The sequence below is a fragment of the Urocitellus parryii genome, unplaced genomic scaffold, assembly GCF_045843805.1.
Source record: "Urocitellus parryii isolate mUroPar1 unplaced genomic scaffold, mUroPar1.hap1 Scaffold_43, whole genome shotgun sequence".
NCBI classification, from domain to species: Eukaryota; Metazoa; Chordata; class Mammalia; order Rodentia; family Sciuridae; genus Urocitellus; species Urocitellus parryii.
In genome coordinates this window covers 2,045,133-2,117,221 of record NW_027553833.1, presented here as the reverse complement: position 1 = coordinate 2,117,221, position 72,089 = coordinate 2,045,133, and the positions used below count along the sequence as shown (strand labels likewise).

Genomic DNA, 72,089 nt, shown 5'->3' with positions numbered 1-72,089 from the left:
CAATTATATGCATGTTTAAGAACTGTATCAATTCAACACACACTTATTCAAATGCACATTTTACTGAGCACTATACCAATATCAATGGAGGTCATAAAAGCATTAAAATACTGTCCCTATCATGGAGGATTTTATAGTCTAGTTGGAAATTCAAGACCCTAGAAATAACAACAAACAAAAGGAAGTGCATAAAAATGTAGCTTAAAAGAGAGTCACAATATTGGTGGGTGCTTAAACAACATTTTTGGCTATGAATTAGCTTGATTATGGCTTCATTGTTGCATTAGCATTCTTCAAATATAATATCATGCATACAAAGAGCATAATTTCATTTGGAAAAACAACAACAATAACAAAATAATGGAAAATAACTTTATTCCCAGAGAGTGTTATTAAGGTCAAAATACTGAATAAATAAATCTATACAAAGTATTCTTTTATGTGAATGTTAAAATTAATTAAAACAAAATAGTCATGTTTAGTAAGGGGAAAGACAGCAATAAGTTGTAAAAACATTAAAACTAACATAAATAGAGAAAATCATCAAAGAGCAGCATTTGTTTTCATAAAAAAACAGTTTCTCCAATTAATAATTATTTTGAGTTTTGGTTACTGGGAAAAAGTTCCCAATAACAGAGCTAAGGAGGAAGTTTTTGAAAGCATCATCATTAGAGAGAAATGAGGAAATCACAATATGCGACTTGGTCACGTACTGCTCTTTCATTAGAAAGGCCTGGGGACTCATCCAACCTGAAGGCAATGGAGGAGCCTCTGCCCTGCTAAATGAAACTCTCACAGCATTCAGATCTCACAGATCTTCTCTTTTCATTTTCATCCATTTTGCATCTTCTTTTTCTTTCTAATCTCATTTCTATTAGAATTTTAGCTTTTCCAATAAATTGTTTTACTCTTTCCATCTTACATATATGGTTTGGTTTCTTCACTGGAATTTTGGTTTTGCTTTTATTCTAAGATGCATTTCACTCAAATTTATTTCTTAGCTCTAAATAGTACTCTCAGATTTTAAGCCCAGTTGAGCTAATTTTCTTTTTTTTTTGCTTTTGATTTCTATATCTCCTATCAAATATATTTCTTCTGAATTTAAAGTCAGAAAAGTTAGGGGGTAGCCTCCATTCTGCTTAGTCTGAAATATTGACATTTCCTCTTGCAAGCTTGTGTTTTGCTGGTGATCAATACAAAAGAGAAAAAAAAGCAGAAATAATAAATTGATAGCTCATTGCTATCAAATTTAAGTCTTAAAACCAGTTCCAAAATAAAAATATAGTGACATAAATATGTACAAAAGATTTGATTTTATTTTCATATTTTAACTGACTCATGTTTTCATCTAAAATATTTTGAGGAGTCTCAAAAAAATCAATCAAAATACACATTTATATTAACATCAAAAAACTCTTTCTCTCTATTTAACAAGATGTCATCCATTCAAACTCATTTCTACCTCTAGTGTGGTGCCTTAAGGCCATCATATTCGATAGTCCTAAGAATAAATTTGGGATGCTTTCTTGGGAACTTTTAAATACTAGAGATATATAGAAATAATTTTTGCTTTGAGCAAAGAAGCCTGTTCCTTATTTTACTATTTAGAGAGTACAATTAGTCTACATTGCTTTTCCCCTAGGATACTATAATTTTGGCATCTCTTCCATTCATTGTTCTTACCCAAGGTACACGTGGGCCACAGACTTTGAAATAGAAACACATGCTCCATTTGGAGGACAAAGGTTTGTCCTAGTCTAGCCTCAGAGAAACTTACAAATGTGGGGGCTGCATCAAGAAAATTGGACAAAAAATTTGAAAGAAAATAAAAACCATTCTCAGCTCACTAATGGAATGAAGAAATATATTTTTGTGTTTTATTTTTAAAATGGGGGACTATCTCATAATGTCTGAAAACCAGCACAATGTCAGAAAAAAAATTATTGCTTAATAAAACCACAGCAACAATCACAGCTTACCAACAATAAATCTGAGGTTTATTTTTGCCCTTCTCTAATCCAAAGAGTCTCTCTTATTTTTGGAGCATAATGCTGTCTCTGGCTAATACAAGTTTCCCTACCCAGTGCCTCCTACAGACAGGTAATCTAAGAATGGCAGAAGGCATGAAGACTGTCATGCTAGATTCTTTGCATGGTTTCCCATTACACAGGAAAGTACCTCTTATCTTCTCTGGGACTCATTTTTTCTCCTCTTAAATAACAATAATAATTAAACTTACTTTCTAGGGTTTCTTGGGGAATTAAAATAACTAATAGAAAGAGTGATTCATGCACTTGTTAAATTAGTTTTCTTACTTCCCTCTATTCTCTCTGCATTAGTCAAGGTTCATTAGAAAAACAGATTCAATAGATTGTTTGTGTGTGTGTGTGTGTGTGTGTGTGTGTGTGAGAGAGAGAGAGAGAGAGAGAGAGAGAGAGAGAGAGAGAGAGAGAGGTGTGAAGCTGGGGCTGACTGCTGAGAGAGAGAGAGAGAGAGAGAGAGAGAGAGAGAGAGAGGTGTGAAGCTGGGGCTGACTGCTGAGGGACAGCGGGGAAGTATGCGTGGAGGTGGGGCTGACCGCTGAGGGACAGCGGGGAATTATGGGTGGAGGTGGGTGCTGCTCCCTGAGGGACAGCGGGGAACGATGGGTGGAGGTTGGGGCTGAGAGCCGAGGGACAGCGGGAAACTATGGGTAGAGGTGGGGCTGAACGCTGAGGGACAGCGGGGAACTATGGGTGGAGGTGAGGCTGACTGCTGAGGGACAGGGGGGAATATGGGTGGAGGTGGGGGCTGGCCGCTGAGGGACAGCTGGGAACTATGGTTGGAGGTGGGGGTGATGGCTGAGGGACAGCGGGGAACTATGGGTGGAGGTGAGGCTTACCGCTGAGGGACAGCGGGGAACTATGGGTGGAGGTGAGGCTTACCGCCGAGGGACAGAGAGGAACTTTAGGTGGAGGTGGGGCTGAACGCTGAGGGACAGCGGGAACTATGGGTGGAGGTGGGGCTGATCGCTGAGGGACAGCGGGGAACTATGGGTGGAGGTGAGGCTTACCGCTGAGGGACAGCGGGGAACTATGGGTGGAGGTGAGGCTTACCGCCGAGGGACAGAGAGGAACTTTAGGTGGAGGTGGGGCTGAACGCTGAGGGACAGCAGGGAACTATATGTGGAGGTGGTGGCTGGCCGCTGAGGGACAGTGGGGAACTATGGGTGGAAGTGGGGGCTGAGCACCATGGGACACTGGGGAACTATGGGTGGAGGTGGGGCCTGAGCACCGAGCGATAGCATGGAACTATGGTTGAAGGTGGGGCTGACTGCTTTGGACAGCGGGGAACTATGGGTGGAGGTGAGGCTGAACACTGAGGGACAGCGGGGAACTATGGGTGGAGGTGGGGGCTGGCCGCTGAGGGACAGCAGGGAACTTTAGGTAGAGGTGGGGGTGATCGCTGAGGGACACCGAGGTACTGTATGTGGAGGTGGGGCTGACCGCTGAGAGACAGAGGGCAACTATGGGTGGAGGTGGGGTTTGGCCACTGGGGGACAGCGGGGAATTATTGTTGGAGGTGGGGCTGATCGCTGAGGTTCAGCGGGGAACTATGGGTGGATGTTGGGGCTGGCAGCTGAGGGACAGCGGGGATCTATGGGTGGAGGTGAGGCTGGCCACTGAGGGACAGCAGGGAATTATGGGTGGAGGAGGGCCTGACCGCTGAGGGACAGCGGGGAACTATGGGTGGATGTTGGGCCTGGCAGCTGAGGGACAGCGGGGAACTATGGGTGGAGGTGGTGGCTGGCAGCTTAGGGACAGCGGGGAACTATGTGTGAAGGTGGGGCTCACTGCTGAGGGACAGCGGGGAACTAAGGGTGGCGGTGAGGCTGACCACCGAGGGACAGCGGGGAACTATGGGTGGAGGTGAGGGCTGGCAGCTGAGGGACAGCGGGAAACTATGGGTGGAGGTGGGGGCTGGCTGCTGAGGGACAGTGGTGAACTATGGGTGGAGGTGGGGGCTGGCCGCTGAGGGACAGTGGGGAACTATGGGTGAGGTGAGGCTGGCCGCTGAGGGACAGTGGGGAACTATGGGTGGAGGTGAGGCTGGCCACTGAGGGACAGCGGGGATCTATGGGTGGAGGTGGGGTCTGGCCGCTGAGGGACAGCAGGGAACTTTAGGTAGAGGTGGGGGTGATCGCTGAGGGACAGCGAGGAACTGTATGTGGAGGTGGGGCTGACCGCTGTGAGACAGCGGGCAACTATGGGTGGAGGTGGGGGTTGGCCGCTGAGGGACAGCGGGGAACTATGGGTGGATGTTGGGGCTGGCAGCTGAGGGACAGTGGGGATCTACGGGTGGAGGTTAGGCTGGCCACTAAGGGACAGCAGGGAATTATGGGTGGAGGAGGGGCTGACCGCTGAGGGACAGCGGGGAACTATGGGTGGATGTTGGGGCTGGCCGCTGAGGGACAGCGGGGAACTATGGGTGGATGTTGGGGCTGGCCGCTGAGGGACAGCGGGTAACTATGGGTGGAGGTGAGGCTGTCCGCTGAGGGACAGCAGGGAACTATGTGTGGAGGTGGGGGCTGGCCTCTGTTGGACACCGGGGAACTATGGGTGGAGGTGGGGGCTGGCCGCTGAGGTACAGCGGGGAACTTTAGTTGGAGGTGGGACTGACCGCTGAGGGACAGCGGGGACATTTAGATGGAGGTGGGGCTGACCGCTGAGGGACAGCGGGGAACTATGGGTGGAGGTGGGGGGTGTGCACCGAGGGGACAGCAGGGTACTATGAATGGAGGTGGGGGCTGGCCGCTGAGGGATAGCAAGGAACTTTAGGTGGAGGTGGGGCTGATTGCTGAGGGACAACAGGGAACTATATGTGGAGGTTGGGGCTGAGCACCGAGGGACAGTGGGGAACTATTGGTGGAGGTGGGGCTGAGCACCAAGGGACAGCGGGGAACTATGGGTGGAGGTGGGGGCTGAGCACCAAGGGACAGCGGGGAACTATGGGTGGAGGTGAGGCTGGCCGCTGAGGGACAGTTGGGAACTATGGGTGGAAGTGAGGCTGGCCACTGAGGGACAGCGGGGATCTATGGGTGGAGGTGGGGCTGGCCACTCAAGGAAAGTGGGGAACTATGGGTGGATGTGAGGCTGGCCGCTGAGGGACAGCAGGGGACTATGGGTGGAGATTGGGGCTGAGTACCATGGGACAGCAGGGAACAATGTGTGGAGGTGGGGCTGACCACTGAGGGACAGTGGGGAACTATGGGTGGAGGTGCGGCTGACCGCTGAGGGACAGAGGAAAACTATGGGTGGAGGTGATGCTGGCCACCTAGGTACAGTGGGGAACTACGGGTGGAGGTGGGTGCTTGAAGCTGACGGACAGCGTGGAACTATGGGTGGAGGTGGGGGCTGACCACCGCGGGACAGCGGGAACTATATGTGGAGGTGGAGGCTGGCAGCTGATGGAGAGCGGGGAACTATGGGTGGAGGTGGGGGCTGGCCGCTGAGGGACAGTGGGGAACTATGGGTGGAAGTGGGGATCCTGGATGAGGTACAGCGGGGAACTATGTGTGGAAGTGGGGGCTGGCCACTGAGGGACAGCGGGGAACTTTAGGTGGATGTGGTGCTGATCGCTCAGCGGGGAACTGTGCGTGTAGGTGGTTCTGACCGCTGAGCGACAGCAGGGAACTATGGGTGGAGTTGGGGCTGACCGCTGAGGGACAGCGGGGAGCTAGGGTGGAGTTGGGGGCTGTCTGCTGAGGGACAGCGGGGAACTTTGGGTGGAGGTGGGGCTGATTGCTGAGGGACAGCAGGGAACTATGGGTGGAATTGAGGCTGACCACTTAGGGACAGCGGGGAACTATGGGTGGAGGTGGGGGCTGGCCGCTGAGGGATAGTGGGGAACTTTAGGTGGAGGTGGGGCTGATTGCTGAGGGACAGCAGGGAACTATGTGTGGAGGTTGGGGCTGTGCACCGAGGGACAGTGGGGAACTATGCGTGGAGGTGGGGGCTGAGCACCAAGGGACAGCGGGGAACTATGGGTGGAGGTGGGGCTGACTGCTGAGGGACAGCGGGCAACTATGGGTGGAGGTGGGGGCTGGCTGCTGAGGGACAGCGGGGAACTATAGGTGGTGGTGGGGGCTGGCAGCTGCGGGACTGCGGGGAACTATGCGTGAAGGTGGGAGCTGAGTACTGAGGGACAGCGGGGAACTATGGGTGGAGGTGGGCCTGACCGCTCAGGGACAGCGGGGAATTATAGGTGGAGGTGGGGCCTGGCCGCTTAGGGACAGCGGGGAACTCTGGGTGGAGGTGGGGCTGATTGCTGAGGGACAGCGGGGAACTATGGGTGGAAGTGGGGCTGAACGCTGAGGGTCAGTGCGGAACTATCGGTGGAGGTGGGGGCTGAGCACCGAGGGACAGCGGCAAACTATGGGTGGAGGTGGGGCTGACTGCTGAGGGACAGCGGGGAACTATGTGTGAAGGTGGGGCTCACTGCTGAGGGACAGTGGGGAACTATGGTTTGAGGTTGGGCTGACCGCAGAGGGACAGCGTGGAACTGTGGGTGGAGGTGAGGCTGACCACCGAGGGACAGTGGGGAACTATGGGTGGAGGTGATGGCTGGCAGCTGAGGGACAGCGGGGAACTATTGGTGGAGGTTGGGGCTGGCCACTGAGGGACAGCGAGGAACTTTAGGTGGAGGTGGGGCTGATCGCTGGGGGACAGTGGGGAACTATATGTGGAGGTCGGGGCTCTCCGCTAGGGACAGTGGGGAACTATGGGTGGAAGTGGGGCTCATGGCTGAGGGACCGCGGGGAATTATGGGTGAAGGTGTGGGCTGAGCACTGAGACACAGCTGGGAACTATGGGTGGAGGTGGAGGTGGAGCTGACCACTGAGCGACAGCGGGGAACTTTGTGTGGAGGTGAGGCTGATCGCTGAGGGACAGCGGGGAACTATGGGTGGAGTTGGGGGCTGACCGCTGAGGGACAGCGGGTAACTATGGGTGGAGGTGAGCCTGATCGCTGAGGGACATGGGGAACTATGGGTGGAGTTGGGGGCTGGCCGCTGAGGGACAGCGGGGAACTATGGGTGGAGGTGGGGCTGACCACTGAGGTACAGCGGGGAACTATGGGTGGCGGTGGGGGCTGAGCACCAAAGGACAACGGGGAACTGTGGGTTGAGGTGAGGCTGACCACTGAGGGACAGTGCGGAACTATGGGTAGAGCTGAGGCTGATGGCGGAGGGTCAGCGGGGAACTATGGGTGGAGCTGGGGCTGACTGCTGAGGGACAGCGGGGAACTATGGGTGAAGGTGTTGCTGACCACTGAGGGACAGCGGGGAACTATGGGTGGAGGTGGGGGCTGAGCACCAAAGGACAGCGGGGAACTATGGGTGCAGGTGAGGCTGACCGCTGAGGGACAGTCTGGAACTATGGGTGGAGGTGAGGCTGACCGCTTTGGGACAGTGGAGAAGCATGCTTATTATTTTTCTAAGAGTGTCTGCAATCTCCAGTATCTTTCTAACTCAGGAAGTTTCTTGTTTCTTTTGAGTACCTCAGAGTTTGTTGTATTCTAAGTTGTGATAGGATAGGGTTTCTTAGAAAAAGACAAAAGAATGGTGTGCAGGTTGTGAGTTCATGATCATATAATTTTTTTAAATTTAAAATACCTTATAAGACTTAATTTTAATATATGTAATAAATTTTATAGGTCTATGAAGAGAGAAACATAACAATTAATAAATTGTTACCTAAAATATGAATATGATATTTTCACATGCAATTTCACTTGAACCACATAGCAAGCTTAAGGTTTTTATTTGAGAGAAAAAAATAGTCATTTGACTAGTTTTGCCCTCTGGGACTATGCAGTGTACAAACTGTACCATCATTCTTTTTTTTCTTTTTTTTTTTTTAAGAGAGAAGAGAGAGAAAGAATTTTTTAATATTTTTCAGTTTTTGGTGGACACAACGTCTTTATTTTATTTTTTTGTGGTGCTGAGGATTGAACCCAGTGCCCTGCTCATGCCAGGCAAGCGTGTTACCGCTTGAGCCACATCCCCAGCCCTGTACCACCATTCTTGATGGCCTTGATGCAAGGGGTCTATACTTTAATATAGACAGTTCTCTCCTAGCACTCAGCTGGACCTCTCCTAGACCAGTAATTGAACTAAGCCTTGCTTTAAACCAGTTAAATAGACTCTGTGATTGGACACACATATCAGCTTTTCCAAATCTATTTGTCATTTTCTGTGGGCATAATGATTGTAGGAACATGATGCTCCTCAGTTCGCAGAACACACAGACCATATGCCTCCTACACTATATGGCCAGTCCTGAAACAAAGACTCATCTTATGTCCTGCAGTATTATTTTATGTGCTGGATTTTTTTGTATTGCTAAAAAAAATTGTTTATAGCCATTTTATCCTTGAACCTAATTATGTTTAACATAGAAATACAAAGTATTTTTGACATTTCTGTTGTTGTTGTTGTTGTTGTTGTTGTTGTTGTTTTTGAGTACCAGGGATTGAACTCGGGGGCACTCAGCCATTAGGCCACATCCCTAGTCCTATTTTATATTTTATTAGAGACAGTGTCTCACTGGGTTGCTTATCACCTCTCTTTTGCTAAGGCTGGCTTTGAACTCACAATCCTCATGCCTCAGCCTCCCCAACCACTGGGATTACAGGATTTGTAAAGTTTTAATATGGCATTTTTCAGGAATGCAAGTATCCAATAAATAGAAGACTACTCTTTTTTAAAATTCAGAATTATACAATGAGTTCTTGGAAGTAGGTGTTTTCCATTTTAGAAATGTTTGTGTATCACTTGAAGCAATGCTACTTAAGTCACCCTCATAACACACCTGCATTAATCTGCATTTGTAGCTGTTAAATTCATAGGAGATACTATGCATAGGTGCAAGCATATATCTACTGTATGCTACTTCTATGTCTAATGTAATTGTATCTAAGCACTTAAATATTGAAATACATAAAATTTTATAAGTGTTTTATTTTAATTATCCTTGTATTTTAGCTAGAGAATTGTATTAATTTTTTAAAATGTATTTATGTAGGTTAACTATGAAATATATCTAAAGAAAGTAAAGAAAGCTGTACAAAATATTTTTTCTTAATGAACTTCAGTCATCCAGTGATCTATTTTTCCATCACAATTTCTTCATTCATTGGTTCCTACGCTTAACCTCATCATCACCAATAACTATAGCTCCTCTATAATCTCAGTTTCAAGCATACTCTTCTCTGCTCATGTCTCTCTATTCTGACAGTTCACTGCTCTGAGTTTTCCTTTGCATCAGCAATTCATTAAGACTTCCAACACATTGACTTTTCCCCTTCCTCACTATGTCTGGCTCCCCTGTATTCTTCGTCATCCCTCTTCTTCTAAGCACCACCCAATGTCCTCCTGTCTCCTAGGCTTGTTCTCAGCCTAGTGCTTGGCATTAGCTGTTCCCTCTGCCAGAAATACTCTGACCTCATACTCAATGGCTCACTTCTGCTCATTCCTATTTCAGCTTAAAGATTACCTATTCAAAAAAATGCTCTCTCCTGACCCCTTCTAACATAGCCATTCAGTCTATCTGGGATGGCCCTAACACTCTTCATTTTAATTCCATGTAAAGTATTTAGTACCAATAAGATTTTTTTCTTTGCTGATTTATGCTCCAATCATTTCAGTATAAGCTCTATAAAAGCAGAGGCCTTGTCTGCCTTGTTCATTGAGAAACTGTACCTGACACCAGACTGGTTACTCAATGGCTATCTGAAAAGATAGAATGGAAATGTTATATGTATAAACAATGGGGTTTTATTCAGTCTTTATGAATGAAATTATGTCATTTGCAGAAAAATGGATGGAACTTGAAAACATTTTGTTAAGTGACACAAGCCAAACTCAGAAAGCAAATGTTCCTGTGTTTTCTATCATATGTGGAAAGAGGAAAAGAAAATGAGGGGATCTCATGAAAATAGAAGAATTGAGGGAGATCAGTATAGGAGTATACTAGGGGAAAGGAGGAAGGAGAATGATATTGACTGAAATATATTGAGAAATACTGGGGAATTATATTGGCCAAATTATGTTGTTATGTTGTCTGCATGTATGAGTTTGTAACATTGAATCTCACCATTATGTGTAATTCTAAAGCACCAATAAAAATATGGAACAAAAGGGTAGTGAGGCTGGAGTTGTAGCTCCATTGTAGGCAAGCACTCTATCCTTGCCTAGCATGTGTGAGGCACTGGGTTTGATTCTCAGCACCACATATAAATAAATAACAATAAAGACCCATCAACTCATATCTCTCTCTCTCTCTCTCTCTCTCTCTCTCTCTCTCTCTCTCTCTCTCTCTCTCATCTATATAGACAGAGAGAGAGATAGAGAGATAAAAGGGTTGGTGTGGCTGGGGTTGTAGCTTAGTGATGGAGCGCTCACTTAGCGTGTGTAATACACTGTTTAGTTCTCAGCATCACATATAAACAAATAAATAAAATAAAGGCCCATCAAAAACTAAAAAAAGTATTTTAAAAAAAAAGGGCTAGCAGGGTGTCATTCATTGGTGGATACTTGCCCAGCATATGAAAGACCTTGGGTTCAATTCCCAGTACTGAAAAAACAAAGAAAAAATAAAACAATAATCACAACAACACAAAGCTGGATACCAAATTAAATATGCAATATGAGTTCATTTCCTCATTTTTGTTTATATGAATATATATCCCATTAAAAATCTAAAGAATATTTTTTATTGTTGCTGATCTATGGCTTCTGATTCTTCCGTGATGAATATGTACTATCTATGTATTGAAAAAGCCATAAAATCATTATTTTAAAAACAAATTCTGAATATTATTGATCTTGGAATAAAACCATGTAGTCACTTTCTAAAATATTCATTATTCCCAAATAGATTTTATATGATATTTGGGATCTTAACGGAGTTATAAAATTAACCATCTTTTCAAAGCATTCGCAGATTCATGCACACGGACAAATCTGTCACATTTTTTTCGTCTTTATTCCAATCCCCACTTATCACTTCAGGCCAATTTGTATCATTTCCCTGGCCTTCTCAGCATTTGTGACATTTCCAATTCCATCTGCAGATTTAATTAACATGCTGTGTATTCACTCTTCCAAAGCACTAATAACTGGAGATATAAACTGGATGTAGTGCTCTCTGCTGCTCCACCTTGATACCTCCCACAACTGGACAGCTCCTTCTGCTTTACCTAGTTTTCAAGCCAGGCTGATTGAAACTGATTTTGCAAGTAAAATTCACTCAGACATTGCATCAAATGATTTATGAAGTCCATGCAGCCGTGTGGTGTCCCATTAATCACAGACACTACAATAATCTATTTGTGTGCAGCAGTCCTTATAAATCAAATAAAATAAATTCCACAAGCACATCTTCAGCTTTTGCAATAAGGTACATGGTATTATTCAGGGCACCATCCACATAATGCAATGTTAGCAGACTTGCAGATTCCTGAGCTTGGTCAAGCAACTAAAAATATGCTTTCATTTACTAATGCATGCCAAAGCTAAAGGAATTACTGCCTGTTCATACACTGAGTGAGTGAATTTCTTTAGGGCTCAGGTCTCAAATTTTTTAATGAAAACTGATGTAAATAAACAAAACAAATGAGGTACAAAAATAAGACCAGTATGAAGATTTTGTTAACAAACAGTCCAGAATTACATCTTCAAATATTGAGCACTTGAATGCCTTCACCATTTGGAGAGCTTCTTTCCATTATATTATAAAACAATTTTGTAAATTCTCATTTGAGACTGATCCACGTTTCACATAAAGAAAGCTTGTCTTCAGACATGGCAAGTCCACTTCATTTGTGAATATGTTTCATGTCTTAAAAACAGTTCAAAATTATTGCAGTCTGTGCCAATGTAGACCAAATGTGTGTGAACATTTTTTTCCAGAATTTTATTTATATATGATATCTTTTTGTATAGTGATAGGATATAAAGTTAAGTATAAATATAAATAAAATGAGATTCTACCATGATTATTATCATATCATTCCTTTTTAAAAAAATCAACAATGCATCATGAATATCTTTACAGATACAATAAAAATGTGTGGTATCTGAGCTGGGTGTGGGGGCACACAGCTATAATCCCAGTGGCTCAGGAGGCTGAAGAAGGAGGATCGTGAGTCCAAAGCCAGCATCAGTAAAGGTGAGGCATGAAGCAACTCAGTGAGATTCTGTATCTAATTAAAATACAAACAACAAACAAAAAATAGGGCTAAGGATGTGGCTCAGTGGTCAAGTGCCCCTGAGTTCAATCTCCAGAACCATCCACCCCACAAAATTGTGATATCTGGATCAGGAATATATCCAGCTAAAACTTCATATATGTTGCCAAACTTCTTTCCAGAAAAAAAGGAACTGTGTTGTAGTACTATTGATAATTCACGAAAGTCCTTGTTGCCTCCAGCCTTGCCAGTCCTGGATATTGCCAGTCATTAAGGTTTTTGTGAATCTAATAGATGAAAATTGTTTTCTCACTATAATTTGCATGTCTTTGACTATATTTGCTTAAACTATTTTTGTATGTTTATTTGTCATTTTTATTTCTTCTTTGGGGAATTAATTGATTTTGTATATTTCCATGAGGGACAATATTCATCAATTGTTTTGATTGAAGGAATTATTTTTATACTAAGCTAATGGTGTTTTAAAATCAAAACCAGGCTAGGAACCTAACAAGTCTAATTTTCTAGTATATTTATAATTGGATCAAAGGGCAGTTCCAAAAATATTTTGGGGAAATGTCAATATTCTTAGGAAATGGGTATATATATTGTCTCAAGGTAACAGCATTATTACTTTGAAAAACAACACTATCTATAATTTTCTGTTTGTTTAAATAAAACATTATAATTCTTTATGTTTGATGGAAAGCTTGTGCTCTCAAATCAGATACCCTATCTCCAAATCCTGACTCTCCGATTGATAACCTATAACCTGATCTAAGACAAGATGCTTAACTGATTTGTGCCTAGTTTTCCTCATCTATAAAACCAAGATAATGGTCCCTGTTATGTAGAATTGTTTGGGGATTAAACAAGAGAATGTACATAAAGTCTGGGAACAATATACATAATCAACAAATAATAGTTACCATTAATTTCATTAACTGTAATAATATTTGTATTCATGGCCTGCTGAAACCTAAACCACCAATTTTATTTTTACACACACACGCACACACACACACACACACACACACATATATATATATATATATATATATATATATATATATATATAGTAGATGGACACAATACTTTTACTTATTTATCTTTTTTTCATATAATGCTGACAATCGAACCCAGAGCCTCATGCGTGCTAGGTGAGTGATCTACCACTGAGCCACAACCCTAGCCCCAAGTTTTACTTCCTGAAAGCATTTTTTAATGTGTGTTTCACTGCATCATTGGCAAATAAACTGCTCTGATGATATGCTTAGAGTCTCAAACTTTATTTTAGTAACTAAAAAAAAAAAAAACAATAAAGTTCAGAATGAGAAACAAGGAACTCTCCCTTTAATCCTTTGGTGGCTTCAGAATGTAACAATGTCAGAATAAAGATGTAAAATCTTCACACAGATCTGGACACTGACATGTACAGTTTCTGCCTCATCTAAGCAGGATTTAGCCTAGTAGTAAGATCAGGATGAGCTGGATGTTGGGGAGTTAAGAAAGACCTGTAAGCCCAGTTAGCCAGTAAGACTTGGGCGTACTCCTAGTTCTAAACAGGTAAATGGCCACCACCCTGATCAGCAACTAGGGACGTGGAAACACAGTGATACCTAGCAGAGACATTTTGATGTGGAATATGATAAGCATGCCAGACTCCACGACCAACAAGCTGCTCCTGGATGGAAAGCAACATAGTGTCAACATGAAGTCACCAGAACCTTGACCTGAATCTTGACTCAGGCACATAGCCTACGGCCCTTTGGAATAATTAAATCATTTCTCTGAGCCAGTTTCTCTTCTGTAAAAAACTATGTCTGATCATAACTTATGATGAGATTACTTTGAGGATTAAAAGAGACATCAAAAACATTTAACATATACTCAGGCTCATGTGTTCAATTAATGATTTCTAGAAAGCAGAGGAGACACTATGTTTAAGAACTAAACTGCATGGGTGCTGATCAAGCATTACAGATGCATGACCAAAGAGGACAATTAAAAGTGACCCCCCAATGAACAGGAAAGTTGGACCAACCAATAAGAAGAGATGCAGCCCTGAACACCCTATTGGTACATATTGCTTCTTAAAGATGAGAAAGGAGTTTCTCATATTGAATAAAGATCCCAGAGTTGGGAGTTTGGAGCAAATATTCAACAGAGCTCCATCTAGCAAGCCACATACAATCTGAAATCAGACAGAGGGAAAGAACTCAAAACTGCCTGGCACTGGTGTAGCCTTCTGGCCCCGGGTGCTCCTAGGCTAGCTGCGGTGGCCACTGTGCTAGCGGGCGCTCTGAAAGCGGCGATTCTCCCATTTCTCTGGGTGCGCCCCAAACCAAGGCAAGCCCAGAAGCAGCGCCGAGCAGTAGCGCGGCCGCGGGGCAGGCTCCTTGCGTCTGGCTGCTGGAGGAAGAGGAGAAGGAGGGAAAAGATGAGGAGGAGGCGTGCAAGGGAGGAAGGGCCTGGCCGCCCAGGTGGGAGGAGGAGGAGGGGGAGGGGGCCAGCCGGGCAGAGAGGGGTGGGGGGCAGTCAATGAGTGGAGCGCTGCTGGGGGGGGCGAGGTCTGGGGGATGGGGTAGGATGGGGGATGGCGCAGCCGGAGCAGCTGAGGCTCCAGCCATAAACAAGCACCTGGAGGAGCCCTGGAGGAGCCCTACTCTGGGCGCACAGAATAGACCAGTGGACCTTCTGCAGCGCCACCCCGCCCACTCCGTGGCTAAGGAGGCAGGACAGGCCCCGAGGCTGCGCAGCCGCTGCTGGCAGGCCAACTAGGAAGAGGAGACGGAGGAGACGCCGCCACCCCGCCTGGAGCATAGCGCGGCCACCGCAGCCGCCAGAAGTTTGGGTTGAACCAGAGCTGCCGGGAGGACACTCCCCCCCCCATAAGATAAGAGAGAAATTTCAAGAAAGGCAGATGAGGCCAGGAGTGGTGGCTAATGCCTGTCATCCCAGTGACTCTGAACGCTGAGGTAGGAGGATCACAAGTTCAAAACCAGCCTCAGAAATTAAGTGAGGCCCTACACATCTTAGTAAGACCCTTTCTCAAAATGAAAACAAAACAAAAAGGAGGCTGGGGATGTGGTTCCGTGGTTAAGCACCCCTGAGTTCAATCCCCAGTACCAAAAAAAAAAAATGCAGATTATAACATCTAAAGAAACAGTACATAAATGAGGAAAGCAAAGGGTCCAGAGGAGGTTATTAGAGACCTTCTTCAGAGGATTTTCTTGGGTTAGTAAAAGCCAGATTGTAGAAGATCAGGGGGGTGAATGAGAAAGTAAATGAAGTGGAAACATCTAGGCTGGGAAAGGAAGGAGTAAGACAGAGGAGGCATGTGGGTAGATAAAAGGGTCTAAGAGACTTTGGAAGCTTTAGATAAGAAAGAATTGAACATTTTTCTTATACTGAGGAGAATAGTCTAACTAGACAGGGAGGTTGAAGACATATGAGATATGATTGAAATCTTTGAAGAATCCCTGGAAGTCAACGGTGGGATCACATGAAGAAAGATGAATCAACTTGGGAAAGAAGCTGGGCATTAGATAAAGAGGAAACATTAAGGGAAGAGGTAAAGGTACTTTATTTGTGATTGAGCTTTCTCTGACTTTGAAATTTGAGGCAGACTCATTGGGCAGACTACCTGTGAAAGCTGAAAGTTTGTAATCCTTGCTGAGGTGAATAGAGGAGGGACTCGCCAAAAATCCCTGTTTTCTGTAGCACACAACTCTCAGGTACTCAGCTTAGATTTGGTTTAAGGGCACTAAACTCTAACAATGTTGTTTAATTCAAGTATTTTTTAACTGTGGGAGAATAATTCAACTTAAATATTTAAGACATCTGTTGCTTAAATATCTGTTAGAATGAAATGTGCCATTTCCCAAGATTGTTAATATTCTTATTTGTTACACAGCCCTCTATGTTAATATTAATTGCAAAATACTTTGTTTTCATATGTATGTTTTCTCAGCTTTTAATAATATATGTTTATCCTTTAAAATTAAAATTAATTCAACTTATTTGATTCAATTTATAATAGCTGATTGGTGTTGAGTTGCTGAGTGTTTTGCATCATCTCCTTTTGACCTGGAACCCACCATCCATCCAGCTGTTGGTTACTGGAGTTTTACAACAGATAGTAAGAGCTGCTCAGGATTATTTGCAGGAAAAAAGAAATACTCTAAGTAAGCACTTTAAATCACACTAACTTAAAGTAAACCTTATTTGCACTCTAATTTTTAAAGTAGTAAGGCCAGGAGGTTTATGATTTAAAAAATGATCATACATTTAGAAAATTTGAAACTGATTTTGTTTTCATTAGGACCAAATGAAATTGCTGATAGCTGATCATTTTTCCCCTCCAAAAATGTCAACTTCACATAGTTTAACCTAGCATATGTGTTATCTTTATTAGGAAATAAATACCTAATATTTTCCAAGTAAAAAATAACTATCCATCAGTTTAGAGAAGTTAATACACAAAATTCTAGTAAGGCATAGAATTATACTAAGAAAGACATTTGGCATTATTTAGGCATTTACATGTCAATCCTTTTGAAGGAATTTCTTAAAGGTATTTATTGTGATATTTTATATGCCATTTTCAATTTTCTGCTGAAAATTTCACCAAAATTATTTTTTATCTAAGATTAAGATCAAATGGAAAAAGAGTCCTGTCCAGTATTAGGAGAAGGAGTTTACAGTTGTGGCCTCATTCCTGGAAAAACTCTTATGTTTGCAACTATGGAACTATAGATGTTCATTTTAGTTCAGCATATGCCACATCTGAGTACCAAGATGTCAGACTCTCCAAGTCACATAGCCACTAAAACCTGGCTGTCAGAAGAAAGTGCTCCTCTGGTGGCAGCCACAGTCACCATTTTCTCTGATTTACCGTCCCTTTGTTCACCTGCTGGTACAGTATTGATCAGTATTTCAAAATGCGTTGTAAGCAGTAGTGAAAGTGATCTTGCCTTGAATTTTAAACACTTATAATTTATTTTTCTCTTAAATCTCAAGTGTGAAATGAGAGGTCAGTCTTTTAAAAAGATTTATGTACTTTTAAGATCCTATAAAGATTAAAGATTCAAAAAATGAAAGACCTAAGCTGTCTTTTTAGATATGTTTCAAACAAGACAGAACTGCAGACTGGGAAGATAGTAAGGTAGAATTACAAAGCTCATTATTTTCTAATCTGATTGACATTCATGAGCAACATTTAAAAGCTAAAGAATTTCAGAGGAGAGTGACAGCCATCTCTAAGGAGTATCTAAAGAAATCATGACTAGTAAATACAATAGATATTTAAGAAGTGTTGTATGGAAGCAATCTTTCCTTGTTTTGCTGGAAAGTAAAAATAATTATTAGTAAACATACTGGTAAATTTCAGTATAACCAAGGGACAATTTTTTGATTCTTACAGTTACCCTACATGTGTAAAAAGAATGACTTTCTCTCCTTGGAGTTTTGTAGGAAGCTACCTATAAGAATAGTGAAGGGATTCTTTTGTTAAGTGTGTTGTTGATTTTTTGTTTAGTTGTAGTTGGACACAATATCAGCACCTCGAACATGCTCAACCACTGAGCCACAACCCCAGGCCCCCCCACCCCCGCCACCATGGTTGAATTTTTATCCACAAATTCTGGGATTCTATAATTTCTTCTTTGCTTACCTCAGTAGTCTTCTCATTTTCCTGGCTTGATTAGGCTGCCTTTAGTACACTGAAGTTTAATTATATATTTTAGAATTACTAATAAGATTCACCAGGTAACTTAGATGCTTCTTAAAGTATATGGTAGTATTCTCCTTCTGTTTTTCTATCTTCTTTTTCATTTTAATTGTGAAGGGCATGGACTACTAAATAGGTGAAATATTAGCAGTAACAAAATGGCTGGGTTGGAAAAAGAAAATATCAGTTCTCTCTTCTCTAAAATAAATGGCAATTTCTTATGTTCTTTTTCAAACATTGAATTATAGTAAAAGTAATGTAGCAAATTTTATATAAAAACAAAGAAAATAAATAATATGAAACCATAGTCAGCCAGGCATGGTGGCATGCACTCTAGTCCCAGCTATTCCAAATGCTGAGGCAGAAGGATCACTTTAGCCTAGGGATGTGGGGCCAGCCAGAGAAACAAAGTGAGACCCTGTCTAAAGGAAGAGGGGAAAAAAAGACAAACATAATTAATTGTAAAAACCAAATAAGGAATGGAAACTTCTACAGTGTCATTGAGTAATTATGAGGTAATCTGATTTGTTTTTATTTTAGGATGTATGACAACCCTGCCCACAATTCTGTTCTTAATTGCAAGAATATTAAAAGACACAGCAATAAAGTCTGCAGACAATCAGGTTCCTCTACCAGTCAGTGCAGCTCTTCAAGGGATTAAAAGTATCGTGACACTTTCAATGGCCAAAACTGAGGAAACTCAAAAACAGTGGACAGCTCTAATTCATAGCACTCTTGCATGTATCCTGGAATATTCACGACCAGGTAACCTGTCAGAGTTTTTTTAAACTTTTGATCTGTTCAGATATCTATCTGTTCCCTAATTAATTAATTATTTAAGTACTCTAATCAGAAAATTGCTGTATAACATTGAATTAACTCAGAGAGGTGCATTAGTCACATTTTTTGGATTTGAAGTTTCAATAACTCTGTCTGAATCATTGACTTTAAATATCTTTGTCTTAGAACTTTCATACATACTGGAAAGTTTAAAAAAAGATATGATATATACCCAGAATTGACATGTGTTAGTATAATTAATATAAAATTGTAAAGAAGTTCAAGTATCTGTCACTATTGCAGTGTACACTAAAGGGAACCATAAACTTGGTATTGATATATTTTATTCCAGAAATTTCCCTATTATAAATTATATTTTCTATGTTAATATGTATCAATTATTTTAACAAATATACTTAGTTTATATATATGTATGTATGCATTATATAGAAAGTGAGATAAGTAACCATGAATGATATATATTTTTGTACTATTTAATTTACATAAGTAATGTTATAATATCCCATTCTACTTTTTTTCCCTCTGTAATTAATTTTTGGTTCTATTAATGTAGATAAATAAAACCTTCATTCATTCTTAACTCCTATGTAGCTTTATATCACATTTATTTGTTCAATTATTCATTCCTGTCAATGGATATTTTTGCTGTTTTTAGTTTCTCCCAATTAAAAAAGTTGCTTTAGCAAACATGGTTTGATTTTGCATGTGTGCTGTGAGAAATTTTCTAGGGTATATATCTATAAGTGGAATTGATGGCATATATTAACTTCCATTTTATCAGACATCGCCAAATTGTTCTCCAAAGTAGCCAAGTGAATTTTCACTCATATCAGTAGCATAAGATGATCTTTGTTTCCCCATATCCTGACCAATACTTGGTATTATTTGGTTTCCAAATTTTGTTATATGATGGCTAATATGTCCTATCATGTTGCTTTAATTGTTACTTCTCATTTTCCTAATGAATATAAGTATTTTTCATGTTTGTGTTTCATTTGGAGGGAAATCCTTAGTCATGTTTTTGTCCATTTTCTTCTGTGTTTTGTCTCTCAAGTTTTTCTTTTTTGGCTATAAAGAAAATGTAGAAGAACTAAAAAAAAAAAGAATAATAAAGAAAGATTTGTCCTGTTGCCTAATACAAAAATTCCACATAATTTAAAAATGTTTAGTAGCCCAGGAATCAGTGGATGGGACAGTAGAACAGAAGAGATTTCTATAGAAGACACATGTATTTTAAGCAAATAAACAATAAATATCATTTATTCATGATTCTTCAAATGAATGTACCAATTAACTGTTTGAGAAATAAATTCTCATTATCCCTTCATCTTATATCATGATTTAAAATAAACATGAGATAAATTTAAATGGTAATATAAAATGTTTAAAATAAGAAAACAAAGAAAATACAGATGAGCTTTTTTGGCAGAATGGCAAAAGACTAACTATAAGTCGGTGAGAGATACTGCAGAGGAAATATACATATACATAGACTGATATATTGGCCTATGTAGACATCAAAGCATCTTACATTGAAAAGTATCTGAAAAACTAATAATAATATCTATGTCACTGTTTATTCTATTAACAAATAAAGAGGTCTTATAAGAGAATTAATAACCAATGAAGAAAGAACAAAGGAAAGAAGGCACATTAGGTAAAAGTGGTGGTGCACACCTGTAATCCCAATGACTAGACAGGCTAACACAGGATTGCCAGTTTGAGACCAGCTTCAGTGACTTAGTGAGGCCCCGAGCAGCTTAGTGAGACCCTGTCTCAGATTTTAAAATAAAAAGGACTGGGGATGTGGCTCAGTGATAAAGTAGGTTAAATTCCCAATACCAATTAAAAAAAGAAAGAAGAAAGAAAATGCATACTTGGGGCTATATGTAGCTCAGTGGTAGAACAATTGATTAGCATGCATGAGGCACTAAATTTAATCCATAGTACCACACACACAGAATTAATTAAAAAAAAATTAAATTCAAAATTATTTATCATCAATACATTTATTTTATAATAATAAAATGTGTAATAAATATATTTGTCAGTGGGAAAAATTATTCATGACAATATATTAGTTTGAATTATATGTCCATTTTATCTGTTATATATCATATTTTTAAGCAAACATATATATATATATATATATATATATATATATATATATATATATATAATTAACTTAGACCAGAAGAAATTAAGTCAAAACCTAGAAATTAAATCTAAACTGTCACTGGATGGTAGAATTACAAGTTTTGTTTTCTTATTTTCTTTTCCATATGCTTTTTATATTTTGAATAATGTACAGATATTTAGAATGTGATTTTTTAAAAAAATCATGTATAAGGGAAAAACTTTAGCTATATTAATGTAACTGAAATTATTTTAGCTTTATAAAGTGTTAATATTTTGCTTCTTAACATAGATTTTAACAAACTTAAAAAGATTAAATGCCTCATATATGAATGTATGTGCAGATTGATAGAAAAATAGAAATATCAGGAAGAAGAAATGGATAAGAATTTGTTATAAGTAGTTTAGTTTTAATTTTGTTGAGCATATCTAGAATACACACACACACACACACACACACACACACACACACACACACATATATATATATATATATATATATATATATATATATATATTATGTAGTTGGACAAAATACCCTTATTTTATTTTGTTTTTAAGTGGTGCTGAGGATCAAATCCATTGCCTCGAATGTGGTAGACACTCTATCACTAAGCTCCAGCCCTAGCCCTACAATATCATTATTTTTTATTTTATTTTTTCTATGTTGTGCTGAGGATTGAATCCAGTACCTCACACATGTGAGGCAGGCACTCTACCACTGAGCTGCAGCCCAAACCCTAAATTGTCAAATTAAAAAAAAAATTAGTTGTAGAGGGATACAATGCCTTTATTTATTTATTTTTTTAGGTTTAATTTTATACAGTGCTGAGGGTCAAACCCAGTGCCTCACATGTGCTAGGCAAACACTGTACCACTGAACCACAACCCCAGACCTAACTTGTCAACATTAACAGAAAATGTTTGCTATTTTATCAAGCTGGTTCATTATATGACATGAATTTGAATGTCTGATAATACAATTAACTTGCCTAAGATATTCTGTCCAGAGCTGAACTCAAGGAGTTATACTTATGAATGAAGGATCAAAGCCATGGGAATATTAATATAGTATAAGGCTAGCAATTCCCTTAATTCTTTTTTTAAAGATAGAGAAAGGAGAGAGAGAGAGAGAGAGAGAGAGAGAGAGAGAGAGAGAGAGAGAGAGAGAAAGAGATAATTTTTTAATATTTATTTTTGGTTTTCGGCAGACACAGCACCTTGGTTTTTATGTGGTGCTGAGGATGGAACCCGGGCCGTAAGCATGCCAGGTGAGCGCACTACCACTTGAGCCACATCCTCAGCCCCCCTTAATTCTTGATTAAGAAAAGAATTATAATGAAGAATTTCCATTTGGAAACCCTACTTCTTTACTCTAAGAGTTGAGATATTTTATTTTAAAATATGTGTATGTGTATTTATGTGGACATACATACACATGTACATAAATCCCATCAAGAATGCTGCAAAACTTTTTTTTCACTTTTAATCCTTTGATTTTTGAAATAAATTTCAAACTGATTTTTTTAGAGAGAGAGAGAGAGAATTTTAATATATATATATTTTTAAATTTTAGGTGGACCCAACATCTTTGTTTGTATGTGGTGCTGAGGATCAAACCCGGGCTGCACACATGCCAGGCGAGCGTGCTACCACTTGGGCCACATCCCCAGCCCGTCAAACTTAATTTCAAGTGTAGAAAACACCAATATACCCTCCTCCTAGATTCACCAGTTAACATTTTGCCTCAAGGATTTATTATTATCCACATAACCCTTATACCTTTATTTTTTAAAAAAAAATTTAGTTATACACGGATACAATATCTTTATTTTATTTATTTATTTTTATGCAGTGCTAAGGATAAAACTCAGTGACTTACATGTGGGAGGCCAGTGTTCTGCCACTAAGCAACAACCTCAGCCCCTGTACCTTTATTATTAATTTTGCTGAACCATTTGAGAATATGTTGAAGTCATCATGACTCTTTAAATACTTCACAGATTTCCTAAGAACAAGAACATTCCTTACATGATAATAGAAGAATTATAAAATTTAGGCAATTTAACATTGATAAAATGCTGTTATTATTCATATGCATATTTTAAATGTCCTAATCATGACTTTTATAGAACTTTTTCTTTTCCTTAGTTGTCATATTTCTTTAGTTTTCTTTAATCTGGGATAGTTCCTCAGGCTTAATCTTTTGTGACATTAATGTTTTTTTGTTTGTTTTTAAGTTGTAGTTGGACACAATACCTTAGTTTTTATTTATTTATCCACTTGTTTTTTATGTGGTGCTGAGGATCCACGTGGTAGGTGAGCACTCTACTGCTGAGCCACAATCCCAGCCCCATGACATTAATATTTTTGAAGAGTGCAGGCCATCTACTTTTGTAGAATGTTTCATAATTTTGAGTTATCTATTTTTTCTTTACTTTTATGCATTTTTGGAAAAATACTATATAAATATTGTTATGTCTTCTCAGAGCATTATAAAAGAAAGCATATAATGTTGCTTTGTCTCATTATTGGGAATCTTAACTTTAATGACTTCGTTAAGATCGTATCTGCCTTGTTTCTCCACTATACAGTTGTCATTTCTCCCTTTTATAACTAACAAGGAATCAATGGGGAGATATTTTGAAACTACCTTAATTGTTTGCTGTCTATCTAACTTGCACACAGTGGTTTTAGTATCCATTTTGCCTGAATTATTTATAATTACATGTTTCAAAATGGCAACATTTTAATTTATTTTCTTGATAAACTGTGATTAATGTTAGGAGCAGGAGAGAGCTGTTGAAGATTAAATTTACAAAAGTTTTGGAAATGGCACTTTTTTTCCATTTTTCATTTTCAGAAGTTTCTGTGCCCACACCTGATGAAGTTAGCATGCTGACAGCAATTGCACTATTCCTGTGGTCTGCTGTAGTGAAATAATAGGAGTTCAGTCATTACAGAATGCCTGCATGAACACATTTAAAAATGCATTAAATTCATGTGACCCATGGGTAAGTTACACCTAAGCAAACATTCCACTTTATCAGGAGAATATCTGGTTGATTCATTAAAATGTGTTATATATAAGGAAAACCTAAGTATTTACAGTAAGAGTTTTAAATGGAAAAACTAGAAAATATCACTGGGTTTAACCAAGAGGAGTGGAGGAGTAAGGAGGATAGGAAAGGTAGCAGAATAGATTTGACAATATGATTGATGTATGAATATTCCATGTATGTATTTTATGTCAAAATTCATTCTGCTGTCATGCATGACTAAAAATAAATAAATGAATAATAAAGAATTTTTTAAAAAAGGAAGAGGCCTTAATGGTGCTCATTACTCATTAGCTTCCAGGTAGGAGAGAACCATTATAGTTATTGGCATTGGAAATGACCAAACTTCAGGGGCCCTGTGGCCCGGCCTCCACAGCTGCAGCATCCTCGGGCAGTCCCATGGTGGGGGGGTCGGGGAAGAGCCGCCAGCTGGAAAGTCCCTGCTGTGCCCACAACTGGCTCACGCCCACAGCAGCCAACATGCTTCATGCACCCTCCGTTGATGAAAAGAGATTCATAGGAGCCTCCTGTTGTAATTCCTTCCCTGATAAATCTTCCTCCTCTGAACTTTCTTTCTTCCTCTGACTAGAGTTCCTGGGCTTTTATCAACATATGTTCTAACTGTTCTTGATTCCACTGGGTGCCTCCTTCCCTCAGCAATTTACCTAAAACCCCTTCCATATTTCCATAACAAAGACAAAGACAAAACAAGATACAAACATATTGTATCAATCTTCTCCATTTTTTAAAAATGGCCATACTTTATCTCGCCCTGTCTGCTAGGGATGAGCAGATTTGCTCCTGTCCTATCTATCTTTAGGGACGAGCAGCTTTTCCCTGTCACTCACCCCTGAGTATCCCGGGGCTCCCCGTACAGGCCACTATCTGCCACAGTCGGGCTGGCTGGGCAAAATAGCCGGGAGGAGTGACAGGCAACTTGTGAAGGTTGATACAGCAGGAGCCGCTTTATTGTAGGAGAGTAGAGGTATATATACACTTAAGTAATTATACACAGCTTGTTTCAATTAACATCATCCAGATACAGCAATCCTCATCGTTTTGACAATTATACACAGCTTAACTCAATCAACATCATTTTAGAGACTTGCTGGCATTACCTCAAACCACTCCTCTTGGCAAATTGCCAGGTGCCATCTTGACTTGTTTGTGGCTCTCTACACTTTTGTAGCTCTACATTCTATTTTTCAGAAGCATGCCTATTGCAGACAGATGTATTCATGTTACCCAGATCAAGTTCAAACTGGTAACTGAATTGTAATTCACATTATACTTTTCTACATACTAAAGGACTTTTAAGTTATATTCAGCCCTCCCCCCTTCCCATTAAGCAATACCATAGTGAAGAGACATATAGTTGCCATGATGAACATATTGCTAATGTTTCATGGTAGTTTTTTTTTCCAAACACCAGTTAATAAAATAAATTAAGTAGTATGCAATCTACATTTGAAAAGAGAAGAAAATGTAGTAAAAGGTGTCAGAGTAAATGTTATTTAATTTTCATGAATATATATTACTAGGCTCTAATAGGTGAATATTCACTATACTTTTTATGGTAAAACTCAGTCAAAAAGTTTATGGGGTATTAAAAAACATATTTTGTATTGTACACTTCAATATGCTCTGGGTTTTGGATTCAGAAGTGGTATTCTGGATCATAGGCACCATCATATTTTGTTAGACACAGACAACAAGTGCAATGCCTATTTATACTCCCTACATGATAATCATTATTTAGTATTCTAGCCAGAGTTTTACATGTTGTTTAATGTGGAGGGTGAAAAGTTCTATACTATTTTAATTTTAAAAAGTGAGGTTAAGTATAACTTCTTAAAGAGTATTAAATCCTATACTTTTGAAAGATTCCTATTCTTAAAAATAATATGAAAGTTAGAGAAACGTTCATCTCCTTAAAATTTTCTAACATTTCCCTTTTTTAAAGTACCAAGCCTAGAACCATGTGGTCTTGGTAATTACTAAAAACAATGATTCAGAGTCTTCTACTTCACAAACTGTAAACAGGATCCTTTTACCAAATATCAGTACTCTGGTGTCCACAGCATTTTTGAGGAATGTTGATATCCCTCACTATATGAATCTATTGTATTTCAGTCAAATTCTATTGTTCCCAAGTCCTCTATTGTGGAATTGCAGATTCTAGCAAGCACTAGAATATATTTCAGGCCTTTGTGAAGACCACTATAGAATGAAAGAATCCCCATAATGAATAGAACATTTAGAAATAATTTAGGTCTAATTGTTGTTGGTTATCCATGTTTTTCTTTGAGAATGGAGATATACTCATTTCCTTTTTTTGGTGATTGTTAGTGGTTATTTCAACTTACTGGTATACCTACTAGTTTCATTCATTGGTGCTATATGTGTCTTCATAAATAATGAAGGAAATAGTATACTTTACTTATGACAGCTCAAATGTCAGAACAAAGATTGTCCTTTGGTTGTGGGAATTTTGATTTTTACACTACCAGGCAGCCATCTATCATTTAGGTAATTGCCTATAAGTACATACTGTATATTCTAATTTCATTTTTGGACTCAATATTTTTAATGCCTTAATGCAATTCTGAATTTCATGAAAATGGGCATAAAATATAAAAAAACAGGGACTGGGGTGTTGGGTCAGTGGCACAGCACTCACTTAGAACATGCAAGATATTGAGTAGGATCCTCAGAATCACATAAAAATTAATTAATTAATTGAGTGATTAATTTATTAAAGGTAGAAGAAGAACTCAAAGATGAAGAACATGAAGAAGAATAGGAAGAAGAAGAACAAGAAGATGATGAAGAAGAAGAAGAAGAAGAAGAAGAGGAGGAGGAGGAGGAGGAGGAGGAGGAGGAGGAAGATGTCATCAACAATGACTCAGCAAAAATGGCAATAGAGTGAGTTCAAATTTTGGTTTCCAATTCCAAAATGTTTCTTGAGAACTGCAACTTTTTTGTATTTGAGATCTCCTACTTCCATGACATGTTTAGTAGTGTTTTCTGGTTTACTCTTAATATGCTGTAGTTATTCTTTTAAGGAAAAACCAGCTGACATGCCCCACAAGACTGTAAATCAATGGAAATCTTTCATTAAGCATAAAGTTCCTTTCACATTTGCTACAATCATAGTAAATACACTTCTTTGTATAAAGGGACTGTCTTTGTGGGCATTTAAAATATCCCCCAAAACTAGATGTCATAACTGATAATCCCATTGTTGTTTATGGAATCATGGATTAATCAAATTCAATGCTGTACTCTTTAGAGTACAATAGAAGAAAAATAATTTACTCATAAGATTCATATTTAAACCATCTTTATTTCCAAAATACTATCCTAAGAATTTTAGATTAAGTTAGCTTCAATCAGAGCAAAAGTATAATCACTTACTTAAGTAAAAGCAGTTACTTAAAAACTAAAAATGAGAGGTAAGTCAAATTACTTTTGAAGAGAGATCAAAAACATCAGGTTTCTTGTTGATGTTCAGTAGCAGGCTCATTTGAAGGTGGAATGAAGCCTGAAGGGCACTCACTTCTACATTCAGAATTCAGGGGTAGGGGGAGGAAATCTAGTTCTTGGGGGAAGGTCATGAGGAAAATACCTCCATTCATAGACATCTGGCATTGGAAAAAATGGAGAGGGTGGTGGGCCCGGTGGAAAATAATCTTGAGGTGCTCCATACCTGTTTACTATAGAAGGTGGAGGGAAAAATTGTCCTCTTCTCATGAACTGACTCCTCGGGTGCACAGGAAACAATTCACCTCAGACTGGAGGAAAAGGTGCCAACAATGAGCCGGAGCCAGTTGCTTGGTTTTCAGCAGGGAGAGATGAATCGGGCACATTGGAATCACCAACATTGGTTTTGGTCTCCTTTCTACTTTCTGAAGACATAGGCCTATCCTCTTTATCCAAAGAAGGCATATTAGAACCTCTGAGTTCTGCTGGTCGCGATGATCTACCATAATTCGAATAACATCCACCTTACCAAGGAGGACCCAATGGTGAGGGACCATTGCAGGAATGCTTTCTGCCCAATGCTGCATTTGAAACACCAAGTGCACAGGGATCTTCCTCTACAAGTTCAAATTGAAGCTCCCTTTCAGTTAACTTTTGTCTGTTGCGAGCGTTTTGTTTCATGAAATAATGGAGGTTTCTTTCAGCAATCCAAGCTGCCAACTCACTCTCATGTGCTTTTTTCTCACAGTAAATAATGTTCCCCTGACAGGACTGAATGGTTCTCTCCAATTCTTCTTTAAGATATTTGGCTCACTTTCTGTAGGTCTCCAGCTCTTCTCTTGTATGGCCCATCTCTTCTTTGACCTTGGAAAGTTTCTCCTCTTGATCCACCCGGTAATTTTACTCTACTCTGAGTTTCCCATGGAGTTTCATCATATTTTCTTGATAGCATTCCATCATGACTTTAAATTTCTGTTGAAGTTTCTCATTATCACCTTCAAGCCATGCATTTTCTGACAGCAAGGTTGCCTGTTCAGTCTTCAGACTTCTAATCTGTTCTCTAAGGTCTTCCTTTGTTTTCTCTACTTCAGATAAGAAAGCACACGTTTGATATCTTTGTCCTTCTAAGGTTTCTAAGGAAGCCTTTAGCTTTGCACCATCAACCAGTTTCTTCAAAGCTCCTTTGGGCTCATCATCCAACTGAGCACCAATTCCTGATTCACTCGTCATTCCCCATTCCAAGTTCCCAATGTCTGTTTGGGCTCCCTTGGTTGGAGAAGACCTATCTTTCATCTTCAGCAAGCCTTCAGTCAGAGACTCCATGTGATTTTCTTTATCAGTTTGAACTTGTTTTGCATGGAATTGAGAGTCTTCCAATGTGGTGCTCTCTTTACTTTGGAGACGTCCTTGTTCCCTCCATGCTTCAGCGTCTCCTTGTAAGATCGGTTTCTGACTTTGCTGAAGCTGGGAACGTTCATCCAAGGCTTCCTTCATTGCCAGCTGAAGTCTTTCCTCACTCATTTGATGCATTCTCAAGTTTGTTTTAGTTTCAGCTATTTGTGATCTGATTGATTCTGATTCACCTTCAAGGGACTTTATCCTTCTCGATATATCTGCCATGATTTCATCCTGTTTACAATATTTGGCCTTTTGTTCTTCTAGCTCTTTTTCTAGAAAGAGTCTTTCATCCCCACGGCTAGGTTTGGACCTATGCAGCTTTTCATAGGTTGCCTCCAAATCTGGGACATCTCTTGGACCCTTCTCAGAACTGCTGCCCTTTAAAGTTGACTCTAAGCCTTCAAGCTCTTTTTGAACAAGGCTAACTTTTTCAAGTAGTTCACATTTTTCTTCAATTCTTCTAGAAAGTTTTAAAGCCAGCTGTTTTTCTCTTTCCACATAAAGCCTGCTTCTAACAAACTGAAAACTTCTCCACAAAAACAAGAGAAGTACAAAACATCCAATAGCTCTACATATCACCAACTCCCAAGGAACACCATAAGGATTAGGGCCTGGCTTCTTGTCTTCAGACAATGCTTCCAAAACCCTGCCTACTTCTTCCAGGACCACCCGCTAATATGGCTATAGGGCAGTCCTTGGTGCCTCCATCAAGCTAAGTTGGCTTTGGCTCTTGCCACCACAACCACAGCCTGCCCAGGCAGGCCAACGTAGGCTGTGAACACTCAGGTGTTTGGTGAGGAACTCAAACCTGCACCAGGCAATGGAACAGACCACTGAGAACCCCTGCAAGGGGGGTTTGTGATGGTGGGGAGCCAGGGTGAAGGACTCCCAGGAGCCTCGTGGTGCTCAAGTGCCCATCAGGGGAGTCTTGGCCCCTTCCTTCCCTAACCAGTGCATCCTGAAGTGCCACAGGTTCAGCTGCCTTCCACTACAGCCAGACAGGAGTCCTCTCTATGCCTCCTACACCTGAGTTTGGTTTAGGCCAGGCCAAGGTGGAGATTCTTATGTTTCTATACAGTAATAATATCACTCAGTTTGATGTCATGTGAATTCTAAAGCTTTCTAAACTGTCTCAACAGATTTTATGTCATATATTTATATTTGTACTGCTTGCCCTTTTGCTTTAATGACCCATTGCTTTCCCTGCTTTTATTCTCTACCTTTTTTCTTCCTTCCTTCCTTCCTTCCTCCCTCCCTTTCTTAATTTTTTCATTTTTTCTTCCTTCTTTACTTCCTCCCTTCCTCCCTCCCTTTCTTCTTTTTTCTCCCTAACCTCCCTTTTCTTTTCTTGCAGTATTGGGCTTTAAACTGCAAGGCCTTCTGCATGCTAGGCCAGCCCACTACCACTCAACTATATCCCCAGACCTGCTGACTCTTTCTAGGAAGGTCATTTGAATTATTTCTAAAGGAGAAAACTCTCATGATACACTACTTTCTTTCTTTCTTTCTTTCTTTCTTTCTTTCTTTCTTTCTTTCTTTCTTTCTTTCTAAAGCTGGGTTAATGACTTATTTTTCTTTTTTTTAAGTTTATCCATAACATTGTTTTTATTAAATTTTATTTTTTTATAGAGCAAGCAACCATAAAAATTAAACAACTACTTAAATAAGAACTGTTATTTTTGATCATTGTACTGTCTTTTTTTTTACTTTATTTTTATATTTTTTTAGTCACACATGACAGCAGAATGTATTTTTACATATAATACATACATGGATTGTACATACATCAATCGTATTGTCTATTCTATTCTGCTGCCCTTCCTATCCTCCTTAATCCTCCCCTCCTCTCCCATCCTTTCTGTCTATCCAATCTAATGTGACACTTTTTTTCTTTTTCTCATTAGAACATCATATATGTATTCTGTATAACAATGTGCTTCTCCTTCCATCTTCTGTGCAACTTTCCTTCTCCCTCTTTTTACCTCCCACCTTTCTTCCATATTTAGTGGTAGTCTTCTTCTCATGCTCTTCCTCCCTATCTCATTTTGAGTCACCCCCTTATATCAGAGAAGACATTTGGCATTTATTTTTCAGGGATTGGCTCACTTCACTTAGCATAGTCTGCTCTAATGCCATCCATTTGCCTGCAAGTTCCATGATCTTGTTATTTTTTAGTGCTGAGTAATATTCCATTGTGTATAAATGCCATATTTTTTAATCCATTTGTCTATTGAAGGGCATCTAGGTTGGTTCCACATTCTAGCTATTGTGAATTGTGCTGCTGTAAACATTGATGTGGCTGTGTCCTGTAGTATGCTCTTCTTAGGTATTTTGGCTCTAGCCCAAGAAGGGGAATAGCTGGGTCAAATGGTGGTTCCATTCCCAACTTTCTAAGGAATCTCCATTCTTCTTTCCAAATTGGCTGCACCAATTTGCAGTCCCACCAGCAAGGTATGAGTGTACTTTTTTCCCCCCGCAACCTCGCCAGCACTTATTGTTGTTTGACTTCAAAATGGCTGCCATTCTTATTGGAGTGAGATGGTATCTTAGAGTAGTTTTAATTTGCATTTCTCTAATTGCTAAAGATGGTGAGCATTTTTTCATGTATTTGTTGATTGATTGCATATCCTCTTCTGAGAAGTTTCTGTTCAAGTCCTTGGCCCATTTGTTGATTGGGTTATTTTGTTGTTGTTGTTTAACTTTTTGAGTTCTTTGTATACTCTAGAGATTGAGCTCTATCTGATGTTTGAGGGGTAAAAATTTGTTCCCAAGATGTAGGCTCCCTATTCACCTCAGATATTATTTCTCTTGCTGAGAAAAACCTTTTTAGTTTGAATTTGTCCCATTTGTTGATTCTTGGTTTTAACTCTTGTGCTATAGGTGTCTTATTAAGAAATTTGGGGCCTGCCCCCACATGATGATGATTAGGACCAATTTTATCTTCTTTTACATGCAGAGTCTCTGGTCTGATTCCTAGCTCCTTGATCCATTTTGAGTTGACTTTTGTGCATGGTGAGAGAAAGGGATTCAATTTCATTTTGTTGCATATGGAATTCCAGTTCCCCCAGCACCATTGTTGAAGATGCTATTCTTTCTCCATTGCATGGTTTTAGCACCTTTGTCTAATATAAGGTAGTTGTAATTTTGTGGATTTGTCTCTGTGTCCTCTATTTTGTACCCTTGGTCTACCAGCCTGTTTTGATGCCAGTACCATGCAGTTTTTGTTACTATTGCTCTATAGTATAGTTTAAAATCTGGAATCCTGATACCACCAATTTCACTCTTCCTGCTTAGTATTACTGTAGCTATTCTGGGTCTCTTGTTTTTCCAGATGAATTTCATGATTGCTTTTTCCATTTCTGCAAGAATGTCATTGGGATTTTGATGGGAATTGCATTGAATCTGTAAAGTGCTTTTGGTAATATGGCCATCTTAATAATATTAATTCTACCAATCCATGAACAAGGTAAATCCTTCCATCTTCTAAGATCTTCTTCTATTTCTTTCTTCAGGGTTCTGTAGTTTTCATTGTATAGCTCTTTCACCTCTTTTGTTAAGTTGATTCCCAGGTATTTTTTTTTTTTTGAGGATATTGTGAATGGAGTAGTTGTCCTCATTTCCATTTCAGAGAATTTGCCACTGATATACAGGAATGCCTTTGATTTATTGGTATTGATTTTATTTCCTGCACTTTGCTGGATTCATTTCATTTACTACTTCTAGAAGTTTCTTGGTTGAATTTTTTGGGTCTGCTAGTTATAGGATCATGTCATCAGCAAATAGTGCTAATTTAAGTTCTTCTTTTCCTATATTTATGCCTTTAATGTCTTTCATCTGTCTAATTGCTCTGGCTAGTGTTTCAAGAACTATGTTGAATAGAAGTGGTGAGAGAGGGCATCTCTGTCTTGTTCCAGATTTTAAAGGGAATGTCTTCAATTTTTCTCCATTGAGAAAGATGCTGGCCTGAGGCTTAGTGTATATAGCTGTTATCATTTTGAGGTAATTTCCTGTTATCCCTAATTTTTCTAGTGTTTTGAACATAAAGGGATGCTGTATTTTGTCAAATGCTTTTTCAGCATCTATTGAGTTGATTATATGGTTTTTATGTTTAAGTCTATTGATGTGGTGAATTACATTTATTGATTTCCGTATACTGAACCAGCCTTGTATCCCAGTGATGAATCCCACTTGGTCATGGTGCACGATCTTTTTGATATGTTTTTGTATCCGATTTGCCAGAAGTTTGTTGAGGATTTTTGCATCTAAATTCATTAGGGATATTGGTCTGAAGTTTTCTTTCTTTGAGGTGTCTTTATCTGGTTTGGGAATCAGTGTGATGTTGGCGTCATAGAATGAATTTGGAAGTACTCCCTTTTTTTCTATCTCCTGAAATAGATTGTAGAGTATTGGTATTAGTTCTTCTTTAAAGTTCTTGTAAAACTCTGCTGTGTATCCGTCTGGTCCTGGGCTTTTCTTGGTTGATAGTCTTTTGATGGCTTCTTCTATTTCCTCACTTGATATTAGTCTGTTTAGGTTGTTTATATCATCCTGAGTCAATCTGGGCAGCTCATATGCCTTAAGGAATTTATGGATGCCTTCACTATCTTCTATTTTATTAGAGTATAGGGTTTAAAAATAATTTCTAATTATCTTCTGTATTTCTGAAGTGTCTGTTGTGATATTGCCTTTTTCATCCCATAAGCTAGTAATTTGGGTTCTCTCTCTTCTTCTCTTTGTTAGCATGGCTAGTGGTCTATTAATCTTTTTAAACTTTCTGTAATATTTTATCTTCTCCTGATATAGTTTTCTTTTGTAAATGCTGTGTTGAACATAAATAAATGAAAATTATTTTGTCCTTTGTCTGGCTATTTGCTTTAAATTACTTAATTTGTACAATATTGATTTCATATTTTTCCTATATGAGGGTTAATTGCTCTTGACAAATATTATACATTTCTAATTAAAAACAGAAAAACATATGCTTACAGGCTGCTTGCAATATTATACACATAGCATTGATTTCAGTGCCTGGTAAATGCTTCTCAGAGTGAATGACTGAAGCAACAATGACTATTATTATCACCAGTGCTACTGTTATTATGTTACACCTGCAAATAGCTTTTTTATTTCTTGACCTTTAGCTGACTGTGAGTTACAATATATTACATAACCCTAAGAAGAAAAAGGAACTTTATTCATTGAAATATTTGCCAACTCCAAATGAATGACGTCATCATAGTTACTATTCATTGAAAGATTTTAAGTTTGTAACTCCGCTTTTGGGACAAGTGATTTCTTTTTTCATTTGTTTGTTTTTCTTTTAGACTTCCAAATGACTTACAAAGATAAAGATTTGATCTTACAACATGTATATGTCTGTTAGTGTATGTAAAGCTAGATATAAAATTGGTAAAATGTAATACAATGGCTTTTTAAATTAAATTTATTAAAATGCCTAATTTTCAAGTTATCTCTCTTATTTTAGAGCAGCCCTCATGTTTTCTGTTGATTCCACGTGAGTGTAACTTTCATTAACAGAACTCTAAACCTACGGAGTGACTGTACCCAGAACAGACCCCTTGTACATCTAAGCCTGAGGCAATTGGAGCTGTCTTCTCCACCAGGCACTGTAGGCAGTAGGTCCAGGGTGTGTGATATTAGGGACCCTTAAAGCTGTTTGTATTTCTTTTAAGTCAGTAGGAAAAACAATGTGCATGTTCTGCTATATTGAATCTGGCCTGGATTATATGATAGCCCAGATTATGTTATATTAATGCAAGTCATAAGATATAATTTTGAATGTGATTTTCCTGGAGGAAAACCTACAATAGTCAAACAGCAGCCCTGGATGTAACCATTGTAGCTACCTTTTCCCTCACTTCTCCAAAAATATTTTGGTTTTCATTATAAAATGGTATGGTATTCCTGAATATGAGAAAGAAAATAGAAGTGAGGAGAGGTGGGGAGACAGAAAAGCTAAACTTAAACTAAACTGAAGATGAAGGCCTGTTTCAGACCAGGAGTCATGGTCAAATGCAGGGCTGCTTTTGGATACTCTGAGTTTGTCCAACTCTAGAAAGGTTATTCTAAGAGAAGCCTGTTGACCAGCCAGGATACCATAAGGATAAATGAGAGAAAGGACAGGGAGTTTGTGACTCTATCTATTGCATAAAGCCCCACCCAGGAACCCCTGACCACTGACATCTGCTTTTTTGTTTGTTTGTTTGTTTGTTTTAATGTCTTGGGTTTCTCTTTTTTTCTTTCACTTTTTTCCCTTTCTTCCTTTACTCTCTCTCACTTTCTCTCTGTCTCCTAGGCTGCCAAGTTTTGTTAGAGATATTTTTGAAAACATGCTGATTGTCTCTGCCACAAATGCGTGTTCTCTAACCTCTCACTGTGGCTCAGCATTCCTTCTTTCATCTCCTGTTAAGTCTGTTTACTTCTCCTCTATGGCTTGGCATCCAGTAGAATGAGAAACAGGTTGGTGTTTCAATCACTCAGCAAGGCTTGGTTGAGAACCTACAGCGATGCTCAGGACATCAGTTCCTGTCAGAGATCTGACCTCAGCCAATTAGCAAGGCAGTGAGAAAAAGAATTTCATCCTTTGATTTTTTTCTTTACATGCCTACTGTGTGCTAGGCATCACAGTGAGTACTAGGGATTGAAAAGAAGAATTTGACGTGGGTTATGCTTCCCCCAGAAGAGTTAGCTTTTCAAATATATGTAAATAGATGACTATAATCCAAATATCCTCTCTCTTTAATTGGGGGGGTGTGGGTGGGTAGGTAGCTGAATGTGCTACACTCTTCTCAGGGAAGCCCATAGCTCTCTGCAAACATTGGCCCAGCTTCCAGAATAGATACCCTTTGCTCTTAATTTGGCCCTCCTCCCATCTGCAGACATTTCTACATTAAAACCAAAGTGAATGAGATAATTTTTAAATCATTAAACCCCTTGGCCCAAACAGCTAGCTGGAGCATGTTGTTCCTTAGTTAGGAGCTGTCAGAGTCACTTAAAAATAAAGCTGAACAAAGTGTTAAACAAATGAACAAGCAGAGCTGAAGGGGCAGTTCAAATATCACCAGGTAATCCAAATCCACTGTGGATTTCAGGAGTGCACATCTGCAGACTCAAAGAGACCACAGCACTGATTAGCTTTTTAATCTTACCCGAGTAAGGATGGAAATTTTTCCTGATACTGAGAGACACGAGGAAACCATTATTTCTTTGTAAAGACAAATATCCATTTCAGTAAGTAATTTAAAGCACACACTGAAGAGAACATGTGTAGGTATTTGGCATAGAGCAGAAAGTACTAATGAAATAACTTTTCTTTAGCTGGTCTTTTCTAGACTAAAAGACAGAATTAATGATGTCTCTTTTCTGGTATTTACCATATTACAGATGCTTACAGTTGATCTACTGTTAGAAATAAAGAAGTCTTGTGCACATAAAAATAAGGAAAGGAGGAACAGGGAAATCTATCAATATTTTCTGTCCTTACTTAGATGTCATGAGGATTTAACTAACACACCTGAAGTCAGCTTGGCTAATGACTCTGTCTTTCATTATTTAGATATGTCTGTACCAGAATAGCCCTGGGATTGTCTCCATTGTACATATTTGACTTTGACGCTGTTTGCTCCTTAAGGATTTGATGACTATTTATCCAAGAAAAAAAAATGCATTTACATTTTTAAATGAATATTATGACATGACATGTTTGGGAATCTGAGAGACATTGGGAGTTCATGATGTTTTGAGGTAGTAAGAATAAATTTTTTCTAGAACTCAAACATCTTGCCACTTGTCCCTCTTCTTGGCATCATGTTGGACATATATTTAGTAGTCATACATAAAGCAGGGGCTGGCTGCTGTGCTGGAGAAGCCCTGTCTGTCTTTATCATTACCCTCATGAAGCTTGCTGTTACTTTTTGATATTAGATAAATATGACAAAAGATTTAATTAGTGGAAACATAGGAAATGGTAGAGAAATTAGAGTTGCTGTATTTCATGATATAAGTGAAGTGCTTAGCACTCTACATGGATCCTACTAGGTGCTTAGCAAACATTGGTTAAATGACTGAATAAATATTTTCTAGAGCCGAGAAGATGATGGCTCTCAGCTATCATATATTTGGGTCTCCATTCATGAGTATGAGGCTTGAGGATTCTCAAACATTTTTTTACTGGAAAACTGACTTCTTATTTCATATGTAGGTTTACAAGTGATCATAAGAATGATCAAGTCCAGGGGTGTGGATGTTGCTCTGTAGTAGGGAAATTGCCTAGTATATGCCAGGCCCTGGGGTTGATCTCTGGCAATGCAAAAGGAAGCCAGGAACGAAACCAAATCCATTGACCTTTACATCCAGTGAAGTTTCTGAGACCAGAGAGTTCTTTCTTGCAATAGGTATGGGAACCTGTAGCTGAAGATTTTTTAATGGATCATATGTCAATTCTCTGCAGACACTTTTCCCCTATCCAAATCTTTGGAGTCCTTTAGAAATTCTTCACACTAATTATCTAATTACCAAAAATCATTTCCTCAAATTTTCTTTTCTCTCATTTTTACATCATCTTGTGGATCAAATTAAATAACTCTTCTCCTTCCTTTGCTTTTTTAACTTTGAATTTTTTTGTGGATTATAATTACTCTCCATCTTGGCAATGGTTTCAATGAATTATCCATTTTCTCTAATCTCTCCAGATACCTGGATTGCTCTGTGGGCTTTATCATCTTGCTGCTCTTGCCTAGCGTTCCTCTCACTGCTGTTCTGTGCATTTGTTCTGAAAGGAGATGCCTTAAACTGTGCCCTCATGCTGGTGAGCATCTTTAAGAAACAGATGTTTTCTTGGTATCGTCATGATGCAATTTTATTGCTCTGTAGCTTTTTATGGCATTACCAACAATTTGTCTTTTCTCACAACCTGTGCCTAAAGCTTTGAAAAGCTTTACATGCACTTATCGGGCTTTATTTTTATATGAGTTTTTTGAAGAAGAAGAAGAGGAAAAGGCCGAGGAGGGGCCAAATGCATTTGAATCTTTTATTTAGAGAAATACTTTCTTCTAACCCAACCCATTAGAGTTTGAAATTCTTACAACTTTATAAAGTATTTCTTTATTAACAGACTAATGGTTTCTACATATAGATATGTAATATCTCATCCTGCGGGACAGAATTATTCCCATTCTGCAGATGATGTAACTGACCACCAAGGAGTCTAATGGCTGCATCACAAAGCTAGGGCAGATCCAGGACTCAGCCTTGGACCCCCTGATTCCTAGTCCAGAGTCATTTTTTTGCTTCAAAACAGCTGCCTCTTCCATCACAGCTGTTGTTTAGAGAAGCCAATTTCAGTTTCAGATACTGCATATACAGTAAAGAATTATGGTAAACTTTATCCCCAGCCTCCAACACTTACTGTATACTTTGTTTTATCTTATTGTTTTGCAACTGTCAAAGGGTCAAAAAGAAAATGGAAAAAAAAGAAACAGGGATGGTGGAGTACAGCACATGCTTTTCTTTGCAGAGACCCCTGCTCAAAACTGGCCAAGGACAAGCCCATGGTTCTGAGGTTTCCCTGTTGCAGTGAGAGAGACTAAACATCACGGTGCTCTGGTGATAATAAAACAGAACACACAATACAAGGCTTCAATGACGATGTCCTGGAATGAGGACCCCCAAATTATGAACAGGTTGTCTTCCAAATGTTCTCTAGAAGGAAGTTGCTCAGAATAATGAATCCATGTTCTCACAGGGGGAAGAAAGCCTCGTCAAAGAGATTAAGAGTTTAAGTGCACCTACATGATATTATTTATGTGGTCATGGGAATCGAACTTAGGGGTGTTCTATCACTAAGCTACAGTCTCAGCCCTTATGTATTTATTGTTTGCTATGAGATGGGGTCTTGCTAAGTTTCTGAAGCTGACATCCACCTTGTGATCCTCCTGCCTCAGCCTCCCAAGTACCTGGCATATACTACTATACCTGGCTAATATCCTTATTTTTAAAATTTATCTATTTTTAAAAAAATATTTTTATGTTTTCTAATTAGTTTTACTTGATATAGAATGTATGTTGATATATATATATATATATATATATATATATATATATATATATATAGAGAGAGAGAGAGAGAGAGAGACTTCTTTTTATTGTACATAATGTAGAATTACATTAGTGGTGTAATCATATATGCATATAGGATAGTAATGCCCAATTCATTCTACTGTCTTTCCTATTCACCCCTTCTTTTCCTTCACACCCCTTTGTCTCATCTAAAATACTTCTATTCTTCCCTAACCCCTCCTGCCTTATTGTGAATTAGCATCAGCATATCAGAGAAAATATTTGGCCTTTATTGGGGGGGGGGTTAGTGTATTTCACTTAGGATGATATTCTCCAGTTCCATCCATTTACCAGCAAATGCCATAATTTCATTCTTCTTTATAGCTGAGTAATATTCTATTGTGTATAAATACCACATTTTCTTTATCCATTCATCTGTTGAAGGGCACATAGGTTGGTTCCATAGTTTAGCTATTGGTATTGAGCTGCCATAAACATTGATGTGGAAAGTCATTATGGTATCCTTTATGTTTAAACTGAAGAGTGTGATAACTAAGTCAAATGATGGTTCCATTCCAAGTTTTCTGAGGAATCTCCATACTGTACCAATTTGTTGTCCCACCAGAGATGTATGAGTGTGCCTTTCCCCCCCCCCACATCCTCGGCAACATTTACTGTTGCTTGAATTCTTGATGATAGCCATTCTGAGTAGAGTGAAATAAAATCTCAGTGTAGTTTTAATTTAATTTCTTTAACTGCTAGAGATGTTGAGCGTTTTTTCAAATACTTGTTTACTGATCATATTTATTCTTTTGTTAAGTGTCTGTTCAGTTCCTTAGCCCATTTATTGATTGGGTTATTTGTTTTTTTTATTGTTAAGTTTTTTTGAGTTCTTTATGTATCCTGGAGATATTTCCAGTGCATATCATCAAGATTTTCCCCATATAATTGCAGCAATGATGGGCCCTAGAATAAGACTCTGTTTTGCAAGTTCTCTGGCCTGTCTTTGATTATTTGTCCAATGATAGTAACAATAACACCTATCTCAAAGCATTGTTGAGAGAAATAAATGGCTTGGTCCTGGTAATGGATTTATTCTAGTAATGACCACAGAGTAAGCACCGTGTGTCCCCTGTGTTACCATTGCTGCTTTCCTCTTGTTATACTTCAGAGCTACATAATGGCTTTCCTATGCAATTTTATCAAAGGCATTGGAGATTGGACAGTGTGAAGAGATGGCTGGCATGTATGGATCTATGAAAAATATCGATCTCTAACAAGTGAGAATACATAACCCTTCCCAGTGGAAGATCCGAGAGTGGGAAAGAGTGGTGGTCCTTCTTGTCTCCCATTATCACAGTGGTTGTTTAGCCCACAACCAACAACCAACTTCAGAATAAAGGCCAAGTGGAGATGGCCATGAGAAGTGGGAAGGAAGGAGAAAGCAGATTGTTCTGGTGCCAAGATGTTCTCTGGGGGACAACCATCTGGGACTGAGCACCAAGTGTGCCCCATGGTACAATGAACAATCTGGGGCCACTTACATAGACTCTCAAGGTCCCAGTCTCCCTATGTGTGAAAAGATGACAACGATACTGTCTACTCATAGGGTCGTTACGAGGATTAAATGAGAAAACATGTATAAATGATGTAGAAGAGTACCAACATATCATCAGTACTTTAGAAGGGATTGACGGGGTGGGGTGGGGGTGGATATTTCAGATATATTAAATGACAAGCAGCCATTGGTTTTGCTTGAATTCTGTTTGTACCCAAGATATGTACTATCAGAGGTTTTTTCTAAAGTCACACTCTGAATTGTCTCTCTTTTTTTTTGCACATGTTTGCACTTTTTTTTCCTACCATGGTTTCTCAATGTCAACTTAATGTTTTTATCATCTTTAGAAAGGCAAAACCAGTTGAACGAATTTCAACCCTCCCTTGCATCAATCTAGACTATATCCAGAGCTTCCCTTTTTAGATCTAGATTGAGAAGTGAAAAGGAATCAAATCCATATCTTTCTCTGCAAGAGGTGTGACCCAGCCATTTTCTCCTGTACAATTCCTGCTCTCAAGTAATGCTGCACTCTTCTTTGATCAATCTCCTTGTAAAGCTAAAATGGTTTGAAATGATGAGAGACAGTGGTCAGAGAAAAGGAGCATGTGGCGCTAACAATTATGGAGGTATTTACCCCTCAGTAAATTGTGACTTAGCCTCTTGGTGCTTCAGTTTCTTCCCCTGGAAATGGACATAATACCATCTACCATTTTGAACAGAGTTAGTGAGATTATGAATTATTAATTACTACAGTGTTTCAATTTACCATCTTATTTGTGTTTTCTCTCTTGATGTCATCAAAATCTGCACTTATTCATGGTAGTATATTGTGTGCATGAAGGACATCTTTCATAAGTGGTAAAAAAGAAAAGTTTCAGAGAACTTGTTCTTAAAGAATGGATGAATTCTAGTCCTTTGGGAATTTCTCCACTGATGTTTTTCTTCTGATATATCTAGAGAGGCAAAGAACTCACATTTGGACACCCCAACAGGGTGCAGTGTGTCACTCTTCCTTGCTTCATATTCATGAAGAAACATAAGACCCAGCAGCTTCTCAAGCTGACACATATTCTATAAGCATTAAAAGGGTCTGGCAAGGATGCTTGACTGAATTGAAGACCATCTTTCCTTCCTTTGGAAGAAGGTTTCAGGAACCACCAACAAGGACAAACTCCTCTTGAAGTAGTTTGGCCTCACTTCTGACTCACAGAAAAAAATAGCCCAATAAGACCTTGATGTCCTTGATGTTGGGCCATAATAATATAGTTTAGAAAATTCTTGAAGCACAAAAGCTGTTGATTCTGCTTTTCACACAAATAGATGCACACAACCAAATATATACTGATGACAGATCTTAAAAGCAACACAATCCTTAAATCAGCAAAATATGTCTGAAACAAAAATTTGTGGGAAGCATGCAATCTAGAATTGTTTATAAGCAAATGCATTCCATCTTAAAAAAAAAGGAAAAAAAAAGAAAATTCTTAAAGCAGATATAATCAAATGCTCACCTCAGTAATAATACAATAAGTCAATAAGAATCACAAAAAGGAAAGCACCCATAGAATACAACATTACAAACTTATTGTGTACTCTCCAATGGACATCCAATGAATATCCGTGTTGGATGTATTTGTTTGCTATGTCTGTTCACCCACGGGAGTCTGTGAAAAGTGAGTGAGATCCCTATGGCAGGTTTTTAGTTTGAACATCTTATGTTTTCAATGAAAATTTTCAGATCGATTGCAATGTTTAAAATACAAAAGGAGTGAACACATTCTGAACCATCAAGAAAGCCATCCTATGCCTGGGAACGGCCACATGATTTCACTGCTGAGGATTATATGTGAGTTTACACATTGGTACCAAATGATCACATCCAGCCAGAAATTCGTTAGGTGATCATGTCCTACTGTTAATGAGACAGCGATCATCATGTGTCTGCTATTGTACTCTTGTTGGATTCTTTTACTAATTATGAAGACAAAACTTCTCTTTTACAGTGATCAGCTATAATTGAAAGATATTTTCACAGACTAGAATTTTAGCTTCATAATTTATTTAATAAATCCAGAATGTTTTGACATCATGAAAATGACAGTGTGGTGGAATAATGTTCCACATTAATTGTCACAGGCTAATGAGAAAAGAACAGAGCAGACTTAATATATAAATGGGGTTTTTGTATCAAATGAACAGTAAGTGACATCACAGAACATGGTAAAAAATATTACCCAGGTTTTATAGTTCAAGTAAAGAATTATGATTGAATAATTAAATGATCACAGGTCACATCACACAGTGGTATAATCATACCTAATGCCAGGAAATCCAAGGAAAGCAGCAAATCCCATGTTGTTCGTGGGTGTCTGTGAAAAATCTATCTTTTTACACACAATTTACAGAGGTTTGTGAGGATTACACATAAATAGACAATGAACATTTTTTCATTAAATCATGCTTCAAAGTCACTTTTAGTTCATTTTGGGGGGGAGGCTGGACAGCTACACAAATGAGTCCATGAAAACCATGAGTTGTTGCTTAAACTAATTATTTTTTAAAAAGGAAAATTATTACAGTGATGGCTATGATTCAAGGAATGATCCATCGGGCTCGACATTACAAATACACAAGTTGACAGGAAGTGAAATAAATGACTGTATGTTCTTTTTTATACAATTAAATTCACATAGATCATTTAGTTTTAGCAAAATAACAAAACATCATTTGTCACATTACATTTTTTTGAAGAGTTTTGGCTACATATTTTTATTTGTATATAATGTGAAGCTTTGTTTAGATACCTCACAATATAAGAATTATAATCACATTTTCACATACTTAGGTAAAATGTAATACAAAAAAATTTTGAGACCACAATGAAATCTTATGGTAATGTTTATTTTCCAATGCAAGTTTTCTTCATTTTGCTCCAGTACTATATAAGATTTTCTTTTCCATGAATAAAAGTTTTAGAAGTGAAATTTAACATAGAATACTTGCTACACATACATCATTAGGTACTATTATTCTCACTTTAAAAACAAAAATATATCTTCTTGCGGGCATGGTGCTACATGCTTGTAATCCTAGCATCTCGGGAGGCTGAGTCAGGAGAATTAAAAATTCAAAGCCAGCCTCAGCAATTTAGTGAGGCCCAAAGCAAGTTAGTGAGACCCTGTATCAAAATAAAAAGTAAAATGGATGAGGATGTGACTCAGCAGTTAAGTGCCCGTGTATTCAATCTCTGATACACCAAAATAAAATACTATCAAATAAAAAATAAAACTAAATAATAGTACAGCTTCTGACAGAATAAATGACTTGTCCACAGTCATAAAATTATAGAATAACAGAATAACTATGGGAAGTAGAATATACATGGTTGCAATTTCTGTTTTTTCAAACAACAAAATACAGAGGGGCAGTTAACAAAAATAATGAGTTTCAGTTGTGGAAAGTTGACCTGGAATCCCTATTCTTTGACAGTAATTGTACAATAAGAAGGAGGAATCTAATTAAGTTACAGTTAATCATAATGATAAAAGGTCACTTGAATAAGAATAGAAAGCATTCTATACTAGCTCAGAAGGACTCATCAAAATGGAAAATATTTTAGCAATTGATGCATAAATATAACTCATCCTTTACTTTTAATGAAATATTAATGTTCATTATCAAGAGATGTAATTTATAATAAAAATGTTTGTTTTTCTTCGGTGTGCTCTTCTTTCTTAACTTCTCTGTCTCTTCTACCTTCTCTGTCATTTTTAGGTTCTGTTCCTTTCTCCCATGTCACATGTCTCCTGAAGTCTTTGTCCATATCTAGAGACATTTTTCCTATTTTGATCTTCCAAGCAAAAAGTTTTGTCTTCATAGTATGACATAGAGTGATATCAGTTCCACCACTAGGGTAGGAGAAGAATTTTCCAATCATTCATGGTGAATATAACACTCCAGCCCCAGAGAATCCAAAGTTGTTTAATACTGAATTTACAGTATTTTCTGGAAGGCAAGAGTACATCAGGAAGAGATAAGACCTTTTTCAATGAAAGCAAATAAAATATTTACTGAGCACCTACCACATGCAAGGGCTAGATTTATAGGTAGGGAATAAAAATGAGAATAGGGCAGGCATTGTCTTCAGATTGGACACAGAAAACTTCAAATTATAATGAAGCTAAATAATTGTTTGAGGTGATTATAATAAAAGGTAATATAAGACTAATTTGTAAATATAGTGAAGACAAATGCAGAGTTGTAATGACATAGATGGAATTGCAGGTCTATTCTGAAAAATTTATAAGGAATTTTATCATTGGAGAACTGAAAATGCAGAATTATTGTTGGGTTAAAGTTTTAAATCATTCTGATCAATTGCATGTTATTCAAGTCAAAAACAAAATGTCCTAATAAAACTCCAAAGCACTAATGAAGATTTCCATCTGGAGAAATCAGATATCATTATCAAGAGTAGTAAGGAAAATAGTGAAGGCTAGTAATAGTTAAAGAAATAGTTATGGTTGTAGTTACCACTTACATGGAAAACCTACTGTACTTACATGCCAAAAACTTCATATAGTATTCCAGACTCAGAATGAATATTAAAGATTAAATGTGGCAGGTCATGAGTGGCAATTATAAACTTTATTTTTTTCCATAACTATGGGTTTCCATCTTTTACATTGGAATCTGGCTTAATTTAAATCTCAGAAACTTTCTGAGATGTGATTGGTATAAAAAGAGAAACTATTATTTCAGGACAAAGCAAAGTGAAAAAAGCTCTTTCTTGCACACATGTTTCCAGTTTTGCTGCTTAATTTTGGAAAGAGGTAATTCCATGTCAAAATTAGACCAAGTGAAAAATGCACACACAGTAATCTTCATCTTCATTATCTGGAGTAGTTCAAAATGCTCAAAAAATGGAACTCTTCTCAAAGAAAGGAATGCATGTTCAGGTAATTACAAATAACAGATGCATCTGGTTATCTTAATTGTTTGGGAATGTCTCAATTAGCTGAGGATGTTTTCATGATGACTTGGAGACAGTGAAAATTTTTCACAGCAGATTGAATTCAGTGGTGAGAGGAAATATAGGCAGCTCACCCTGAAGTCTATTAATGACTATAGAATCTCTTCAGAGATCCATATCTTTTGAATTTTATTTGCCTGTAAAGATAATATAATTTTTTTTTCTTTTTAATCTCTGCAGTTTCATGGTTGGTCTGAAGAGGAGGCAGAACGGTCCATCCTTTAGGTACCCAAGCTAAGGTAGGTCACATCCAGCCTCAAGACTTCCATCGTGATCACAGCTCTATCTTTTTAAAAAAATTGTTTCTCCCTGAGATTTGCTTCTCTGGCTTCCTCATCACTTTGGGTTGGCTCTTTGAGAAGCTTAGAATGATCCAGAATGACAGGTACATCTTCAATCTGTTTTAGGACTGATGGTTTAGGGACACCTTGAAAATATCCATACCATCATACTTGGTTTGGATATGTGTGACTCATTGGCCAAAGTTTCACGTACTGGAGCTGAGTCCCCAGTGTGGTGATTTGCAAGTGGTGAGTCCTAAGTGGAGCCTAGTGGGAGGTAATTAGGTCGTATGGGCTCTATCTTCATGAATGGATTGGTGGGTCATGTCTCAGGGGACTGGATTCTTTCTTTTGAGAATGGGCTGTTAGCAGCAAACCTAGAGACTCCCTATGTCACTCTTCCACAGGTGCTGCTGACTGCTCCATTCATGGTGCCACCTCCGTGATGCCATCATCCATGAGGCCCTCACTGGAGCCAAGCAGGTACTGGTGCCATGCTCTGAAACCTCTAGAACTGTGAGCTCAGTAAAGCTCTTTCCTAATAAAGCAACCAGCCCCTTGTATTTTGGAATAGCAACACAAGATGGGCATAGACAGGTATGCAGCAAGATTGTTTGTCTAGATCCGCCACCATAGAATTGCCACTGCACAGCCCTTTATGCTTCCATAGGTAAAATTCCGTATAGATCCTGTCCTTTTCCAATGTTTATTTCTTTATATTTTTTAGAAGAAACATAGTCGTCAACCACAGGAACGTACATAAGCAATTACTATGATGTCCGACTAATCCATGTGTCGTACTTCCAAACTTTTTTCCTGGGTGAAACTTCTGTGCTCTTGGCTTCTACTCAACTTTCGTGCTTTTGGCTTATTAACATAGCTTAAAAGAGAAAGCTTGGTCTGTTCCAAGGGAAATTTCCAATGAGATTGTTTAGAAACCCTTCAACACTGATTTTTTTTCAATCCTGACAAAAAACACTCTCAAGCCAGAGGAAACTTTTTATAATTCCTAGTGAAGAGGTTATGAGCCATTAGAAGTCACTAATTCTTGGCTTAATAACCACCTTTACATAGAAAACATGAGTCGGGTTAAATCCTATAGACAGAAGGAATACACACCTGGGGTTAATCTAACCAGCAAGTGGGTGCCCCATTGCCACAAACAAGTTCGGATCAATAGTATTTATCTGGCTGTCCTTGATATAGAACATGAGCTCCTCCTCTAAATCTTTCCTGCCTATAGTGATCAGCAGGGAAAACCTAATGTTCTGTAATAATTAACTGCTCCTGAAAAAGAAGTCAGTCTCTCTTAATTTTTCATTGCAGTTCCACACACACAGCATCTATACTTAGAGAGTACTTACTGCAGAGCAGGGTACAAATGGGAGAGGGTAGAGAAAGAGGGAGATGTCTGGGAAGTAAATATATGCTTAATTAGAATGCAAAGCCCCAGAGTTCTATCTTTCAACTTTTTTTCTGTAGATTCACCTTTTCCAAAGTAGAATACTCCTTGCTATTTAACAGAGATTTGCAGCATCAGAAGACTCCCTCATTAATTGGGCAAGTAATCAACAGTATTTAATTATGAAATTCTGGTTCCTTAGAAGCAAAAACATTGGTTTACTATGTCATAAATTAATACATAAAGACAGAGTTTCCAAGTGCTCAGCTATTAAGGCTTCTCTTTGTCATTAATTCTTTTACCTGATCCTTGCTTGCTCACTGTGTAGATGTTGGACAACTCATTGTTGGGTTCCAAACAAACCCTTCTGGCTTTGGCTGATAACTAACAATACCTTTTCATACATTGGCTGAAAAGTTTTTATTCTTGAATTTAATGCTTACTGTGTTAGTCAGCTTTACTGACTTGTGTTAGTTATTATTATTATTATAATAAATTACCTGAGATAATCAACTTATAAATAAAGAGGGTTATTCTGGCTTATGATTTTGAAAGTTTCAGTCCATGATCAGTTGGCCCCATTGTTTGTGTCTGTTACTATTGTAGATTCGAATCACTTTCCATGTCAGAAAAGTAATAGCATGTAGTTTGTTGGCAAGCCATTTGCATATTCAGTCAAACCCAGTTCTGCTTGCCTTGCTGTTCATCTAGTGAGATCTATAAGCTCTTTGAGGGCAGGAGTCTGCTTCATGTATTTAGCACTGTGCTTGACTAGTAGTAGGTTTTTAGGATAGGCAGAGGAGAGACACATCTGTGAGGCTGAAATCATAGATAAATTCCTCCAGCAGTGATTCTGGATGGATTCTTCAGACTTTATGGAAGTGAAAATTAAATATTACTGTTATTTGGGTAAGTGGCTGGTTTCATTAACAAAAGAAAATCAATCGAGAAAAGTTTACAATGTGAGAAATGACCTACAGATTTTGGAGACCAATATTCATGTATTACAAAATAGGAAACAAAGGTGAGACATTGTTCCAAATTCAGCCGGTGACACATTTTGTCAAGTTTAATAAGTGCAGGTAGACTGACACCACAGGCACACACACACACACACACACACACACACACACACACACACACACATTGGTGAAGAGAATACCAGAGATGCAAGACAAGTGACTCAGAACTCTACAAAAAAAAAAAATGATCCAAAGGAGAAGGAGCAGGACTCTGGCCCCACAGGACAGTTAAGAGTGTTCAGCCTTCACAGTCACAGGGCAATGGCCTCAGATATCCACCATGTGGCTTGGGAACGTTGCCTTGCCTCTATGAGCCTCCATTTCTTCACCAGAGAAGTGAAGGTAGTGATGGAATTTGTTGGATGATATTGAAACTCTAGTGACACAAGACCCTCAAAGTTGAAGAGCTATCAAACAAATGCAGACTCATTAACGCAAATACTCAAATCTTGTTCCCCAATAGTGACCTGATTTCTTTAGACATATTACACTGACAGAGTTCTTTCTCTCAAATCGTTCCAAGTCCGGGTGGTTTTCCTCTTTCTGCTGATCTGTCCTTATTTTTCAACTCTGCCACAATTAGCTCAGCTGAGTGGTCAAAGACTTATACTCAGAAGATGCCCCAAGAGGTCATATTGCAAGAGAAAACCCTGCTCTCTCCATTCACATGAGAGAGGAGGTACTGACTAAGGCACTCACCCCACTGTCTCACCAATGGAGGAAGAGCCAGGGCCAAAGGGAGGGGCCAGTTTCCCCATCATGGAACGTTCTTGCCACTGAAGTCATTGGAACTTGAGGGGTCTGTGAACTGCATCTTTTTATTTAAAGTCAGGAGCACCCTGGCCCCTCTTTGTAGGAGTGTCTGAGTTGGAGGAGCAGGGGTGGGTTGCCATGACAATATTGGAGTCTCAAGTCTGATATCTTTCACTGTTAGAGTCTTAGGTCACCAGAGTAGCTGCAACAGAGTAATCCTAGCAACCACCACCATGTTGTGTCAAGAACTGTAGCTTCTGGCCAAGCTCTATTATTGGGCCTGCTTGGGGCTAGACTTTATCTTCACTTATAATACAGTATTACAGAGATCTAGTCTCCAACAGTATGCATGTGTGTCTTCTTCTCTCTTTCTTCTCCTTCATTCCACGTATCTACTCCTGTGAGGTCAGTGAACACAAGTCATATGGATTATTCCTAACTCTACTATTTTTCTTTTTTTATTTTGTATGAGGGATTGTACCTAGAGCCACATCCTCAGCCCTTCTTATTTTTTATTTGGAACTTATGATCCTCCGGTCTTGGCTTCCCAACTTGCTGGGATTACAGGTGTGTACAACCACACCCGACACTTATTCTATTCTTGAACTATAGAACTCTTAATCTTCTGGCCTTGTACATGAATGTCAAAGCACTCAATAAATATTTGACAGTTACCACACATAAGAAAAGAAACTCAAGAAAGAGCAACAGGTTAGGTAGAGTTTTGAAAAGGGAAGCTATATGAGCACCTCTCCAGAAAAATCAAGCTGAAATTAAAGAGTTTAATTGAGTCAAAATAAACTGAATGTTGGCTGAACTTCACCGATGAGTATGAAACAGATATATGGGATTACATGTTAATTGGATAATTGGTACACTGCTGTCAGTTCAAATATACAGTTGCAGATTTAGCCAGATTGCAATAGTACACAGCTCACTTTAAAGTTGGTTGTTTATTTTTATGTACACAATATTCCTAATCAGTGCCACTCTACATATTCCATGGAGGAGGAAGAATGGTGGGCAAAGTTAGAAAGGCCTGGAAAAAATCCAGAAGAGGACTGCTAATCGAGAAGTGTCTCAACTTTCACAGGAAAATGATGGAATCTTAGTATAAGAAGGCTTAATGCCTTGAAATCACACTGTCAAGGGTAAGAAAAAGATTCTGGTGATGACTCAATATATGGGTTGGATGTTGTTTTGAAAACAATAATATTTGCCATTGTAGATGGTTTATAGAGATGTGAGGACAAACATTTCACATTGTTATTTAATTTAGAAGGGACAGAGCTAAGGACGTTAGAGTAACAGCAAGTAGACAAGAGCATTCATTCTGTTTCCCATTCTGTCTGAGCTGCAGAGAGGGATTGGCTGTCTCTGAGTTCTTATATTCAATAACTTGACTTTACAGAACTTTTATCACAAAGTGGTATCCACTTGCCTATCTCTTTCATCTAGGCTAGTGTGGGGGAATTGCCCAGTGGAATATGGCAGGAAAGATAACATGCCACTTCAGAGGCTGAACCTCAGGATCCCTGTTCTCTGTCTTTTTCACTATCAGAACAAGTCTATTCTAGTGGGCTACAAGAAGAGAGAGCATGAGGAGCAAACCAAATTAGCTCAGGTTTCCCACCCAAGACCCCAGACATGCAAAAGAACCAGCGAAGTATGTGAAGCCACCCAACTGACCTGAAGATGATGTCAGAGGCATGAGTGAGCCTAACAGCCCAGAGCTGCCTGATAGACCCATTGCCTCGTGAGTGATACATAACTATTGTATTAAGCCAGACCAGTGCAGAATGGTGGTGATTATTGCCCCTTATTGCAACAATAGACAACTGATATGGAGACATTGGTGTCTGATGGAATTTGTCTCCCTCTGTAATATTAATGTGGCTGTGACTTCTGGTGGACTAGATGAGATATCCATAATTTGACTAGAGATAAAAATATGAATATGAGAAGATGAATACAAAGAAACACACACTTATGTTGATCTATATAATGTATACACACAGAGTGGTAGATGTGATTACATATATGTGTGCATATAACCACAGGTCTGTTGGTACAACCACATTTAAACATATATATTTACCTGTCTCTAGATCAATGAGCACAAATTGTAAACTCAGACAAGATGCTTTACACAGAGCTCCTCCACCTGAGATATTCATCTTCATATTAAGAGAAGTTACTCATTTCTGTCATCTGGGATTTATTCACAGTGTTCTCAATGGCAGATCCTGTGCACTGATGTAGCCTGGGCCAGAGCAGATTTATTCAGTAGGTTGGGTAACTAACATATCTTGCAATTTAGCCAAATACAGGTTTTATTTGCTCACCCATCTTTCCTTTCCTCTTATGGTACAGGTGGCCCTGCACAAGATTTGCTCACATCAGTGATTAGTCCCTGTATCATTTTTATAGGTCTATTTTTAAAAGGTGCTTATTTAAGTGACTGGTAACTAATCATAGTTGTACAATTGACTGAAAAGTTGACTCAGTGTAAAATCCAAATTAAATTGAAAAGAAGCCCAAACCCTCATTATAAATTATTCTTCCCAGCTCCACAAACACTCATTTTACAAACATGGAAAGCATGAAGAGACAAAGTTTGCCTTCCTGCAAAAAATATGTTCAACAATTAAAGACCAAAATTTATAGCAAAGGAAGAATGTTCCTCTTTCTTTGCAGTGACACTAATAAAAGGAAAGAAATATAAGTACTGCTTAGTGTAGGCTGGGAAATGCCTAAATTTTAAAATTAGAATAGTAGCATTTTATTTCTGGACAAGTTTGACTGTTCTTTTTACACAGAGCGTCAGACAGGCTTAGGGGGGCATGACCTCATCGCAAAGATTTGGGCTTCAAAGGCCGCTCCTCAAACCTCTTGCTGATCACCTGCCCTTCTACCACCCCAAATTAAACAGTTAAAAGTTTTGAAGCCTTCTTGCTTTACATGAAACATTTTTCTACCATCCTTCAGTCAATTACCCGGAGGCCAAAAATATCTCTTCCTCCATTCAGCTCATGGCACCTCCACTGCGAAGTGCTCTAAATCCATTAGCGTGGCCCTCTATGCATGCTACATCATCAGAGGAACAAAGCCGTGATGATGTAGAAGAACCCATGTCCATGTATATCGCCAGAGTTCTAGCCTCTTGATCAGCCGGCGGGTTTCATAAACATTCCAGATGGCTTGCTCTGCCTGAAGGAAGAATGGATAATCACACTGCACTCCCCTCTACACAATAATAAAATAAGGCCATGAAGCAAGAAGCCTGAGCCTGAGAAAAACACTGAGAGGACTGCTTAGAACAATAGAACCAAGTGATTGGGAGGCACGTCAGTGCCCTCACCCTTTATGAGGGAAGGTGGCCTGCTTTCCCAGGAAGCATGCAAAACCAATTGTATTATGCTACAGCTCTGCTGAAAAATAAAGCCCAAACAACAGCAGCAACCACAACAAAAACTGTGCCTAAATAATTTCTTTTAGAAGAACTGGGTGAAAAGGGAATTTAAATTAAAGCTCTGAAATAAAATGACCTTTGCCAGCCAGAATTCTGAGCTATGTATACATAGCTAGAGATACACTTAAAGTTTGTATAGCCAGAAAGGAAGGGTCTGATGAGGCTTATATTCATTCCGAGGAATACTGAGTGGCACTCCATGGAGTAGATGGAGGTATATAGTCGGGACGGTGTTATCTAGAGGTTTTCTTGAAGAAACTGAGGTGACTGCCACCCACACCCAACTCTGAGAGCCATCCTTACAGCATTTGTCTCCTTTCTCTTTCCAACTGCTTTGAATTCCCACCCCACCCCCCAGCCCCACCGCGCGCACCTTTGCTCCTTGGACAGTATCCTTTGCTCTGTGGATAGTCGCCCCGTTTGTTTTAGTAAACATTCTCCTGATTGAAGACTTATATCCCCTCTCAAAGTATTTGATTTTCTTGCTGTATGATTAGAGCATGTCAGATTTGTAACTTAAAATCTGCTCAATATTTATCAGAAAACAGTCTGTGCAGAGCACAGAGGATTTTCAAGGAAGTACAAGTATTCTATAAAATATTGCAATGTAGGATACATGTCATTCTAAATTTAACCAAATCCATAGAAATGCAACATCAAGAGTTGCATATTCTCTAAGTGATAGCTACATGTGGATGTAGGTTCACTGAGTGTAACAAATGTACCCCTCTGCTGGGGGAGGCTGACCTAGGGGAGGCTGACCTAGGGGAGGCTATGTGAGGACAAAGGATGTATAGGAAATAGCTGCACCTTCTACTTGATTTTTCTGTTAACTTAAGACTGCTGTACAAATAAAGTCTACATTTAAGAAAGAAAGAATAAAAAGGAAGGAAGGAAGGAAGGAAAGAAAGAAGGAAGGAAGGAAGAAAGAAAAAAGAAAGAAAGAAAGAAAGAAAGAAAGGGCTATGTGTCCTTATCCATTTATTGGTAACCAATTAGAGTGTACACCTGAAAGTCTGAGCAAACATACTTGATGTACAAGTTCAAATCAACCCATGCTCCAAATGGAACTACAAGTTCCGACCAACTGGATCTGCTGCATATTGCAGTACACCAGGATCCCTTACATGTAAGCCAAGTCAAAAGGTTACTGTCCTGAGGAATAGCACCTGCACAGAGAGGTCCCATGGTGCCAACTCCATCTCTGGATATGCTGCTTATTCTGAGTTGTTGGTTGTAATGATGATAGGAAGAGAGATGAGACAATGCAGGCTTGGAATGACATTGCCATCTGAAGAGGCGTGAACCTACAAGGTGAATCTCTCAGGTTGATCCATGTGATTGTATCTAATCATTGTGAAAAATTAGTCTTTCCAACTGAGCTTGATATTTGGCCTCTTCTCCACTCTCCATGATGTCAACTTGTTTTATGATGTTAATAAGTTAAGAATTCAATAAGCCAAACAATTCTCTGTCTTCAATAAATTATTTAATACACCAAAATGAAAAAAAACTAGCAATAAGAGCATGGGAACATACAATATATAAATAGAATTGTGTTATATAATCAACTCAGTACTCTAGTTTGCTTTTATATATGTATATATGTATGTGTGTGTATATAGTTTGAATCAAGTTTAAATTAGTAAATTTTAAAAAAGTTCTTCTGGACTAAGTACAGATAAGAGGCAAAATTATTTTGAAAAAGAATAATAATACTGGTGAACAAAGATCAAATTATACTGTTCTTGTATGCCTGTACAAACATGTAACAATATACCCCACCATCATGTATAATTAAAATGCACCAATTAAAAATTAAAGGAAGAATATTAAAAGATATTCTAAAACTATAATAATGAAAACAGTGTGTTACTGGATTTGTGAAAAGAGAAAGAAAACAGGTTTCCTGTCAACATTTTAGCATTTTTCTTTTAAAACTTATGGATGCTCTAAGATCAGTCATAGGGGTTCAAAAACCAGCTTAGGCATGAAAGAGACCCAAAGAAATAACACAAAATACAGAAAAAACATAAGAAAAACAAAGATAATATAGATATTAGAGGAAAATACAAAAACAGCTATGATTAACATCCTCTGAGACATAGGAGAAGATACTGAATCTATGAAATAATAAACTGCTAGAAGAACAAACATCCTAAGAAGAAAGTACTGTTGGAGACTGAAATATGTTAGCTGAAATTTATTAAAAAATCAGAAAAAGTGGAGAAAAAAATAAACTGCTTAGAAGAAATTAAATGCAGGAAGAAGGTTAAGACATGGGGGGAAAAGGTAGAAAAATCTGGAAGCTCAGTAACCATGTGATAGTACTCTCAAAGAGAAAAGAAATGTTGAAGAGAAAATATTTCCAGACTGAGGATAGCGATGCATCACATAGTATGCAAAATTTTAGTAATAAGAACACCATCACACAAGGGTCTATCTTCAATGATGTTATTGATCCATAAAGATAAATAGAAAAATCCTAAATGTTTCCAGAAAGAATAATGGATGGCATAATAAGATCAGGAATTAGAGTGACACGGTCCTCTTAAAAGCAAATCTGGAAGCTGGAAAATCAGAAAAAAATAATATTTAAAAGAAAAGAAAAACCAGATTTCATGCCTATAATTCTATATTCCAAAAGAGCTATGGTGGTAAAATAAAGGCATTTCCAGTCACCTGGAAGGCCACCCTTCCCAACTACAAGCTTGCAAGCACAGGCATGCATGCATGCGTGCACACACACACCACACCCAAATCATAAACATCCTTTATGGGATGTATTTCATTAAATCAAAGAAATAAATCAAAACAAAAGGAGCATATGCAATATAGGAAAGAAGGGATTCAAAGCAAGAGGAAAACATAAGATGACAGTGAGGTTCAGCACATCCATAAAACAAAGGTCCAGGCTGGAACTGGGGAACCCACCTTCTGCCTAACATGCAGGAATATGACAGGCATGAGACAACTCCAGCTCAGAATAACTAGAGTTTATGAAGGAAAAACCGATTTAAATACATCAGAGAACTGCAAATACAGAGACCAGGACTTGGGGAACCAATATTCCAAAAAGAAGGGAATCACTGTGAGAGGAACCCAGATATTCTGCACATATGCAGGTAGTTGATTCTAGGTGGGAGACTGCAAGGTCTGCCTGAGACGGGGGCTAGATGACAGAGAACCAGTTTAGACTTTGGCAATTTTACAACAATATGAAGACAAAAGTTGAAAGTCAAGGCTGTCAAAGTATTCAGGACTTCAGTGGTCAGATCCCATAAATATAAGAAGGTTGAGAAAAGAGAGCTCCAGCTTGATCCCAGATTCACTATTAAGGTTATTATTCAGCTATTCATAAATTGCTTTAGTCAGTAGACTAAGGAGCCAAATAGAAAATAGCTTAAAGGAAGAATGGAGATTTCAGTAGTCACTCTATTATGGTGAGACTAAAATCATATTCAGATATTGAGGAGCCAGGCTAGGGAGTATCTGCCACCATTTATAAAAGGTTCTCCAGAGAAACAGAAATATGTATATGAAGAGATTTGTAGCAGAAATTTACTCATGTGATCAAGGAGCCATGTAGCTCCCATGCTCTGCTCTATGTAAGTTTGAGAACCAGGGAATGCCAATGTTATGCTACCTGTCTGGGTCTGAAGGCCTGAAAACCAGTCATCAAGTCCTAGCTTTAGGGCATGAGAGAACTGGTGTCCTAGCTATCACCCGCAGTAAGATTGAATTCACCCTTATCTGGCCTTTTGTTGTATTCAGCCCTCCAATGGATTGGATGGACCATCTGTTTAATCAGTTTACTGATTCAAATTTTAATCTTATCTGGAAACACCCTCACATATACACCCAGAATAATGTTTAACCAAATACCTGGGTACTCTGTGTTCCAGTTAAGTTGACATAAAATAAACCAATACAAGCTTTTTCCCACAGACCTTCCCAGAAGGCAAGGGAATTGTACGTCCACTGTAAGATCAATGAGGTAAATCCCCACTGAGGTGCATGGGCCATTGTCCTAATGCAAAGCACCCTCTTGTGGAAGACTGATACTGGGGGAGACCAGCCCAATGCGCTGCACAACCTTGGTCTGCAGATGCTCTCAAAAGCTCAAGATGAGGCAGGGGAGTAGTGAGAAGTCAGAGAGGCACATGGGGCTTTCACAGATTGCACCATTTTTTTTTGTTTTGTTTTGTTTATGGTACTGGAGATTGAACTCTGGGGCACTGGACCACTGAGTCGCATTCCCAGCCCTATTTTGTATTTTATTTAGAGACAGGGTCTCTCTGAGTTCTTAGTGCCTTGTTTTTGCTGAGGCTGGCTTTGAACTCCTGATCTTCCTGCCTCAGCCTCCCAAGCTGCTGGGATTACAGGTGTGCGCCAACCTGCCCCACTCACTGTGTTGGTTTCTGAAGAAGGAGGGCAGATAGACAAAACTTGATCTCCTAAAGACCAGAAAAAAATGGAGTGGAGGGAATGGAAAGCAGAGAAAACTCAAAAATCTGAAGTGATGACATCCAAAAGTAAAAGAGAAAACGCCCATGAAATGAGAAGCTGGGAGCCCAGTTATAAAGCATAATCAGATCTCCACAGTCTTACAGGTACCTAGATTTCAAGCCCTGTTGGGGGAAATAGCCTTTTTCTTCCCCCAAGTCATGAGGAATCACTAATGCACTGCATCTAACTAAGATTGTAAGAAAACCAGATCCAGATGAACTAAAGTGGGTGTAACCTTCTATACTAGTGGCCTCAGAGAAAAAGAGGGGTGTCTTTCTTTGAGGGCAAATACTATTCTTTTCCATCTCCATTATTCTGCTATACAAAAGGTTTTACAGTATGATCAATACTTAAGAAACCCATGAGGAAGCTGGGCTCAGTGGCTGGAATCCCTGCAGGGCAGGAGGCTGAGGCAGGAGGATCACAAGATTGAAGCCAAACTCAAGAATTTAGCAAGCCCCTAAGCAGCTGTATCAAAATAAAATAGAAAATAAAAAGGGTTGGGGATGTGGCTCAGAGGTTAAGCTCCCCTGGGTTCAATCCTGGTACTTAAGAAAACAAAACAAAAAATAAGAGGAGGAAGAGGAGGAGGAGGAAGAGGAGGTGGAGGAAGAGGAGGAGGAAGAGGAGGTGGAGGAAGAGGAGGAGGAAGAGGAGGAGGAGGAGGAGGAGGAGGAGGAGGAGGAGGAGGAGGAGGAGGAGGAAAAGAAAAAAGAAAGAAAACCCCATGAAGAAACTTAGTCATAAGACTCTGGTCATTACAATCAAACTTACAAGTTGGAGCAGTTTGGAAACAGCCTTTGAAATAGTGATGTTAAATAAGTGAAAGGATTCAGTACAAAAAGTGAATAACTATTTAAACAGATGAGGCATCTTTAGCATAAAAGTCGAAACTACAAAACAAACCAAACTGAAATTCTAGAAATAACAAAATCCACATGTGATATTGTAAATTCATTTCATAAGTAACTGAAGTCTAGCCAGATCAGAGCGTACATAACAGGACATGTAAAATAAAATATCAGTCAACTTGAAGACAGGCTGCTAGAAATTATACAAAAGGATGAAACTGATTGAAAAGAGCATCTCAGATGTGTGGGACAATATCAATCAGTCAAATATACATGTACCTGGAGCTCCAGAAATAGAACAGGACAGAAGACATATCTACAGAGGAAACAGCACTGAATTTTTACAAAACTGATGAGAAACAATCTTCAGAACCAAGAATGGTAAGTCCTCTGATAATATTCATCTGATTTATAGCCTGACACCATAGCAGTTGGTTCAACACTTAGCTTCATTCCAACAAGCTGACAACCAGAATCAAGAATCACTGTCTCCTTCCTCCCTCTGATCGCTCAATAGTGCTTCAAATGTTATGAACCCAACTGGAAACACAAACATGAGAGTCTTTGATGTTTCCCACATCAATCAGCTTCTGAGAGCAAAAGGGAAGGTGAAAAGGAATGGGGAGGGGACCTAAGAGGCAAATGGCAGGTAGAAATACATAGAAAACTCAACAAATAAAAATGAGGCCTAATTATCAATTGAGGGGCTTACATAAGAAGGAAAGTCATAAGTAATTCTTTACCAGACACCATGACTGTGAATAATGACATTACATCAACACTAAATATTGAGGTAACTTAAGAATTGGAATGGGTGTGCTTGGTAGGGTGGAGGTAGTAGTCTAAAAACACTAGATTCTCACTTTGCATTTTGGGAATTCAATAGATTCTCTCAAAAACTAAATGAAAATAAATAAGTAGGCAAGGATGTTATTCAGAAAAATGAGGATTGAAAAGCAGAAAGAACATCGAGTTTATCATATACTGTTGAATGAAGGAATGAAGGAAATCAGTTTGTGACTTTACCAAAATCAAGCAGCCTAGTTCAAAAGACAGATCAAGATACTCTGCATCCTACATTTATTCAGAAATATAATAGCAAGTATGATGACAACTATTAAGTTTTCTCATTTGTATGATAAATAAATAGCTAAACAATATGGCAAAATTGTAAAGGATCATTGAAAACGGATGAATATGAGAATAAAACTTAAGAATCATAAGGGCTTCATCAGTATGACTGATTAAAAGAAATATTTGCTATATCATCTATAAAGGTCTATCATCTGTATAAAAAGGCTTGTATAGAAATTCAGATAATTCCAGAATAAAAATATAAAAAATAAACATTGGCAAAACTGCACATTAATTAGAATAAAAAGGAATGCTATGTAATGAAAAAAGAAACAAGTAAGTAAAACTAAATAATAATCATAACCTGCTGTGTGTACCAAAATATACCCCTCTCTCTCTCTATCTCTCTGTATGTATATGTATGTATACACACACACACACACACACATATATATATATATATATATATATATATATGTGTGTGTGTGTGTGTGTGTGTGTGTGTATTTTAACAAGAAGATATTTATCCACCCACAAAGTGCAAGATTATAATAGAACTCAGATTTTAATTGACCACAGTGACAACAAAAGCTTTAATAATATTATCCAGTCATTTAAAACGATGTCATGTAACTTTATTTATTGGCATAGAACTATGTTCAAGATCTATGGTAACATAAAACAAGCAAGATTATAGAATAAGTTATATTCACGGTTAAGAATCAAAACCAATAAATATATATAACGGGTAATATGAGAAATTGTTGCATAAGAATTAAAGGAAAGTACAAGAGCATACTGTCCAGTGTCTCTATCAGTCCTGTCATGTTAGAAAGACAAACTTCACAGACTGACAAGACTGTTAGTATTTGCAAGATTTTTTGTCACTTAAATTATATACAATTAGGTTATATGCAATTAGGTTTCTTGGTCTGGAGAACTAAAAACTGTTTTCAGAGATTTATTCCTTGAGGCAGTCAGAAAATCTGGGTATTTTTTTTTTTTTAATCTCCGGGAATTGAGGGTAATCTTTTCAAGATCTACTAGCAAACTCTTCGGGATGTTTGCTTCTGTGTGTTTCTGTACAGGTATTTGCATGACAGGATTGCAGAGCCGAGTTTGGCTGCAGGGTAATTGATGACTCTAAGTACAGATTCCTATTTACTTTGTTCATTGGCTAAACACTCCATATTGAACAAATCTGTTCCTCGAAAGCAGGAATGAGAGTTCATACATTCTTGGGTTCTGTAGAAAATGCGTTATGGTGTTAATAGGGCAACTGAGAGGAAGAGTGAATGAGCCAACTCTTATCGGAGCCTACAAACTCCTGATATTATATTTGACACATCCAAGAAAATGCTTTCAAAATCGAGATATGTGTGAACTGTTTGATTCTGGGAATCTAAATTCTCTCTGTGTACTTTGCAAGTCGAATCCAAAGAGGTCCTTTGAAATCTTAAAATTCGTCTGTTTCGTGTGGAATTTGGTTGGGGAATATCAGTGGGACAACAAAACCAGAAGATGCTGGAGGAGGGGTGGGCGGTGACAGCAGTCGGTGCCTCTGGGGCAGGTTGGGGAAAGCAAAATAGGGAAACTGGGGGTGGGTAGGAGAAAGGATTTTAGAAATTCTCAATACTCTTAATGGAAGACTTCATAGTTTATCTTTACTGTTTTCTCGCATGGTATCTGAACCTTTACTGCCATACTAAAAAGAATTTCAAAAAACAGAAACTGTGTGGTGGTTCATGAGTAGCCCCATTCCTTACATGACTACTAATAAATTGAGAAGGAATTGAAAGTATGCTACTTATTCAAAAAAGTTGTTATGAAACCCCAGGCAATTTCAATCATATCTTTCCAAAATTAGTAAGATTTTCCTTTGTGTCTCTTTTGACCAGTAGTTAAGTCCCCAAATTGATTGTTAGTCATCAAAAGGCAGTTAAAATCAGATAACAACATTAAAAATTCTCTCCAAACAAAGAGAAAAGGTGAGTAAAGCTATTGAGATGAAGAGATCTGACTTGAGGCAGCCCAGGAGTATGAATACTCTGTTTGAGGTCAGGGAAGTCACTGTTTTAATTTATTAAGAGTTCTTCTCTCAGTTGTCTCTTGCCTGCTCATGGAATGAAGTGACTTATGTGGGTTATTCCTGTTATGGCTTATTTTTATAGACCCAAGTACACAAAATTTCTGCCTACTATATCTTTTAAGGTTTTAAAACTTATACCCAGTGGGGGCATCCTGTTGCTGGCAATGCCTGAAGATAAAGTAATAGCAAGCTGGGTGGAGAAGCAATCTGCAGTGGAAGCCAGAATATCTGGGCATTCACCAGAGCATTCAACTTCCTCCAGAGTCACCATTGCATGAGGTCTGGATCCTCACATAAGAGTGAAAAAGAAGACTTCTGAAACAACAAGGCTGTTTGCAGAGGACCAGAAGGGTACCTGTTCACGGAATATTGGCCCTCAAAGTGAAGGTCAGAAAGAATCAAGATGGGGTATTTCCAGAAGGACAAATGGAGCCTTAAATGTAGTCTGGTTTTGAAAGTTGCAAGGTTGAACCAATTACAGTAAGATGACAAATTAGGTTAACCTGATTACAAGAGTCTATCAAATTATCTTCTAGGAGCCCAGAATAAGAAAGACGTTCCACCAACAACTCCCAGTGACATGTTGGGCTGCTTGTTGGACTGATTCAGAAACCTTGTTGGAAAGAAGCTTCTGGATGGTTTTGCTTGTTCTGGGGGACTCTCATTAGTCTCTGACAAGGTTGAATATTGTTCATACGACATGAGTCTTCTTTTCCCTGTGATATTTCAGTCTGTGGGGATTTGTGCCTGAAATCTCTTTGAACCTTTAGCAGCTCTGGCAACTATAGGATGCCTAAAAAAGAAAACTGCACTGGATCTCAGAAGAAATAACACTCAATGGGGGAAGGCACACAGGTATGTGTCAGAATCCTAGGGAATCACAGAGATAGAGAGGCATGGGGCTAAAAAGGTTAAGTTCAGGTGAGAGGGCAAGTTCACCGTGCTGCCCCATGTGTGAGAGGCTGGTTGCCAACCATCAGAGGGTCCTCCTAACAGTGACCATTATGGTCAAGCATGTTGTGAAGAGCCAACCTCACTCTAAGAATATAAATCTTGAAATTCTTTTGTTTCTTTTTATCCCAGTTTGCATTTAGATAACTTTATTTTCTCCTTCAAAAACCCCACCATAATAGGACAACAGAAAAAATAAATTAATAAGAAGAGAAGGAAAAAAACACCTTTCCAATGCAATTACTTCAGAAATTCTTTTCTTATGGTGGCCTAAGATTTTATTTCTATTTTTTTTTTAGTTTTTGTTTAATTAGGTTTTAAATCTTCCCTTTCTTCATTACTTTTTTTTGGTATTAACACCTAAATATACTTCTATTTGGAGCACAAACATACAGTGATAACAATTAGCAGAATAATTATACTCTTTCTGTCAGTGTAACCTCATGGCACAGAAAGTATTACAAATCCATTTTAAAACATATTAAATATTCATATTAATGAGGATAATAGAGAACAAGTACCAGCAAACTAAATATCGTTAATGATTTTGAGCTATTAAATTCATTACCATTTTCGTTCATAATAAAGTGGTTACTTGCTAATTAGATCTTTTTTAACTCATCATTATTGAATTCATTACATTGTGTGCAGTTCACCCTTGGAGGTCTGTGGGTGTATGCACACAATTAAAATCGTTTTAATACCATATTAAGGAGATATGGAGAGTTCTTATGGCTTTTCTAATGGTGGTTCCATATACTTTCCTTATGTACTTTTTCATGGCAGGATATGCCTCGCAGCTTCATGGCTGTCACCGTCTTTTCTCCAACACATAATACAGAAACAGCCTGAATTCATTAAGGTTATTACCTGCAGTATTTAGAAGAAAAGTGCATCCCCCTTGTTTCATTATAAGAATTAGACATGTACAAAAATACACTACCATAACTAGGCAACAATATAAAGTAGTTTTAGTACAGCCATCAGGAGTTACCTACCACTCTAAAGTCCAGTGAAAACTAATATTGACCTATGGGAGAATTAGAGCTTCAGACTTTGAAGATTTATTTTTCTACATGAAGATGATAATGCTGCTTTGTTGCCCAGACCACTGTCCTTGATCAGTCTGGTGTGTGTATTTACATTTAGATAAACACACACACATATACACATACATTACACATGCATTTGTGTGCATGCACATGATATACACACATGCATCTCCTATGGGCATGCACATATGTGCACAAACCCACAAATACTTGCACACACTGACATGCTACTTTCTTAGATATAATCATGTTGACCTAGCTGCCTGTGTTCTTTTTCCTTGTGATCACCCATGTACATTTTGTCATGACTTCTAGTATTAGGAAGGCAAGTATGAATAAGGAATCAGTTTTTTTGTCTATATGGGTCTTTGATGCTACAATCTATAGATAGGATTATCTTCTGTAGCGCTTAATTCAATCTTAAAAGTTCAGATGGAAGAATGATGTTCATTGGAAAACAATGAAGCTCAGTGTATGTGTGCATGTGTATGCACACACACATGCACATTCACAACCCTGATGAGCAAGGAGTAGTGATGTGTTTGGTTTTAGTGTGAGTAACAGATTGGGCATTGGCAAGGTGGTGACATACACACTTTGAGACGTTGATCAGCCAATGGATAGAGATGGGAGAGAGCTCATTGTGGTAGCTTGTCTCTAAGATAACCTCCCTCAACTCCTCCCTTCCCTATGCTATACTCCAGGCTCCCTGAGAAGTGGAATCTACTTCTCCCCTCCTCTTCAATAGAGGGGCATTTATCACTTGATTACGTAACTGAACACAGTGAAATGATATTCCAGGATTCCAAGTCTAGATCCTAGGAAGCTGCACAGTTTCCCCTTAGGCTTCTTGTAACTCCTATTCTAGGAGATGCCAGCCTCCATTCAAGAAATGGGAAGACATTGAGACTACAGTAATCTATAATAAAGTCCAGTTCCTCCATTTGGAAAGTCTGCACTGGAAGAGTAGTGACAAATTGGCCAAATCCTGTTCCAGTCACATTAGCACTGGTGCCGAGGAAACAGCCTTCAGATTACTCTGGTTGCAGCTGTTGTTCCACTAAAACCACATGAGGGGCCCCATGTGACAACCCAAGGTAGTCTGTCAGCCCCCACATCTGCGAGATAACAATAGTTGTTGTTTTAAGTTGCAGAAACAATAGACAACATAGCGATTGTTAAGACTTTGCACGTTGTGTAGATCTGGACTTTGGACAACTTATTCTTGCACATTTCCAAATCTTCATTTTCTTTTCTTGTAAATTCATACAACAGCAATTTGCAAAGCCACAGGAATCACGGGACTCCAGTTCAATACCATTGAAATATAACACCATGTGCTCACACCCCACAGCATTTCATTCTCTGAGAAGGGTGCCTTCTGAGGTTATGGAACACGGCAGACCTATGGTGCCTGATGTTTTTACAGAGATGTGCTGTCCTTACAACTCACATGTCCTTTCATGACAGGTTCTGGTAGAACTTGGGAAAAACAACAGAAGGTCAAAGTGGACCAGGGATTTTCTCAGATCACACAGCTGGTAAGTTTAAAGCCCAGACATGGACTGAGCATTTTTCACTCTTGGGTCCTGAGTACCTGCATGGAAGGAGAGTTAATAGTTTCGTGTGAGCCTTAGAGTTGAATCACCTTCCTCTCCCACCTCCACTACTCAAAAATGGCTGAGCAACCTACCATGGCCACTGACTCCTTTTTGCTTACTAATTCCTTATTATTTATATAGCATGTAAAGACTTCATTAAATTCAGTGAGATTAAAAATGTCAAAATAAAATGTAAACCTCAAAGCATCAAACAAAGATTTTGAATGGTCATACTATTCCTTCTTGTTCATATCGTTTTACCAGAAAAAATATTTAATCTTATTTTTAAAAGTAGAGTCTAAATGATGAGATGAATAAGAGAGAGAGACAGAGATAGAGAGAGAGAGAGAGAGAGAGAGAGAGAGAGAGAGAGAGAGAGAGAAGGAATAAGCAGGGACAATTCTATATGGAAGCAGAAGAAATTAAATGTCCCCGTCTGCCAGGGATTGGAACCCAGGGGTGCTTAACCATTGAACCACATCCGTAACCCTTATTTATTTTTTTTTTTGAAACGGGGTCTCACTAAGTTGTTCAGGGCCTTGCTAAGTTACTAGAGCTGACCTTGAACTTATGATCCTCCTGCATGAGCCCCCCAAGCTGCTGGGATTACAGGCATGGCCTTCTGTGCCTGCCTAGACAGGTCACTTTTAAAGAGAGCAAAAATCATTCAAGTAGGTTAATGGGAAAAGAGAAGAAAGAAAATTCAGGAACATGGAGCAGTCCTGGAAGGAATGTCTCAGAGGAAGCATTACTGTAGGATTTCTGAATACATGCTTAGTTCCAAAAGGCCACTGGGCACTGAGAAAAGTCATCAAGGAAGACTGCTTCAAAAGAAAGGCACACAGCATATAGGTCATGATACTTAGCACTGAATAACTAGAGTCCACTATCATAGATCCTTCTTTATTTCTCCCTGTCCTTCTGTCCTGTTCTCTTCCACCTCCAGAAGCCCTTAATCTTTTCTACAAGCCACCATCCCTCTACTCATGTGTCTTCACATTGGGTTTCAGTGAGAAAACATGTGATCAAGGCATTACTTAAGTTGAAGTCTTGTGTGGGAGCTAAACATACATATGCAAGAGCATGCACACATGCAAACACACACATGGCCACCCCTACTAACAATACTCAGACTAAAATGAGTGACAATTTTGTCTTGTGTTTTCATTTTTCAGAGTGGATACTGTGTCCCTTTTGTTGATTAGTTTACTTATTAAACAACTTTTTTCTAGGACAATAAAACATGCTATATCTCATTTCAATGATATAACAATTCATAAAAATCCCTCGTGAGAGGAAAGTGTAAGTTCTCTGTTTTGTAGAACTAATAAATAAAAATATATACTCTCATAAGTAAAAATGGAGAGTTAAAAGTTGAAGCCATGAATAACTTATTTTCCCTATTTTTTTTTCTCTTAAAGAATTGAAGGACAGAAAATATGAAAGTAAAGAAAGACAGATTTTGCAAATCAATATACTGAAAGAATGTAGGTCAGGTTGCTAGTGTTCTGAACGTGCTAAATGTCTCTCACAATTGCTTTTTAAAGGATCTGGGGCAGGAGTTCTGTCCCTCTGTGCCTGCCCTGATAAAAGGTTATCAACTCTGAATCAAGATGGCTGACTGAACAAATGACTTTCTTCTCCTGCCTCCTCAAATCCCATCAAAATGACACCAGAAATATAAGACTAAATCTATATTCATTGTAGGAAGTCAGCCAGGGTCCTAGATGAGTGATCAGTTAGGAAATCTGGAAGATATTTACAGATGGAAACTGATAGACCACAAAAAGACTCCTAAATACAGGAAACAGCCCCCATGGACAAAAGAAAGAACCTCTTAGAAGGATTCCCACCCCCCCCCAGTTTTATTCCCAATGAACTTTGGGATTAGAGACAGTTGAGTCTAGAAGAAGGAGCAAGCTTTATTATAGGGCAAACAGCTACTCTCAGAGCATCTGACCTCAGCTTTTGTCCCCAGCTTGAGTATCATCTTTTATGGCTGAATTCCTTTATGGGAAAAGGGTTGTCTGCAGGAGCCTCAGCTCTGTGAATTAATGGGCACTGATCTTAATGAGATGAAGACTTTGAATTCTGGGACCAATCCATTTGCATTAATTAATTAATTAATTAATCAATTATCTAGTTTGTTAGTTTCCATTCATTAAACAATTTGGCATTTCCGGATATTGTGCATAAACTACAGGAACCAAAATATAGTCTAGTCTGTAAGGATTTACCCAAATTTTGTTTCAAATTCCATCTGCCACGTTCCCTGAGTGACTTTCACCCTGTGAGTGAGAGTGATATGGTTCAGAGTAGAATAGGGGTACTTACCTGCTCTTGGAAGATCATAACATCATTTGTAGGTGTAGATGTTTAAAAATCTTAAAAGATTTCAGAAGCAATCTTAATGTTGAAGGGTAGGGTAGGACCAAAGGGCTTGCTGTCTAGCTAGCTAGTAAATATATAAGTCAAGAATAAATTTAGCAGAATACTTTAGGTACCCTGGAAAACAAACAGGTGTCTCAAACACCTAAAATGTGGTTTCCCTTCACACACAATATGGGAAATTCAGTTTAAATGTCATCAAAATAATAGGACTGAATTTATTAATAATAAAAATAAAGCCATTCCTATAAAAATTATTACATGAGGAAGTTTTACTCTTATTCCAGTAATAATAGTACCTTTCCCTTCCAAATTTCTGTATCTGTCTTCAGGTTTTCCTTTAAAGCCCGGGGCACAATCTATTTAAACACATTCAGCTGTGACACTTTTTTTTTAGAGTAAATTTGATTCCTTGATGCAGCCAAAGATCATTTTGGCTAAAAGTCTGGTGAATAAGATGGTTGGTTAAGCTGGGAACAATATTTTTGGTTAAAAATGAGACTGATTTCATGTGTGGTTTGTAAGCCAATTAAAAAGGAAATGATTATTGCTTAATAGCCCCTTTCACTCGTGATTACCAATATTGTGGACCTTCCAATTGCCACTCACAGCTCACATGGAGAGAGGAAGAACAATCCTATGAATGAGGACACAGTAATGAAATCATCTTCATAATCCGGGGCTAGAATAACCATCTAACATTACTACTCAAGGACAGAATTACATGTATTCAAGAGTTTTGCTAATCTAATTTTAAAGCTGTGTGATATTTGAATAAAATCATGGAACTTCCACCATCCAAACCCTCCACTTTCAATACCCCAGTACTCTCAGCAAAGAGGAATCTAGCATTCCAATTGCCTTTTTTGTCTATTTCTTACTCATAAAGAAAATAAATAAATAAAAATAAACTTCTTCTTTATTCATCATTGCATGTTTCAGTATTACTTTACCCCCTTCAAATTTAATGTCCCATAGATATTTAATGTGGGCTTTGAATAATTACTGCCCAGACAGTCTGCCCAAGAAAACACATTATTCCACTTTACAAATATGAGGATAGAAATAGCATAGTTAAATTTGGTCATATTTGTTCTAAATATTTTAGTCAATAAGGAAATGGATATCAAATTTAGGGTCTTCTGTTATTTTTGCATTTCTAAAAATATATTCAGATGCACATCAATAATTTATTTTGTTGATGTGTTTCCTGTTTTGCTTCATGATAAAACTTTCAGGCTGTAATGGGTAATTTTGGTGGATAATACAAGATTTGGATGCTTATACTTGGTATACTTAAAGTCCTTCCAAAGTCCTGTAAATTCCTTCATTCTTTTAAAATGGAGTCACACCATTTGGAAGGATGGTATACTTCTAAGCAATCTTACAAAAGAAGTCAACTCCCTCTCAGGACCTTTGTTCAAGAAGCCCTGTAGGGCAGGCAAGGTCAAGGGGAAAAGTAAAATGCACAAGATAGATGCTCACTTGACTACAAATATGTAGTTCTCTAGGGTTAGTGCTAAGGGTTTGTGTTTAAGATGAGAACATACTCAGCCTGTGGGAATCCGCTACACATCTTAGTGGGAGGGGATTTATGTGGGCAATTCCTTCTGTGCAACATTATAAACACAGCCTATTATCTCCTGACTCTCTGATTCCTAGTTCTTTTTTTTTCCTAATGAATGATTCATGTATTAATAATGGTAAAAATAATACTTTGCAATTATAGTATGCTCTTTTTCTCTCTGGGGTACTCAGTGGACATTAAGTACATAATCATTTTTTCATTCAGACTGTCCTGGGGGGTAGTTGGGAGGCTTACTGCTGGGGATATCAGCTTTATATTATCCTTGTTCTGCAAACATACAATTTTGTGCAAATGCCAATTTTCTGCATTCTTTAGGAGAAGGAAGCTAAAGTGATTCCTCATTACAAGATACAAAGAGCTGTGGCAATAGATGGAGTTCAAGACCAGGAGCTCACTGAACTTTTTGGTTTATTGACAACTTGGGAAGACCCATTCAGACCCTACTGCTGCTTGGTTCTCTACCTAACAGGTAAATTGGAGAGTGGTGGCACCTTAGTTCAGGGTCCTCTCTCTTCTCTATCTGAACTCTGTTTTAAAGATTCATGACATCACTGGGCACCAAAGTTATAAATGCCATATCTTTGTTGATTGTTCTCAAGTTCATATTCTTGAGTTCTCAAGTTTCTTGTGACTCATACATTTAGCTTCCTGACTGACATCTTTTCCTGGATATATATGAGGCATCTCTGAGTTTATATGTTTGAGTCTTTCTCATGCCCTGCCCCAACTTCCACATCTAGTGGGGTCCTTCCCTAATTGTCCTGATGTTAGGAAAAGCTACTACTGTGATTTGAGTGTTTGTGTCTTCCTGAAATTCATATTAAAATCCCAAAGATTTTAGGAGGTGAGGACTTCAAGAGGTTCAAAGTCATGAGAGTGGTGCTCTCCTGTGTGAAGGAGCTGCTGTGCCCATGTGAAGACACAGCAAGAAGGCACCATCTACAAACCAGGCCTTCATCAGATACTGATAGGGCTGGGGCCTTCATGGTTGATTCCCAGTCTCCAAAATTGTGGGAACAATTTTTTGTTGTTCATAAGCTATCCATCTTATAGTATTTATATTATCTGACTAGGACAGATATTAATATTTGTCTAATTTAGAAGTCTCCTTAGTTTCTCCTTTTATCTCTCTTTCTTGACATGTTTTCCATTAAGTGCAATGTGTTCTACTTTCAGCATGGTTTAAACCATAATATTCTTAATAAACTACATTAGTTATTTCTCAGCTGATCTTACTGATCTATTCTTGATATTCAGCAACTCATTTCCATAGCAGCTAGACTAAGTGTTTAAAGATTGAAACTTTTCAAAGTGAGTCCTCTCTTAAGACACTCCTCCCCATGTTCTTGATTTCTACTAAACATGGAAGAATAATGGCTTGAAGAATGGCCAAGCCCTTGGTGCCTCTCTGACCTCATCATGTGCCATGCCATCCTGACCCTTGCTCACTGTGCTCAAGCCACAGTGACACCTTTCTGTTTTTGGAATAAATCAACCTGATTCATGCCTCTTTCTTCTGTTTGGACTATTCTTGCTACTCATCTTTATAGCCTTAGTTTCTCCCACATTATGATATTTTAAATCCCACATATCATCTCATAAAGATTTTCTTGAAGACTTCACCCAAATTGGCCTCATTCCTCCACACTCTCTCATACAAACCTGTTTATTTCATTGCTTTTAATTATTCCAATCTAAAAGTAGTTTACTGTGTTAGGTCTGCCTTCCCTCAAGGTCCCTCGTGCCCTGGGACCTTTTGTATCTCAATTTTCTTTTTATTTTCATTTTCTAAAGACGTGTCTGACTCATAATAAGTGGTCAACAAATATTAACTTATATTGAATAAATAAATTAATGTAGGTGATAGGGAATATACTCTGTTTTCTAATAAAGGAGATTAACCCCATCCTGCTGTGCTATAAAATCATCTGTATGTGGAGTATGACTGGGATGTACGGGTGGGATTTGAAGCCTGGAGAACAATTCGAAGGCTAATGAAATGATCCCAGTAGCAAGTGGAGTGGACTTGGGTGAAGGCAACATTAAGGGGCACAAGGAGGAGGAAAAAGGCAGCTAGGAGATGGAACCCAAAGAATTTGCAAGGGAAAGAGAAGAAAGAGTCTCAGTTTAGATTTTTTAATATGTCCATTTCAATGTATGATGATATCATCAATTCAATTTTAAAATCAGGGGAAGAAACCAATTTAAGACTTGCAGTTGGTAAAATTTGGAAGAGTATTACTAGATGATAATAATGTCCCCTCACTCTGAGTTGACTCCCTCTTACCAAGATGGGCCCCTTGTGACTATTTTATGTAACCTGGTCCCTCAGTGATAGTCTATTTGGCCTGGAATACTCTTCTAATACAATTTAAGCCCAAAAGACTCTTTCCCTGGAATTTGGAATTAGAACTGATTAACAGCTAGTCAGTGTCTGGGTGTGGCTAGAATTGAGATAGCATAAATTTTCAAACTGTGGGGTTGTCTGTCCCCTTGCATAAGCAACACAGGAAGTCATTTTATATATGAAGTGACTAAAAATTAAATAGGCAGAGTAAAATAGAAATTAGACCCTGAGTAGGGGACAGGAAGAGCCCTACTTGCACTGTTCTGTTTTTGCCCCAAGATACATAAAACCCAGCTGCCTTTGGTTTCCTAGAGATACTCCAGAATCCAGTATGCTTCTAGCAATTTCTCTTCTCTCTCTCTGATTAATTAATCATTTTTTAAAACCCACATCCAATAAAAAAAATCCATGAATTTATGTATACATATATTATACAAATGTAACTCCATAAAGAATGTTGTTTTTTTTTCATAAATAAGTGATTGAAATAATTGACTCCTCTTGTACTAGTATTTTAAATTAATCAAAAGGTAATCACTGAGAGCATGTGCTCCACACTCTGAGACATGCACAGAGGAAAACACAAAGAGTACCACTTTTTGTTCCTGCTGCAGAAAATATAGGAAGCTCTTTGGCACCTGAAAAGTTAAATTGTTTGAATTTAATAATAATATAATATAGGCGATGTCACAAAGCAGGCCTGTCCATGATTAATTGCCAAATAGTTCAGACAATAATGCTGCCTGAGTTCAGAGGCTGAAGAGAGCCTAGGGCGGGGTGGACAGGTAAACTGCAATAAGGATTGAGGACAGAGGTTGGAGCTTGAGGGATGGTTAGGATTTGCACAGCTGGAACGGAGTGAGAAGTCCTCTCTGTGACAAGCACCATGAACAAAAGCAGTTAGGCAGAGGGACATTTAGAGCCCATATGCCTAAGAATCTTTGTCTGTGAAAGATGCCTAATGGATAAGAAATGACAACAAAGAATGCTCTAGAATGCAGAAGATAATTTAGCATTTTCTCTCTCTTTGGCTCCCCTAAGAAAAGATGAGTTTCACACCAATCTCCTTTCTACCTTTTTTCCCTTAAATCCACCTTAGTCAAAGGAGTATTCTTTCAATGTCATTGACGGGCAATAACTCCCAAGCAAACAAGCCCATCCCTAAAACTTTGGTTCTGTTAAAGTCCATGGAATGACCAGTCTAAG

At 38.6% G+C, this 72,089-nt stretch overlaps 1 protein-coding gene across 1 annotated transcript; it reads right to left on the bottom strand.

Annotated features, from left to right (window-relative positions):
• Window positions 1–27,963: 27,963 nt before the first annotated feature.
• On the bottom strand, window positions 27,964–37,659 carry LOC144252461 (melanoma inhibitory activity protein 2-like). The gene is given in 2 exon segments (XM_077794767.1): window positions 27,964–29,508; window positions 37,552–37,659. Coding segments are annotated over 2 exon segments (1,653 nt in total).
• Between the last annotated feature and the right edge of the window lie 34,430 nt (window positions 37,660–72,089).